The sequence below is a fragment of the Cervus elaphus genome, chromosome 14, assembly GCF_910594005.1.
Source record: "Cervus elaphus chromosome 14, mCerEla1.1, whole genome shotgun sequence".
In the NCBI taxonomy this organism is placed as follows: domain Eukaryota; kingdom Metazoa; phylum Chordata; class Mammalia; order Artiodactyla; family Cervidae; genus Cervus; species Cervus elaphus.
The window spans coordinates 29,839,675-29,911,763 of record NC_057828.1 but is presented as its reverse complement, the minus strand read 5'-3'; the positions used below and the strand labels follow the sequence as shown (position 1 = coordinate 29,911,763).

At 42.3% G+C, this 72,089-nt stretch overlaps 1 protein-coding gene across 2 annotated transcripts; it reads right to left on the bottom strand.

Moving 5' to 3' along the window:
* Positions 1-12,888: 12,888 nt before the first annotated feature.
* On the bottom strand, positions 12,889-70,037 carry LOC122707729 (40S ribosomal protein S25-like). 2 transcript variants are annotated; one of them, XM_043923545.1, is made up of 2 exons: positions 69,930-70,004; positions 12,889-13,353 (listed from the first exon to the last, which is right to left on the bottom strand). In XM_043923545.1, the coding sequence occupies exons 1-2, from the start codon at positions 69,987-69,989 to the stop codon at positions 12,937-12,939; spliced, it is 477 nt and encodes a 158-aa protein (XP_043779480.1). In that variant the 5' UTR covers positions 69,990-70,004; the 3' UTR covers positions 12,889-12,936. The 2 variants fall into 2 exon arrangements, 1 of the variants encoding a protein (XP_043779480.1); XR_006344893.1 differs by lacking the exon at positions 12,889-13,353 and adding an exon at positions 64,060-64,194 and having other exon boundaries at positions 69,930-70,037.
* Between the last annotated feature and the right edge of the window lie 2,052 nt (positions 70,038-72,089).

The following is a 72,089-nucleotide window of genomic DNA, read 5'->3' as shown; positions in this document are numbered from 1 at the left end:
CTTGCATCTACTAAACTATCAGTTATTTTTCACATGAATCCCTATTAAGATAAGTTCTCCCATTTGTACTTTGTAGTATTTTTAACATGAATGAATTTATATTTGACTTTGCTACACTTTCTCTTTAGTGTATATGTTGAAATCTTTAAGAATTTTTGTTCTGCCATCCAGGTATTCTCTATCTCTACCCATCTCTCTCCCAGCTTCATGTCACCCACAGATCTGAGCAACCTGCCTTCTAGATCTTTATGCAGGTCAAACCATTTGGCAGAAAATTGGTACAGTGGTAGATAATAAGAAACCTCCTTTTTAGTTAACACTAACCCATTGTCATGTGAGGCAACTAAGTTTCCTTCAAAGTCATATTCCAGGGCTTGGGTGCATCTCATTGGAAAAGATCAATAGAGTAAATAGAAAAAGGAGGAAACTTACAAAGTGAGGATCAGCAAGAAAAAAGAAAATATAGGTCTTTTTCCCTCCTGTTGTCCTTACAAGAGAAGGGCAAGACCAGAGCATTACAGGTGACCTCACCATGTGGCTCTGTGTTTCAGGACAGCGACCTGGCCCCCAAACGCTCCCCCTTCTTTCAGGGCAAGTCTGCAAATAAACTGACTGGCCATCTGGCAGTGTGGATTTGGGTGCCAGCTGTTCTTGGGAGCTCGCTGAAGAAGCAGGCAGCCAGCACCTGCAGACCGTGGGCCCACGGCATACTGCAGCCCTGTCTCCTCATGGGAGGGTGCCAGAGGCACATCCCACTGACCACTGGAGAAGGGGTGCCCCGAACCCCAGCTGACTTACTGACCAGACAACCTAGAGAGAGTTCCCAAGGTCATTGTTGCCCAATTCTGCCACTTCCATCACACCTGATAATTAAAGATTCCTTGGATTTAGTCTTTTATTCAGGTACAAATTCACCTAAGAATATTGACCTCTAAAAGAAGATGTGGTCTATCTATCTATCATCTATCTTTCTATCTATCTACAATGGAATTATTAGCCATAATAAAATAATTAAATAATGCCATTTGGCAGCAACATTGATGGACCTAGAGATTACCATACTGAGCGAAGTAAGTCAAAGACAAACATCATGTGATATCACTCACATGTGAAATCTAAAAAAATGAAACAAATGAACTTACTACAAAATAGAAATAGGCTCATAGACATAGAATACAAACTTACGGTTACCAAAGGGGAAACGGCAGGGGAGGGAGGGATAAATTGGGAGTTTAGGATTAACTGATACATACTACTATATATAAAACAGATAAATAGCAAGGACCTACTGTTTCATATATCTATATATGGATACATATATATAAAGAAATATATAATATATGGATTATATACATATATATATATATGTAATTCTGGGTTCTTCTGAGAACCCTCTGCCTGGAGACCATAGATCCCTAGTGTGGCTGGTCCTTCGGCTGACTGTTGACAAGCTTCCTGCTCCCCACTCCCAACTCAGGTTCTGTTTTCAACAAAGTATCTCCAGCCCCTTCCTGCTATAGATGCCTCATTCTGGCAGAATGTCTTCTTGGAAAAAGTTCTTTTCAGCTGACTTACAGCTGGGTCTTCAAACTTCAGAGAACCCATGTCAGATTTTCCAGGAGAGTTTTCTCAGGCAGTTTCTTTCTCTTTGGCTTAAGGTGAAGGGAAAGCCTCCCTCCTCGCTGTGGGTGGGGCAGGGGGAGACAACAGCACACTGGCAGCTCTCTACCAGCCTCGGAAACACCCTGTGTATTCTGGGCCTTTCCTCAGGGACCTGCTCAGTTGCTGATAAGCGAAGGACTGCAGCTGGTTTCATAGCCTCTGTGCTTGTAATGTTGCACCTGCAGCTCTTGGCTTCTGGTACTTGCCCTAAAACTTTCAGACCAGAGGAACAGTTGTGTTTGACATCCTCTTATACAAGTATGACACAAAAGAGATCTTTGTTTAAAAAAAAAAAAATAGCGACTCAGAGATACAGAGCAGAGGGAAATAAAGTGATGCAGGGGAGAAAGAAAGGCACTGACACTGATTTTGCTTATTGGGCACCTATTTTGCACCAAGCATTATACCAGGTTCTATGCGCAGGCTACACTATTCAATCTTCATATCCTCCCTATGGAGTACGTACTATTCTTGTCTGCACCCAGCACCCTCCTGCCATTTTACAAATAAGGAAACTAAAGTTAATACCTTTCTCAAGAATACAAAGTGACTTACATGATTTCCAAACCCACACATTTAACCCCCATGCCACACAGCCTTCAGAGAAGTAGGGAGAAAGATGACAGCTCTGTAAGAACCTTTAAGACAAGCGCCAGTCAACTGTCTCTAAGCCCAGAGAGAAAGAATTCAGGTTCACACTGCTTTTGAGAATGTGACTGGGAACCCCACTGACTCAGGCCACTGATTCAGTAACAGGATTTGCCATCTTAGGACACTGTCATGTCAGAACCAAGCTCTCCCGTCCACTGTTCCAGGTCCCATCAGTCATGCCACTACACGGGCCTTCCACTCCACCAAAACAATTGTTTTCTTGGCCCAAGAATGCCAAGCTCACTTCCTTCTCAATTCAGAACTTTAGAGTATGGCATACTTCCAGCCTAAAAAATTCATCCAATTATTCTTTATCAATCTATATTTGTCACTGTATTTCAAGAGCCAACTCAGAACTCAAGTCATGAATTGCCTTGGTGATATTCATCCTCAGCGTTCATTTTTACTTTCCCCGTTTTTTTTCTAGGGACCAAAAATAAAGACGTAAAGATGTGCAATTGGCTGTTACGACCACTAGATGGGGATCTAATGATGGCAAGATGAAATGCTGACTCAGTTTCTTAAGAGAAACCAGAAAACTGATAAATATTAGAGGTTGATTTTAGAGGCTGAAGTTTACAAATTGGTCAACGAAGTCTGAGATATATGTTGGAACGATTACATATTCCATCATTTTCTTCATGAAGAAATCCAAGAAATGTAAAGCAATTTATCAAAGGGTAAAAGCTAAATCATTAATGTCATTTTGAAATTGCCTTATTCCATTTTGTCATACTTTCAGTGTATTTTTCTGAGACTATAGGTAGCAGCAAGGATACTTAAGAATTTAACATCACTACAAAATACTTAGGAATAACAATATCACCAGCCATGGAAATCATTTTTGAGCACCTAATATGTGTTAAACATTTTGCGTGTACATGCTCGGTTTTGTCCTACAGTTTTGTCCAACTCTTTGTCCAAATCATGGACTGTAGTCTGCCAGGCTCCTCTGTCTATGGAATTCTCCAGGCAAAAATACTGAAGTGGGTTGTCAGTTCCTACTCTGGGGGATCTTTCTAACCCAGGGATTGAACCCATGATGTAACAGGAGGGAAAGGAGCAGGGCACAGCTTCTGAAAGAACAGCACAGCCCAAGGACACAATGTAAACTTCGTGATTAGAACCAAATGCGACCAAGATGGCAGACAAGTCTAGACCCTGATCCTCAATCAGCAAGCCAAATGACACGCCCAGAGGGGCCAAGACGGTGCCAAGGCGCTGTCAAAAGACCAAGGAGTGAGTGGTGGCCCAATTCCTGGAACTCTCCACCCCTCCCCCAAAACAGATGGCATAATCCTCCCACTCATTAGCATATGAAATTACCAGCCTATAAAAACTCACCAGCCACCTTTTGCTCCAATGGTCCACACTGTCTGTAGAGTGTACTTCTCTCTGAATCTGCATAAATCCACTTCTTACCTACCACTTTATCTCTCATTGAATTCTTTCTGTGATGAGACGTCAAGAACCTGAGCTTCATTAGGTCCTGAAACCAGGTACCATTGGTTTTGGCTGGGTCTGAGTCCCAGCCATGTGGATTCGTGTCCCAAGCAGGGTTTTGGCTAGGTTCAAGTCCAAACCATATGGGTTCAAGTCCCAGCACGTGGGTTCAAGTCCCAACCTGAGGTTTCAACATCTCTTGGATCTGCTGCATTGGCAGGCAGATTCTTTACCACTGTGCCACGTGGGAAGCCCCTATTAAACATTTTAGGTGATGCTTTATATACCTAAAAATTCATTTGCCTTTGGCACCCTGGGCTGGACCCTTTCTGACCTTAGCCATACAGAGCAGCCAGATCAGAACTAGTGGCCACCAGCCCATGGTGCAGGGGCCCAAGAGCTTCCCTCACAGAAGGTAACATTAGCCTGAGAATGGGCCATTCAGCAAACTCAGTAGTCACTCCTGCAGATGCTGGACTGGACACTGGGGTCCAAAGATGAAATGGGCCTGATCCCCATCCTGGATCTCAACCTGGGGTGGAAAGGAGTAACACACTAACGAAGTACACATTGATTTGTGTGAATATTTGTTCACTGGGCTAAACGCCACAAACACTGAGGCTCTTTCTGTTTTGCTCATACTGAATTGACTGCCTGATATGGTGTCCACACATGGAAACCTCTCTGTAAATGTTCCCTGAATAGATGAATATTAGACTTTGGTAAGGATGTGGCACTCGCTGCTTATATTCATACCTCAGGATTATAGTTAAAAAAAAAAAACAACAACAACTTGCTTTCTCTCTCTCTAAGGTTCTCGTAGGGCCCTTAGAGACAGTATAGAAGGAACACTCGTGCAGGAGAGTGGCTGAGGATGGCGAAGGCTCATGACTCATGCACCTTCATACCAATGGAATGTCCATGGTTACCAGGGGCATCATATCCACTGGGAAAGCCCACTACTCTGCTGGTCTGATTACTTTTCCAGTTTACCTAAGTAATCCAAAGGCAGTGTAGACACTCCATGTACAAGTTCCAGCTTCCAAGATACACTAGAGAATTGCTCCACCGTCTGTCCTTCACCAGGGGTGTGGGGGCCGGGGTGGTGCATAAAAGCAAGCAGGACCCTGTGGGGCTCCTGGGCATGCAAGCCTTTCTGTGTTCCTTGTATCCTGTTTGTCTGGAATAGACTCCAGCATCCATGTCCTTCCTTGAGTTCCAAAGGACAGATTCGAACAGTTGCTAATCAGGCATGGGAAGGGGGTGGGGAGACAAGGGAAGGGCAGCCAGGAAACCATATGCAGCCTGGGGGCAGGGTCCTTGTTCCACCTCAAGGGATACACATAACAATATATTTGAGCTCCGTTACAGAACTAAGATGTTAGCTGCTCAGTTGTGTCTGATTCTTTGCGACCCCATGGACTATCCCATGAGGCTCCTCTGTCCATGGAATTCTCCAGGCAAGAATCCTGGAGTGATTAGCCATTTCCTTCTCCAGGGATCTTCCGGACCCAGGGATCAAACCCAGGTCTCCTGCATTGAGTCAAATTCTATACTGTCTGAGCCACCAGGGAACTAAGACACCCCCAACAAATGGAATATATTAGCGTTCTTCATTACCGTGAAAGTGAAAGTGTTAGTCATTCAGTTGTGTCCAACTCTTGGTGACCCATGGCCTGTAGCCCACCAGGCTCCTCTGTCCATGTGATTCTCCAGGCAAGAATACTGGAGTGGGTAGCCATTCCCTTCTCCAGAGGATTTTCCCAGCCCAGGGATCGAACCCAGATTCCCAGCGTTGCGGGCAGATTCTTTACCATCTGAGTCACCAGGGAAGCCCCTTCATTCCGAAGAAGGTCACAGTATGATAACCAGGAAAAGCTCATCAGGAGACCACCTGAGGCCAGATTAAAGGAATAAAGAGCCTGCAGACACCCTAATCCTTATTAGCAAGCCCATCCTTGAACCACTGCTATAAAACTCCTCACCAAATCCTCCCAGACTGGGACACAGTTTTTCAGGGACACTACTGCATCTCGCTTTGCCTAGCAAAAGCTATTGTTCTACTCCACCCAAAACTCTGTCTTCAAGATTCGATTTGGCACTGGTGCACAAAGACCGAGTTTTTGGCATCACGCAGAATAACAAGGTGACCCTTCTGTCATCACACGTGAACATTGTTAAGACAATGATTGGGCAAGCTCTGGAGATAAATATTTCATAGGTGAACACTTTCAATCCAGCACTAGATTCCAAGTGTGAATATGGCGTCATCACTTTGGAAAATAACCTTGTCAACAGAGGAATGTTTTTGGTTTAAGATTACTGATTCACTCTCTCTTGCTACTTCTTCTTAAGCAGATTCTGACAAAAACCCACCTGTACAACCGTCTCACCAAGGTAAAAGTTTCTGATTGTGATCATTTTTCATAATTAACATGACTAAGGAGCAAAGGACCCCTTCCCCTCTGAAATGCTCTTCAGGACCAGAGCTACAAGTTTAAGCTACCTTCGCATAATAAGGCATCTGTTTGGAGCCTAAAGGGAATTCCATTCAAATGTAGAATTAATTATTCCAGCTAAACAGTAATTGGGCACAATTTAGGGGTCTTGTATAATACTCAATAGAGATATGAAGGAAGAACCAACTTATATTTCAAAAATTTTAGCCACATGAATATGCCTGAGTGAACACTATCTTCAGCTTCTCAGCCTCCAGGCCCTCAGCTGTCCACTCCACACGAAGAGAAGGCACGTTGGCATTAACTCAGGTGAGCATTCAAGGAGAAAGGCTGACTCTGATGTATGGTGAGACACACCAAGGAGTACTATGTATAGATAGATACAATAATGACTCCTAGCTTTAAAAAACTTGGCGTCAATATGGGTAGCCATGTGAAAAATTGCTTTGTAAAAGTATAAATTGAGCTATCTAAATACTAAGAATCACTTCATGATTTATTAGCAACCAAATGTTAAAAAGAGAAGTCCTAACGGAGCCACTGTAAGTCAGACTAGCCAGCCATAGCCTCACAGATGAGGTAGGGCCGCAGACAGCCCTTGAAGAAATACTGAGCGGTATTTCTTTTTTTATCTTATGTATTAAACCACAAAGCCTGATTTTTTTTTTTTTTTTTTTTTTTTTTAGCAACTACAGTCTGATTGTTCCAGGGAAGTCCGGTGTTACTTTTTATTGTGACAATGGCTATTTTCCCAGTATAATAGTCAAGCTCAGACAGTTTTTTAAATTAACTGATTTATTTTTGGCTGCACTGGGTCTTAGCTGCTGCATACGAGCTTTCTCTAGTTGCAGCGGTGGGGGCTACTCTCCATTGCTGTTCACAGGCTTCTCATCATAGTGGCTTTTCTTGTTGTGGAGCACAGGCTCTAGGGCACAGGCTGAGTAATTGTGGCATACAGGCTTAGTCGCTCCGTAGCATGGGGAATCTTCCCAGACCAGGAATCAAACCCATAACCCCTTCATTAGTTGGCAGATTCTTATCCCCCGTACCAACATGGAAGTCCTGATAATTATTTATTTACTGGATTTGTTAGCGCTCCCATCAATTTCAGCAGAGCTGTCTTGACCTGAAGCACCGTCCAGGGCTGAGGTTAGATGAGCATTCACTCCTCCAGGTCCCCTAAGGTCTCATGCTGAGCTCTGACCACTCAGACCCTTTCTGCACTGTCTCACCCAGAGATGTCCTGGCACCCAGAACTACCAGAACAGCACCCAAAACTACCCAGTCTCTTCCCCATCAATCCTGTAAGCAAGCCCTGAGTTGGCACAGGGACTACAGAGAGGATTAGGTTAGGTATTTGTAGACTAGAGAAGCACACTGTCACATAAATTTCAGCTCAGCATCACGGGTTCAGTAACGGTGGCAAACCTAAGGGAGCGTGGAGGGAGTTCAAGAAGGCTTCCTGGCAGAAGTAGTGCAGGAAATGAGAAAGTAAGAAGCTGAGGAAGAGAGCTGATGGGCATTACAAGATGAAAGAACATCATGAACAAAGACAGGGAGGTGAAAAACTTGGTGGCACTGCATTGGTATGCGGTTCTGGCTCTTCTGCAAGAGCTGGTTGGAGACAGTCCAGAATTTCCAATTGCTATATTCAAAGTCCTGTGATAAACCATAATAAAAAATACGAAAAAGAATGTATATATGTACACCCGAATCACTTTGCTGCACAGCAGAAATTAACACAACATTGTAAATCAACTATACTTCAATGAAAGAAATTTTTTAAAAAAGAGTTTCCAGTTGTTAAACCTTTGGTGGCTTGAAGTTGGCAATCGTAGGAATGTTTATACCATGGAAACTGGTAAATGCTACAAATAAGGACATTTTTGTGTGTTAGAAAACCAGTTTATCAGCACACCATTGGATTTTAATGTGAAGAAGTAAAAGCAATTTGTTAATTTTAGAAGAAAAGGGACTCTTGGATAAATGGAACAGAAGTTTCTGTTAAGGATACTGGGCTATCTTATAGATTTCAAGGAAATAGCAGGCCTTTAGAAATAGGTCTAACCAAGAACCTGAACACTGACCAGAGCTTCTGGCTTTCAGTTCTGCTTTCTTCTGGTATCTGTCTCTGTCTCTCTCTCATTTTCCTCTCTCTCCCTCCTACTCTCTCATCCTCCTCATCTGTTCCATTTCCAGATGTCAGGAAACATCACTGACATAGTTCTTAAAATTTAAATATGACAGTTTGAACTACTGGAAGACACTCATTTCTCCTTCTCTGTTCCAGTTCCAAAATGTCTTACAGAAGGATTGCAATTCACTCACTTTGACCAGATATTCCCTTCTGAACCAATCAACTGTAGCAGAGGAGGTGTGATTCAGAGAAAGAACTAATATAGTCCTTATTTTGTCAATCAAAAGCAATCAGCTGTGGTCAAAGTTTGCATGAACAGCAAGGCTTACAAGGTAGCCATGTGGGGAGGAGATGGTGGAGGGGAGTGGGTGGGTAGCAATTGCTAGAAGGAAGGATGTACTGGGCAGAAAAGCAATAGGTTTCAAGATGGAGAAGGAGTGTAGCAGGAGGTAAGCTGTAAGGTAGGTAGACTTTTGCATGGCAGGCTTGGACTTTATCCAGGGGATGGCTCAGGGGACAGGACCAGGGCACCTGGGGAAATATGGCAACCAGATTTCTATTTTGAATAGATTGCCATGGCTGTGCTGTAAAGGTTGAGTATATGACAGGTCAGACTGTGGCAGAGAGGGCAATCAGAAGATAACTGCTGTAGTCCAGGCAAGGATTGACTTAACTTATTTCATCTCACCTTATGCATATAACTGTGTTTTGTTTCATCTTTTTCTCTTTGCTGGCTTCATCATATTACTCCTCATTTTTTTTCCTCCCCTTCATTAATTTGCAGGTGCTTACTATACTAGTGGTTGTCTTCCTTCACCCAAAAGTCATAAGCAAACTTATTTTTTCCCTCTGATTTATATCAAACAAGATGCAAGCAATTTCTACAAGTAAAGCCTTGTAATCCCCCATTGTTGCTTCCCTTGATAAGATGAGACCTTTAAAAAAGTCATGACTGCCCAACTTTTTCCGTTGACCTTCAGAATTCTCTCCTCCAAAGGCTTATTATTATGGCTTAATATAGCTTATTTTATCCCATTTTAATACAGAAGCAGCATCATGTGGGGTTCAGAATAACAAATAGGAGGAAGGAGAAAGAATTGAAATAGACAAGACTGGAAAAGCAGGAGAGAGTCAGGGGAACAACCACAACGACCTGGAGCTCAACATTGAGCTGGAAGGAGAGAGGAGATTACACTTGAACAAACTAGAGGCTCCAGAACAGAGCAGCAGAAGAAAAGAAAGGAGAGGAAAGTTCAACATGCATTTGAATTACTGTTGCTTATTAGCCTCTACTTCTTTGTTGGACTGTGTTTTTACCAAGGCTGATCCATCTGGGGTCCCTGATGTTTACAGGTTATAATTTGCTAAGTCTCTTTGTTAAAGTTGTTATTTTGAGAATCCATCCAGTAAAATTTTGAATTTTTTAAAATTGAAATGGAGATACAGAAAAAACGAAGTGAACAGCTTGATGAATCTTCATGGTCTGAACAGAATATACCTGTGTATCCAACATTCAAGTTCAAAAGTAATTTATTACATACACCTAGGAAGCCCCTTCTGTGCTGCCTTTTGATCACTACTAACTAAAAAGATAAACTTGCTTCTAACAGGACAGATAGGTTTTTCCGTGTTTTTTGTATTCTTTGTCCATAAATTAATTCACGTGATATGTTCTCTATTGGGGCCAGCTCCTTTGGTTCAACATTATTTACAGGATATTCATCCATGTGGTAGTAAGAAGTTATAGATCACTCATTCTTATTGATAAGTAGAATTCCATTGGGTGAATATGCTATAATTGATTTATTCTTCTGTTGATGAGCATGTGGGTAGTTTCCAGTTTGAGGTTACTATGAATAATGTTGCTAAGACTCATCCAGTTAATATAAAAACTAGTACTGATTCTTTATTTTCTAAATTATGCATTTATTTGGCATCAAGGAGTAGGTTTTTTGATTTAAAAATCAAAATTTTTAACCAGTCCTTTAATTTAGCTACTCCAATCTTGATCAGAGGACTGGGAAGAGCTAGGGAGCATGAGCCAGGTTGCAAGGGAGGGTCAGGTTGGGGTGCAGAGAACAATATAATAAAAGAGAAGAAAATTTTGCCTCTGGCCAAATGGGATTCATTTGCAAGGCAAGATCCCAAAACTATAGAGCACCTTAATCTCCTTGGGACATTCTGCCTCCTTAAATTCATGTTCTTCTCTTACACCCAGCTTCACACAATAATAATAGAACAATACAATGTTTCATTTAATTCATCATTAACATGCCATGGCCACACTTCCCTCAGCATCTGCCTATATTTCCATTTTTGTTGGACAGACAACAAATCCAAAATTTAATTATTCATTAGTTGAGAGAGACACTGTCATATATTAAATTGCTTCCCTCCACCCGTTTTTTCCTTTATATCTCCATATGCATTTGCCTTTGAGATTGGAACCGAGCCTATTCATTATGCAGGAAACAAAATAAAAAATGATCTCTAAATAAAGCAATGCACAGTGGGTCCTCAGAGTTCGTTAGAAACGCATGCACACAGAGTTTTCCACTGTAAGAATTTTCTACCTTATTAGAATTGACATTTAGCCCAGCCCTACATCTGAATTATAGAAAATGACTCTTTTAAAATAAATTGGCAGAGTACAGATGACCTTGCCATCTGTCTGAATTATTTTAACTTTGCTGTCTAATGAAAGATATACTAGCAAATGTTGCATTCCCATCTCATGGCTTTACCCATAGCCTTATTTTCCTGTTTCCTACTTGCAATGAAAGAGGGGTGCGGGAAGACAGTGGGGAGTATAGGAGGATGAGCGCAGATAGGAACAGGCTACTTATATCTGTCATTGACTGAATTATGACAATGGCATCATGTAGATTTCACAGGTGCAGTTAAGAGGCAGGTAGAAATATTTATAATTTGCAGTAAACACTGTCAGCCTGGCAATTGACTCTGTATAAATACTGTGGTTAGGATGAGAATTTGGGAGGAAAGTTCTGCCAACAAACCTAAACAATTTTCCTGCATCATTGATCAGTTCTTCACTGGGAAAGGGAAATGTTTGATACGAAAACTTTGCATTTTAAAGTAGCTTTGAGTCCCGGAAAGAATGCTGATCAAGAGCCCAAAGAGCTAAATGCCAGTGCTCTCTCTCCCACGTCTTAGCTGTTTGACCCTTGACAAGTCACAGCCTCTCCAAGTCTCCGCTTCTTTGCTAATGATTCTCAAATAAAGAAGATGATCGATGTGCAAGTCTTCTCTGTAAATGATTCAGCCCTGGCCCTAGTCAACAAAGTAAGATTGTGACAAGATATTTCCTTTTGGAAGACGTGTCTTTCGGCAATAAGTACCAGCTAATAATATCAATGTTTGCATTCTGTCCTTCTGTTAATTTTTCTCTTCTTCCTGTGGACTCTGGGCCGTATGGAAGGTCCACACACACACATGTAGGAGCCATCTGGCACCACAGGAAGTGTGGCTGTGGTTTGTTTTTTTTTTTTTTCATAGCCATTACTCTTTTTTAAAATTTATTTTTAGTTGGAGGATAATTGCTTTACATTACTGTGTTGGTTTCTGACATACATCAGTATGAGTCAGCCATAGGAATACACATGTCCCCTCCCTCTTGAATCTCCCTCCCACCCTTCTAGGTTGTCACAGACCACCAGGCTGAGCTCCCTTATTGCTCCCTAACTAGAATGTGTGAGTATGAATGTGTTAGTTGGGAATTGAGTACAGGAGGAAACAGGGAGGTTCCCTGGATTTCCAGACTATCAACAAGAATTTTTTTGATGGCAAATATAAGTTGGAAGAGGAAAAAAATGAAATTAATCTCTTTTCTCATGGAAAACTGATGACCTTCTGGGGCATACCCTCCAAGCAGTCTCAGTAGGGAAGGACCCTGCAATGGGATCTGAGGACTTTAGAGCAGCCTTCCAGCTCGAAAAGATCCTGTAATCACTAAGTACCAAAGTTCCACCTCCAGACCTTTATGGTCAAATGGACTCCAGATGGAATGAGCACTTTTAACATTTAGATGTGATAGGTGCACAGGTAACGAATTGTTTTTCCAGCACTGTGGATGACCTTGGATAGCATCATGGGCCTAAGGGTGGGGATGGAGGTGGAATAAACAGGACTGGAAGGTATCAGCTTTGCAGAGAGCTAGCCCAGCACTGGGATCATGGGTAAAAGAAATGAACTCTGTCCTCAAGGGAGTCAGTCAAGTGATCACCCAAAACATAAGCAGATAATAATGCAAAGATACAAAAACCCATAGTCTAATATTGCATTTCATAGATGAAGAAGCTGAGGTTCAGAGGGAGCACAGAACACTCATCCAAGGCCACTCAAAATAACTGACTCATCCAGAGTCACCAAGGACCAGGCCTCCCACCACACAGTTTCTCCTCTCACAAACCCCCTTTCCTCATCTACTTCCTCCTCACTCTCCCCATATTAGCACCTTAAACATGCCAAGACTGTGCAAAGTGTTACATGAATACTTTGCTTTTATTTTTTTTTTTTTATTTAATAAAGTTTTATTTTTTAAAATGTACAGCTGGTGGGACCTGTTCATGCATCTTCACCAGCAGCTGGGGCATCTCCACCCTTGGTGTTTCTGGTGTAAATCACTTGAGCTCTGTGCTTTGAAACCAGTTTAATAAGTCCTTTACTAAGGAGTTCCTGAAGGGCTGCTCTGGCCAGGGAACCATGAATCTTCAGTCTCTCAGAGACGACAGCTGGAGTTATAAGCTTATAGTTGGGAACTTCTTTACAGAGTTTGTCATATGTTGCTTTGTCAAACAAGACTAGGTTATTGAGCTTGTCCCGAACTTTGCCTTTGGACCACTTCTTCTTTTTGGCCTTGCCCCCAGATTTGTTCACTGGATCTTTGTCTTTCTTGGCCGACTTTCCAGCATCTTTCTTCTTCTTGTCATCCTTGGGCGGCATAGCGAAGGCCGGAGAGCAACTGCGACCACTGCCGCCTCGCTAAGATGTCGGACAAAAAGGAAAAAAAGCTACATGAATACTTTGCTTTTAATCCAAATAAATTTCATGGATAACATATTATTATGTATAATTTTACAAAGAAGTAAATTGAGTGGGGAAGAGATCAAATCTTGCCCTTCTTCCCTGGTTATAGATTTGTGGCCACAAATAGAAAGCTGGACTGTATTTCCCAGCATCCCTTGCAGCTAGGCACGGCTGTCCAACCAGGTTTTCTCACTTGAAATAAAGGTAGCAGTTGCCACTTCCTGGGTACATCTCTGAGATGATGAGGGTGTATCCTTGACTCTCTGTTTTCTCTTCCATGGACCAGCTGCGGATGATATGAAGATCCTTGGGGAGAGCAGAGTCCCAAGAGAGAAGGAACAAGTTCCCCGAGATACCTCATGGGAGAGTGCCTCCAGCCCACCTGAACACCTGCCCTAGACTGCTAACAGAGTGAGAAATAAATGTCTATAGTGTTTGAGCCACTGTATAACTGGATCCTTTTGTACAGTGATTAGCTATCCAAACTAGCACAATGAGATGTAATCTAGAATAGTTAAGTAACTATGTGGTCATGGTTTTTCCTAAGATCTGATTAAGTCTAAATTCTAAACCATTGATCTCCAAGGTGGGACACAAGATTAATCAACATCCAAAAGGACAGCTTTTAAATATGAGAACTTCTATTATTATTTTATTATTTTTATTATTTTATTATTATTATTTTATTTTGTATATTTTAAAAATGTACAGCATCAGTACAGTTTTACACACCTTGATGGTTGAAATTTTTTACTGATGTGGTGGACTATTGAAATAGCTAGCCCCAGTGGTCCTGATGGTGAAGTGGAGGTGAGTACTTCTGTGATTTGCTGCCTGTTAACATTCAAATGTCAAACTACAGGGACCTGTAGTTGCCAGGTCCTTGTATTCCAGTCCCCTATAATGAAAAGGACATCTTTTTTTGATGTATTATAATGAGTGTGTAATGAGCCTCAAGGCCTACTGGAAGTTGAATCTTCTGCCATCTTGGGCCTAAATCAGTTTTAACCAGTTTTGTCATGTCCTCAATGGCTCTGCCATTCTTTTAAGTCTTGTGCCCTGCCCCCTTCACTTGTGTTTCAAGGAGATTCCAGTTTCCAGCCTTGAATCATCCCAGTCAAGATGGGATGAAAAACAAGATGCCACTTGTTTTTCATTGACTGCTGGTTGGTCTTCACCTTCAATACTTCCTTTTTGCTACTTAGGTACTTGCATGCTCAGTCACAGTTGTGTCTGACTCTTTGTGATCCCATGGACTATAGCCTGCCAGGCTCCTCTGTCCATGGGATTCTCCAGGCAAGAATACTGGAGTGGGTTGCCATTTCCTACTCCAGGGGGTCTTCCTGACCCAGGGATTGAACCTGTGTCTCCTGCATTGGCAGGCAAATTCTTTTCCACTAAGCCACCTGTTTGCAATTTAGGAGGAAAATAGAAGAAGAACTTTTTTGCTTTTCCTAATTTGTTTAGCCTTCCTGGAGCATTGAGGTAGTGTTCTTTTAGGAATCTGTGGCTGAAGCTCCTTTACAAATGAATATTTTTCATCAGGTGCTTCCATCTCCTTGACATTGTGAGGCTTCTTGTCTGACTTTTACTTTCACTCTCGCATGTGATTCTTTGTGAAAGGCTTCACCTGTAGTATGGAAGTCCAACTTTACTACAAGATTGTAGGTTCCTTGCTGTCTGGACTGCTACAGTCCTCTGTAACTTTCTAAGTTTCTTACATGCTATCAAGAATTTCAGCCAAACCCCCAGCACTTTCTGATATCCTACTAGCATGCTCTTCCCTCCTAAGCTTTAGGAGAATTTTTTAGTTATTATCACTGCACAACAAATTATCCCCAAACTCAACATCTTAAAATAACATTTATTTTGCTCATGAATTTGCAGTTTAGGCTTGCCTCTGATCCACTTGGCTTTGACTGGGATGATTCAAGGCTGGAAACTGGAGTCTCCTTCAAACACAAGTGAAGGGGGCAGGGCACAAGACTTAAAAGAATGGCAGAGCCATTGAGGACATGACAAAACTGGTTAAAACTGATTTAGGCCCAAGATGGCAGAAGATTAACTTCTAGTAGGCCTTGAGGCTCATTACACACTCATTATAATACATCAAAAAAAGATGTCCTTTTCGTTATAGGGGACTGGAATGCAAAAGTAGGAAGTCAAGAAATACCTGGAATAACAGGCAAATTTGGCCTTGGAGTACAGAATGAAGCAGGGCAAAGGCTAATAGAGTTTTGCCAAGAGAAGGCACTGGTCATAGCAAACACCCTCTTCCAACAACACAAGAGAAGACTACACATAGACATCACCAGATGGTCAATACCGAAATCAAATTGATTATATTCTTTGCAGCCAAAGATGGAGAAGTTCTATACAGTCAGCAAAACAAGACCGGGAGCTGACTATGGCTCAGATCATGAACTCCTTATTGCCAAATTCAGACTTAACTTGAAGAAAGTAGGGAAAACCACTAGACTATTCAGGTATCACCTAAATCAAATCCCTTATGATTATACAGTAAGAGTGAGAAATAGATTCAAGGTATTAGATCTGATAGACAGAGTGCCTGAAGAACTATGAACAGAGGTTAGTGACATTGTATAGGAGGCAGGGATCAAGACCATCCCCAAGGAAAAGAAATGCAAGACGGCAAAATGGTTGTCTGAGGAGGCCTTACAAACAGCTTTGAATAGAAAAGAAGCAAAAGGCAAAGGAGAAAAGGAAAGATATACCCATTTGAATGCAGAGTTCCAAAGAATAGCAAGGAGAGATAAGAAAGCCTTCCTCAGCGATCAATGCAAAGAAATAGAGGAAAACAATAGAATGGGAAAGACTAGAGATCTCTTCAAGAAAATGAGAGATACCATGGGAACATTTCATGCAAAGATGGGCACAATAAAAGACAGAAATGGTATGGACCTAAGAGAAGCAGAAGATATTAAGAAGAGGTGGCAAGAATACACAGAAGAACTATACAAAAAAGATCTTCATGACCCAGATAACCATGATGGTATGATCACTCAGCTAGAGCCAGACATCCTGGAATGAGAAGTCAGATGGGCTTTAAGAAGCTTCGCTGTAAACAAAGCTAGTGGAGGTGATGGAATTCCAGTTGAGCTGTTTCAAATCCTAGAAGATGATGCTGTAAAAGTGCTGCACTCAATATGCCAGCAAATTTGGAAAACTCAGCAGTGGCCACAAGACTGGAAAAGGTCAGTTTTCATCCCAATCCCAAAGAAAGACAATGCCAAAGAATGCTCAAACTACTGCACAATTTCATTCATCTCACATGCTAGTAAAGTAATGCTCAAAATTCTCCAAACCAGGCTTCAACAGTACATGAACCATGAACTTCCAGATGTTCAAGCTGGATTTAGAAAATGTGGAGGAACCAGAGATCAAATTGCCAACATCCATTGGATCATTGAAAAAACAAGAGAGTTCCAGAAAAACATCTATTTCTGCTTTATTGCCTATGCCAAAGCCTTTGTGTGGACCACAGCAAACTGTGGAAAATTCTGAAAGAGATGGGAATACCAGAGCACCTGACCTGCCTCTTGAGAAATCTGTATGCAGGTCAGGAAGCAACAGTTAGAACTGGACATGGAAAAACAGTCTGGTTCCAAATTGGGAAAGGAATACATCAAGGCTGTATATTGTCACCATATTCCAGGGTGGATTTTTGCTTTCTGAGACAGTCTACACTCTGTCTATGGAGGGTATATCTCTCTCAATAAGTTTACTTCTTACCTATCACTTTGCCTCTTATACAATTCTTCTGTGCTGAGACATAAAGAACCTGAACTTCAGCAAATCCTGAGGCCAGGAGTGTAATCTCAATTAAAAACAGTGGGTTCAAGTCCCAATCTGAGTTGTGAGGTTTCAACTTGGAGCTTAATTTATTGATGTATTTCATAGTTAATGCTGGCTGTCAGCTTGTTTAATACTATTGGCTAGGACAAATGACCTTTCTATGCGGCTTGGGCTTCCTCACAGTATGGTGGCCAGGTTCCAAAGATGAGTGTGTTGACTGAGTCAGATGGAAGTTATGTCACCTTTCATGACCTAGACTTAGAAATGTTACTTCCACCACATTCTACTCATTGAGGCAGTTGCGAAGTGCCCCCTTCCCCAAAACACACTCTCCAGTTTCAAGGGGAGGGAAAATAGACTCCATCTCTTGGTGGGAGCACAAGCCTTCTTAGGAAATGTGTGCCATTTTAGGAAAATATATTTAGCCACAGGGATTCTCCTGATGGTGATGTTGTGGATTCTCCTGGTCAGGAGATTTTATTTCTTTACATTTCTATTCATGATAAGAATACTTAGTGCTACCTCAAATTTCAAATTTTGGGTTTTTTGCTCTCTGACTTAAATGTTTAACAATAGAATGAAAATCCTCAGTAACCTTATGGAGGAAATAGTGCACACGTTCATATGTTTTCATTTGCAAAAACCATTGTTTGTCAAGAATAAAACAAGATTCTTATCTTTTATGCCAGCACAGAGCGTGATCTTACATTGATACTTATTCTGACACTGGTAGGAGACATGATTTTTCAAGAGCTTTCAAAGTAAATTCTTCTCTTGTTGTCTGCATACACATTTCCATCTGTTCATGACTGACATGGGAGACGGTCCAACTTCCTTGAAGGTCAGTTGAAGCAAACTTTTGTTGCAAGGCAGTAAACACTTTCACTTGATAAAATTACTTGTAGAATTATTGAATGAATGCATTTCAGGGCACTTCAACCAACAGCTCTCTTGGATGTGTTTAAAGTTTCCTATTGAGAATGAGGCAGCTTTTCAGCACAGTCCTTAGCCATGTTTGTGAAAGCTCAAGCTTTGGAAAGCAAGGAAACCTAAGCTAATTAACACAAGATATGAAACACGTTCAAGATTGGCCAGCATCACTGAATTTGACTCAAAACTAAAGCCTCCAAAGTACACTGTGAAATTGCAAGTAGGCTATTTACTCCATGTGGACACCCTCTGGCTTGCTAACTTACTTTGTTGAACACTTCTGCTCATTAATCTCCCAGAAATGGATCCTGTTCCCAATTTCGACTCTCTTCATCCTGGTAGAAGCCTCATTATCTATTGCCTTGTTCAATCACCTGGCTGGATCTTCTGTTCCCATGGCCAACCCATTCTCTGACACTGCTGGTTCAAAATTCTTCAGGGGTTATGAATTAAAATTTGCATTTCTTTATACTGGATTTCTTTACATTAAAGTGAAAAGCCCTTTATAGCTGGCTCCATACTCTCTTCCACCTTCATCCCCTCCAAAATGTATATTGTTCTCCAAGATAAACCTCTGAGATCTGGCAACAAAACTCTCACTTTTTCTCATTATGTTTCTGTTCCTGGCATTCCTCAGCCTGAGGTACTCTTCTCTTAACCTGTTAAATCCTACCTATTTTTCAGAATCAAACTAAAATGCTTCTGTACATCCTTCCATAGTCGCTGCAGCTGGAAGAGATTTCTTCCTCTGAATTTACAGAACTTCATCGTTTGCACCCCTCTAGTTACTCACACCTACCTTCTCTACCTTGTGTTATAATTGTTTAAGAATATGTCTTAATTTACTTACTAGACTAGAGTTTCTTGTGGACAGAGTATACATGCCTGATTCACCTTGGAAGTCACCAAAGCATCTAGCCCAGCATCTGACACATGAGGCTCAAATTCAACATTTAATCACTCCAAACCCATCTGTTTCCCCTCCAAATTTGTCCCTTCTCCTGTTCTTAAGTGATTCCATTCTTTCTCCATATTCATAGCATCAAAATCACCCATCATATCAACCACCTTTTTATTGATTTTTCTTTTGCAGTCCTGTACATCCATCTTTCCACTGCATTTCCACTTTACTGATATCTCCCTATTCAACTTTATGACCTGAACTTTGTAATAGTCTCCTAAGACATTTTGGCTTTCAGCATCTCTATCTTCAAACCTATCTGATAAAAAAAAGCACCAGTTTAGGGTCTTCCTTTATGGTTCAGTAGTTAAGATTCCAGCTTCCAATGCTGGGGACTCGGCTTTAATTCCTGGTTGAGGAACTAAGATCCCACATGCCTCAGGGCAATGAAGCCTGTGTGCCATGACTACTGAGACCATGCACCACACGCCACAAGGAAGAGCCCATGCACCAAAGCAAAGATCCTGCTTGCCACGGCTGAGACGCCACACAGCTAAACCAACAAGAGCACCAGCTAAGTACGCCAGCACTACTGCCCCACACAAGCAACCTCCTTTTCTCAGAAACTTTAGACAATTCCTGATGGCCCTCCAGGCAAGTCTGAACACCTTAATCGGACATCTGAGAGTCCTCCCTTGTCTCACCCTGACTTTTCTTTCTGGCTTTACCTCCCTCCTTTCCTACACGGGATGTTTCTCATTAACTAAACTGAAGATTCCTTTTCAGTGCCCCTCTTCCAATGCAGACTTTGTTGCTGCCTGGATTCCACTTTGGCCTCTTAAAATCCTAACTATTTTTAATCCTGAACCAAATTCTGTGTCCTTTGTAAGGGGCCTTTCCACATCCTTCCAGGCAGAAGTTGTCTCTGGATATGCCAGTTTGCCATCTAGTGATTTTTTTTTTGTCTCCTTCTGCCTCTCAGAGCTCACTTTCTCCTTCTCTCAGGCTTTATCATCATCATAAAATTTCTCATAGAGACGACTCTGCCAGCCAGCCAGCCCTTGATGAAATTTTATCACCATCTGTACTGACAAGTTAGACCTTTGGGACTATGATTATGTCACAATACGTCATTCTATTACAGTGCTTCAATAATTACTTATGTTTCATATCTTGTTCACTACACCATAGATCTTTGGAGTTTGCAACCATGGAATGGGAATTTTCCATCAGAGGAAGCACAATGCAGTGGTGAAGATCCGTCATGGTTTTTGGACCCAGATTAGTTGGGTTCAAAACCCAGTTCAGTTCAATCACTCAGTTGTGTCCAGCTCTTTGTGACCCATCGACTGCAGCATGCCAGGCTTCCCTGTCTATCACCAACTCCTGAAGATTGCTCAAATACCTGTCCATCGAGTTGGTGATGCCATCCAACCACCTCATCCTCTGTCGTCCTCTACTCCCCCTGCCTTCAATCTTTCCCAGCATCAGTGTCTTTTCCAGGGAGTCAGTTCTTTGCATCAGGTGGCTGGAGTATTGGAGTTTCAACTTGAGCATCAGTCTTTCCAATGAATATTCAGGACTGATTTCCTTTAGAATTGACTGGTTGGATCTCCTTGCTGTCCAAGGGACACTCAGGAGTCTTCTCCAACACCACAGTTCAAAAGCATCAATTCTTCGGTGCTCAGCTTTCTTTATAGTCCAATTCTCATAACCATACATAACTACTGGAAAAACCATAGCCTTGAGTAGACAGACCTTTGTTGGCAAAGTAATGTCTCTGCTTTTTAATATGCTGTCTAGGTTGGTCATAACTTTCCTTCCAAGGAGTCTTTTAATTTCATGGCTGCAGTCACCATCTGCAGTGAATTTGGAGACCAAGAAAATAAATCTGTCACTGTTTCCATTGTTTCCCCATCTATTTGCCATGAAGTGATGGGACTGGATGGCATGATCTTAGTTTTCTGAATGTTGAGTTTTAAGTCAACTTTTTCACTCTCCTATTTCACTTTCATCAAGAGGCTCTAGTTCTTCACTTTCTGCCCTAAGGGTGGTGTCATCTGCATATCTGAGGTTATTGATATTTCTCCTGGCAATCTTGATTCCAGCTTCTGCTTTCTCCAGCCCAGCATTTCACGTGATGTACTCTGAATATAAGTTAAATAAGCAGGGTGACAGATCCCAACTCCAACACTTTACAACGATGTTACAAGGTATGACAACGTGACTTAGAAAAGTCATTTAAGTTCTCTGTGTCCCAGTTTCCTCTTCTGAAAGATTTGGATAATAACAGAAATTAACTAAAAGGGTTGTGAGGACTAAAGGGGTAGAAAATGCAAGACTAATGGGCAATATATGGAATACAGAAAGCACTTAATATATATCAACTATTATTAGAAATAGTACTATTTTTCATATTTGAAATCATATTAGAAGAGATTTCCTAATGGGGGCCATGCATTTATGAAGCTTTTGAAAAAGAAACTTTCCTGGGACCCACCCTAGCCCTACTAAATAAGAATTTCTTGAAATGCAGATTGGAGGAAACCAAGGACACACGAGAACTAAATACAACGTAGGATCCTGAACAAGAAAAAGACATTCATTGGTCAATTTTCAAAATTTAAATAAGGTTTGTAGGTAGATTAATAATATCATGTCCATGTTAATTTCCTAGTTTCAATAAATGTGCTAAGGAGACTCATTTGGGAAAAACTGAGTGAAGAATATACAGAAACTCTATCTATTATCTTTGCAATCTTTTTGTAAGTCTGAAGTTAATTCAAAATAAAAAATTTTTAAACTTTTCCAAGGATGGGGCATGTGTGTTATCGAAAGGATCCGTTGGTGGGTGATTTGATACACACACTTGCTAACAGCTGCCTAGAGCACAACTCTGCCTGCTCCAAAAGATGAATCAAATGATTCATTCCATGTGCCTTGGATGATTGTTCAGTGGTTTGCAGCCCCTTGGTGATCTCCCCAGTGAAACTCCAAGCACCCAATAAACAGGGCCATTTAACTCTTTTGCTGCCCCCAGAGGACCCAGGTTAATACACTGTAGATTCAACAGTAGATAGCATTTGTTTAATTGAATTTAATCAGCACATCCTTCTATGGATTCCCAAAAGAATTTTTAGTAGCTTTCCTAGGAATACTGACCTCTTTCCCAAGAAGTGATGCTTCTTTAAATTCATTACTGGACCTCAGAACACAGATGAATATTTTCGGACTCATATTGCCTTCTGAATTTATGTATCTTACCTATAGAGAGTTCTGGAAGGAAACTGAAATGTAAAATGTTTATGTAAGTCTTTGCAATCTCAATGGAAACAGGAAATATTCCTTTAGAAAAACTGTGGACTTAATATCCCAGGGGGAATGCAGAGGGCTTGGGTTCAATCCCTTGTCAGGAAACTAGATCCCACATGCCACAACTAAGAGTTCTCATGCTGCAATTAAGACCCAGCATAGCCAAATAAACATATTTTTAAAAATATCTTAGGAGCCCATCAGAGACAACTAGCAGCAGAGTGCCACTTCTGATTTCATACCTGAAGCTGTCAAGTAATCCCAAAGCCCACCAGGCTCATGTTTGGTTGCTCTAGAGTTGTCCATGCCTGAAAGGAGGCATTTAGAATTGATAGGGGAACTGGAAATGGCAACCCACTCCAGTATTCTTGCTGGAGAATTCCATGGCCAGAAGAGTCTGTGGGCTACAGTCTACGGAGTCGCAAAGAGTTGGGCACAACTAAAGTGACTTAGCACAGCACAGTGAAACTAATTGTATTCACACTACTCTATAGCGTTCAAAATTCACTGGTACAGCATCCCTGGTAAAGAATGACCCCATTCCAGCTCCAACACGCTCAGCTCTGGGAACTCTTTATTTTCCAAAGTAAGCCAGTCCCTTTCTAGGTTAGCTTTACTATGCCATCATTCCTGTGCGGCATCAATATCAGCCACTTACAGCCACATGGTTCTGTTCTTTGGAGTTAAAATTTATAGAACATTCACTGTGCTTTAAGATCTTGATGGGAATTGAGAATACAAAGGTATATGGCACCCATCTGAGATCTCTAAGTGTTACCATCACAAGGTCTGTCCATTTGGAGTAGTAAAACTACATAGAAAAGGTTGGTGTGACCCAAAGTACCTTTTTGAAAATGGACATTGTGTGGCACCCTGCCTTCTCTTCCCCAAACTAACACACTCGTGAACTTGACAGGTCTGATTTTTCAATATTTCCCATGCCTCTAGAATAAAATCCTGACTTCTTACAAACTTCAGCTTAATAACCTGAGTCTCCAGCCTCTGCTCGACCCTCTCTCCACTGTTACAAATGCTCCAGCACCCCAGTCTTCCTTGCTGGCCACATTCCCATCCCAGGGCCTCTGTGTTTGCTGTTTTCCCTGGCCAGAATTTTCTTAGCCAGATCTTCACAGGCCAGTCTCTTTCTAATTCTTCAAGTCTCAGTTCAGAAGCCATTACTTCCAAGAGGTTTTTCAAGAAAACTCTAAAATACTCCCCAAAATCTTATGCACCCTTCCTCATTACTCTCACTGCAGCATAACTTCTGAAATCATCTGTTGATAGACTTTTCAACATATAGGCCATTGTTATATTTAGTATTTTATGTTCCCCCAACTTGAATGAAATTTCCACAAGGTCAGGGCCACACCTATGTTACTCCCACTGCACCCCTCTACCCGATTGGGAGGTGTTCAATAGTATAATTAATGAACCAGACACACCTTGATCCAGATAATTCTTTCAGAGCAATCTCAATAAATCAAAGGTTCCCCTGACAACATCCAGTGCACACACTAAGAGTGAACATGATAGAAGAAAGTGGAAACAGTCTCCAACATAATGAAGATGCCAAAAGCTTAAGTCCACTAATGCTGGACTGCAGCCTCCTGACACATTCCCACACTCAGTACACAGCCAGGGCAGCTCAGGGTCTCACTAGATTTGTTGCCTAATCACCAAAAGGATGGGCTTCCCTGATGGCTCAGCAGTAAAGACTCCGCCTGCCAATGAGGGAGACTCAAGAGATGTGGATTTGATCCCGGGGCCAGGAAGATCCCCTGGAGAAGGGCATGGCAATCCACTCCAGTATTCTTGCCTGGGAATCCCATGGACAGAGGAGTCTTGTGGGCTATAGTCCATGGGGTCTCAAAGAGTCAGGCATGACTGAATGACTAAGCAACAACAATATCCAGCAAAAAAAAAAAGTGCCACTATCTCCCAGCAGTGCCTGCTTTCATCCACCGCCTGCCAGCTTTCTGGTAATGGCTTCTCCACCTTGAGCTTTCATCATCTCATTACAACCATACCTTCAGGTTTCAAAGCTCTCTCCAGCCCTGTATTTGCCAGTGCACTTTTTGGGAATACTATTCACTCAAATAAAAAGGCAACAAAATAGAGTCCATTTTTTTATGGTGGAACAACCTCTCCCATACCTGAAAAGTGTGAAAAGAGAAGCTGTGTTTCTTCCTCATATTTCAGAAAATGGTCCCACCAAATCCCAAGTCTTGACAGTGCAAGGGACCAGTCTTCATTCTGAGTCTAATAAAGACTCTGAGTGTTGACTAAAAAGATCTCCTATGAGTAATGAGATAAAGCCAGTCAATCCTAAAAAAATCAACCCTGAATATTTATTGGAAGGACTGATGTTGAAGCTGAAGGTCCAATACTTTGGCCATCTGATGTGAAGAACCTACTCATTGGAAAAGACCCTGATGCTGGGGAAGATTGAGGGCAGGAGAAGAGGGCGACAGAGGATGAGATGGTTAGATAGCATCAGTGACTCAATGGACATGAGTTTGAGCAAACTCTGGGAGATAGTGATGGACAGAGAAGCCTGGCATGCTGCAGTCCATGGGGTCACAAAGAACTGGACAAGACTCAGCAATTGAAAAACAAATAAGGTTGTTAAAATTGTGAGTTCATATTTTGGCATTTAACCTAGAAATGTAATTGGGATGCCCAGAGCCTGTGAGCCCCACCAGCTGGCTATTATGAGTCCTGCCACCACTGTGGAGGTTGTAAGACATGTCTGCAAGTCCTTTGGCCTGCTCGCCATCAAAACATGGGGTCTTGGGCCCCTTCCCTTGAGTCTGGGTGGAACTTTGTGACTGACTTGACAAACAGAATGCAGCAGAGTGACACTGTCATTTCTGACACAAGTTCAGAAAAGGCCCCTCAGCTTCTGCTGATCTTTCCCGGGAGCCTCAGTCCAATAGGACTTCCCGGGTGGCACTGGTGGTAAAGAACCCGCCTATCAATGCAGAAGACATAAGAGACATGGGTTCAATCCCTGGGTTGGGAAGACTCCCTGGAGAAGGGCATGGCAACCTAATCCACTCTTCTTGCCTGGAGAAATTCCATGGACATATAAGAAGGTTCAGCTCTTCTGAGGCCAACATGTGAGGAGGACACAGTGAGAGACTAGAGAGAAAGATATTGATTCCTGAGGAGCTCCCATTATTCGGATCCCAGCTGGTTAAGTCCTAGCCCTAGCACCAGAATGAGGATGCCACCAGATAACTGCAACCAAAAGCAAACCCCTGAGCAAAATCTGCAGAGCTGAGCCCAACCAAACCCCAGTCGCAGGAACAAAATAAATGATGATCAATATTTTAAACCACTGTTTTGTGGTAGTTTGTTGAGCAGATAGCAGACACCAGCTCTTTCTAAAGGTACTTGGTTGATGTAAAGTATTGCAAGGACTATATCTTAATACTATCTCAAATTTGGCTACAGCTCTTTCCCTGCTGATAATTAACATAATAATGGCTGCCATATGTTGTGCTCCTTCTGTGAAGGCAGACACTTACTTAAGTGCTTTCTATACATTACTTACTTGTGTTAAAGACAACAGGCCCAAAATGTAGTTCCTGATGGCTCAGATGGTAAAGAATCTGCCTGCAATGCAGGAGACACAGGGTTTGATCCCTGGGTGGGGAAGATCCCCTGGAGGAGGGAATAGCTACCCACTCCAGTATTCTTGTCTGGGAAATCCCGTGGACAGAAGAGCCTGGCTGGCCACAGTCCATGGGGTCACACAGAGTTGGACATGACCGAGTAATTAACACTTTCACTTCTTTCATACTAAGCCTCATGACACCAAAGCAAGACTTAAGAATTCATTTAATTACACTTTCAGCTCTCCCAGGAATGAAACCTCAAACTAACCAATCAGAAGTTACCTGGTCAGCACTAGTGAGGTCATCTGCCTGATATACCCCTGCTGTCCCCAGGGGAAAGTAACCTTGTCACAGTCAAACCACCTTTTGCTGGTATAACTTTCTTGTCTGGCTCCCCTCTGCCTGGAAGTCTTCGTTAGGTCCAGCTCCTCACAGCTCCTATCTGTGAGATAGGATGCTGCTGTCTGATACATAAAACCTGGAATAAAATCGATCAGATCTTTAAAATTCACTCAGTTGAATTTTGTTTTTTTAACACCTGAATTCTCACAAAACTTCTATGTGGTAGATAATACTACCCCATCCTACAAGTAAGGTAGCTGAGGTTTTAAGACATTAAATGACTTCCGCAGTGGTGTTTATTTAGCAGACATTTATTGAGGGCCTCCGTGTTCTGTATCTAGAACTGAGAAAAATGAGATCAGGCAGACATGTCCCCACTTCATGGAACTTACTGGCTGGTGGGACAGACAGATACTAACTCAGGTTCACACTAATTAATGCTTTGATAAGAACAAGGAGAGGTATATGTTACTATGAGAGCATATAACATGGAGATCATCTGGGGAGTCAAAAAATCTTTCCCAGGAAGAAGTCCTGAGCTATAGGGTAAAAACTGGTGGTAGGAGAGTCAGACTACACTTGAGAAGCTAAGGAAGGCTCAGAGAGGAAGCCAGGGTGAGAAGTCTCAGGAGAGAAGGGCACATTAAGGATTTGGGTCCTAATTATAAGGCCCCCAGGAAGCTATGGAAAAGTTTTAAGCACAGTGTAATTTCTGTTTCAGAATTTACAATCTCATATAAATCTAAATCTTACCAGGGAACTGTTGATTAGAGCTTGTCTGAATAACATTAACAATACTTGTATAAGTAATATTTTTATATTTGTAGGTCATGAGAGGGCTTCCCAGGTGACTCAGAGGTAAAGAATCCACCAGTCAAAGCAGAAGACCCCATAGACAGGGATTTGATCCTGTTATGGAAAGGTTTGGGGTCTGGCTGCTTGCCGCCCAAAAGCCAATAAACAGGCAAGGGTGATGAAACGGAAAGTTTGCTTTATTTCAGATGCCATCAACTGGGGGTGGGGGACTGGACATCTGTCAAAAAGCTGACTCCCACCCCCAACCCCTGCAGCCAATGGGGCAAGAGCTTTAATAGACAGAAGGAGGGGCCGCATGCAGAAACAGCACCGTCAGCTCTGATAGTCATCTTCAAATTGGTCATTGGTGGTCTGACCAGCATCATCTTGATTGTTTTAGGTACAGTTAATCTTCAGTTCCAGGGTAAGTTTGTTTGTTTCTTTGAGGCTAATTCTTGGAACTGTGGCAGCTTATGTCATGGGTATAGTCATGCAGTTAACTCCTTCCATCTGGGGTTTCAATACCTATAAGACAGCTCATAGGATATGGCTCAGAATATTATCTATAACTCTTGAGGATGAGCTATAGTCCTTGACTATGTTTAATGACTACAATATTACTATTTGGTCTCCTTTGACTGTTTTCCTTTGTTTGTGAACATTCTCATTTCTCTGATTAAACTTATTCTATGACTAAGGTTTTCCACACACAGAAGCCAGGTAGAGGACATGGAGGAAAGGACCATAAAGTCCTGCTCTGTTCCAATCCCTGGGTAGGGAAGATTCCCTGAAAGAGGAAATGGCAGCCCACTCCAGTATTCTTGCCTGGAAAATTCCGTGAACAGAGGAGCCGGGTGGGCTGCAGTCCATGAGGTCACGAAGAGTCAGACATGACTAAGCACACACATATACACCCCTCAGGTCATGATAACTATATTCATTCAATGAACACTTCCCAAGAATCTACTCAGGAAAAAAAAAAACAAATTTAAGCCCCAGAAGGACATAATCAGAATTGTTCTTTTGAAAAGATTGCTTTGGTCTCAGTGGGGAGAAGAACTTTGAGGAGCACAAACTTGAATTCAGAGAATGTGCTGAAAAATCAACTTGAGTCACCCTGCCCTCAGAGTGACCTGTGACCCCACCCGCCATGACAGTCTAGGCCACTGTGAGAAGCCATCTGCAATTTTCTCCCTTCTCTCTGTATCCAACCCGTTCTTCCAGGTGCAGCAGGCAAACACACACACACACACACACACACACACACACACACACACACACACAAGCTGGTTAGGCATTCGGGTTTTCAGATGAAAACTCCATATATTCCTAAATGGATCTCAGCAAGAAAGCACCAACGCTGCCGCCTTCTACTGCTCATTTCTCACACTAAAGGCTTTGCCTCTCCCTAGCCACAGGCCGAGCTTCCTACATTAAACAGTGAACTACAATGCTAGCTCTGTGCTTGCTACCCAGGAGACCTAAGAACCTCACTGTGTGTGTCAACTCCTCAGAGGGATATTGCAGACATACATGCAATAACCAGGTAAACAGTGGTCCACACCTAGATTCACACTTGCCTGAGCATGTCTGAGGACCTGTGGCCTGGGTCATTTATGGGCACTTATTTGCCTGAGCGAACTAGCAAGGGAGGTGGAGGTCTGCATGGCCTGTGACTGTGGACAGGGCTCAGGGGAGAGGAAGGGATGCAGAGACAGATGGGGGCTCCCGGACTCCCGGATGGAATCGCTGCAGGAAGAAGCCAAGGAGCAGTTTCCAGGGGCCTTCCATGTGACCCAGGGATACCACCCTCACTTCTGCTTGGGAATTGGAGTGATTTCAGCTCAGGGGAGGCTGCAGATTGGACAGACGCCTTTGCTGGTGAGGCTAGGCAGCTTGGTGGACCTTGGGAGACAGCAGGTTCTCCTGACATGGGCATTCCCTCTGAGTTGAGGAGGCGGTTCCTGCCTGGAGCAGTAACGGTGAAACAGGAGCCTTGTGGACTAACCAGTAGGCATCACGACCTTGGTGGGTTCTCAAGACTCCCTAGAACCTCCAGGAAGAACTTATGGGGTTTTAAATAGAGCTAGTGATCTTCCCTGTGCTTCTGGGGACACAAATCAGGGAAACATTATTTTTGTTTCTCTCCATTGTGGGTAAATGAGGTCTGGAGAAAGTTGGACGACTGAGAGAACAGTCAAGAGCTTCACAATGCCTTATTGGTGAGACATAAAAGAGAAAGAAATCACAGGGACTCTTGTATCCCCCCAGTGTGGAAAAGGACTGCAGCAGTGAGAAGACCCTCATCCCTTTTCTCCAGGAGACCCACTGTCCATCACCCTGTGATGTTCAACTGATAAAAGACTTACCTCATGGCACCTGAACACAATGTCTGATGAGCAGGAGGGAGCAAGGACAGGAAGCTGGCCAGGGGATGGGCTAATGGAATCCAAGGACGAATGTGACACGCTTTGTAGGGACTCACTATTGAGGAAAGTTTAAAGACTTGGATCTGCATATTCATTCTGGTTCAAAGTGATGAAGATCACACGTACTGAGTGGAGGAATGTTTGGATTTGATTTTTGAATAAATTACCGTGACTCAGTCCATCCTCCCAGGGAGTCATATCTAAATAAAAATCATGTGTGCAGAAATGAAAGTGACCCTGCCTGACATCAACTTCAAGGGTTGAAAGGAAATGCATTTTGTACCAGTTTCCAGCAACTCTGGCTGGCTGTTGAGTTGATACCACTGATGAGGCCCTTCTGTAGCACGACCTTGGGAAAATGCAAGGGACCTTGGGAAAATTCTCCTTTTGTCTGGGAAAAAAATGAGCACGTCTGCCAAGGGAGCAGCTGAGCTTGGAAGGAGAGGGTGCTAGGGACTGAATGTTTGTGTCCCTGAAATTCATATGTTGAAATCTTAACCCCCATTGTGATGGTGTTAGGAGGTGAGGCCTTTGGAAGGTGGAGCCCTCATGAATGGTTTAGTGTCTTTTAAGCTTCCTGTGTATGCGTGTGTGCTAAATTGCTTCAGTAGTGTCCGACTCTTTGCAACCCTTTGGATTCTAGCCCTCCAGGCTCCTCTGTCCATGGAATTCTCCAGGCAAGAATACTGGAGTGAGTAGCCGTTCCCTTCTCCAGGAGATCTTCCCAACCCAAGGATTAAACCCTGGTCTCCTGCATTGCTAGCAGATTCTTTACCGCTGAGTCATCAGGGAAGCCCCTTTTAAACTTCTCCTAATATCAAATCCTTACTTGGGATTAGTGTCCTTATAAGAAGAGGAGGAGAGCTAACTAGGCTTCACTCTTTCTCTCACTGCTCTGAGGTATGCAACTGAAAGATGGCCATCTGCAAGCCAGGCAAAGGGCCCTCAGCAGACACTGGACCTGCTGGCACCTTGACCTTGAACTTCTCAGTTTCCAAAACTCTGGGAAATAAATATTTGTTGTTTAACACATTATTGACTTGGGGGATTTTTGCAGAAACTAATGCCTGTGGCCATAATATGTGTCTGGTCAATAATGTGCTAAGCCGCTCAGTTTTTGGTAGTTTGTTACAGCAGCCTGAACGGAATTAGACGGAGGGAAAGAGAAATGTCACAGTGAACAGGCAGCTCAGGAAGCTTGTCCTGACCTCCCTCAAGATATGGAAGATGCAGGGTTCCAGGCACAGAGCCAGCCCCAGGAGCACAGAGGTACCTATAGCCTTGGCTGTTCGATTAACTTTTCACACAGCTCTGGGCCCTTGCTGCACAAGTCTCCTGGTCTCTGGTCCATGACTCTTGAAAATAAATGATCACCAGCTTGAGTGCTCTCTCCACCAGGCGGAGGCAGTGGAGAGCAGCGGTGGGGAAAGCGGCTCTGAGCGCCAGGGTGAGGGTCTGAACACCAGCTCTGCATTCAACCCCTGCACATCTCACACTCTTCATCTGTACTAACAAGTGAATAATAGTACACATCTGGCACAAGGAATTGTTCCTGGCACAAAGGGAGCAGCTTACTTGGTGTTACGTGCATAAATATAAAACTAAACTAACTGGGGAACTTGTGACAAATACAGATTCCTCAGCCCCTTGAGGGGGGGGGATCAAGTGGACAAGTCCTGAAATCTGCATTTTTAACAAGCCCTCCCTAAGGGAATTCTAATGCAAATGATCCAGAGAAGAAAGTTTGAGAAACAATGAAGTGGAATCCATGATTTTCAAACCTTTCTGAGACTGATGTCAGTAAGAAACTAATTTTAAGACAATACACAAGGCTTTCACACAAACACACAATCAAAATGGAAGTTTCATAAAACAACATATAAGGCTCATCTTGGAAGGACTGATGCTGAAGCTGAAGTTCTAGTATTTTGGTTATCTGATGCAAACAGCCGACTCATTGGAAAAGTCCCTGATGCTGGGAAAGATTGAATGTAGACGGAGAAGAGAGTGACAGAGGATGAGATGGTTGGATGGCATCACCGATTCAACGGACATGACCTTGGGAAACTCTCGGAGATTGTGAGAGAGGCCTGGGCGATTGAACAACAAATGCTCATCTTGTTCACGGCACTCTAATCTATTTTGTACTGTTTTTGTTCAATTTTACCTCATTTTTTAAAAAGCTGTCCTTAAAAAAAATAAATAAAATGCTGTCCTTGCCTCATTAATTGTTTTTGCAAGTCACAAATTGACAAACAAAACACTTAGAAAAAGATTTCTAAGTGCCCTCATTGGAAGGGGCACCTGATGGAGAAGGGGGCAGCAGAGGATGAGATGGCTAGATGCATCACCTACTCAGTGGACAAGAATTTGATCAAACTCCAGGCGATGGTGGAGAACAGAGGAGCCTTGTGTGCTGCAGTCCATGGTCACAAAGAGTCAGTCACGACTTAAGTGTTCTCCCAACTCTTTGTGATAAAATCAAGGTTAGCCATCCTGACACAAGTGTTCCCACAGATGGGACAAAGTGAAACAGGAGCTCCAGTGAAGCTCAAAGTATTTGCTATCTGTGGAGAGAAAGAGAGCCCTCCTGTGCTCAGGAGGGAAACTTGGATCAAGACGAGGAGGAGGAGGAATACCCTGCAGGGGTGCCTTAGAGTGGGGAGAAGACAGGGGGCAGGCCTACCAGGTGAGGGGCGGTGTGCTCTCTGACACCACTTCCTGGGCCCTTGAACCTTCATGAAAGTGAATGAGCTGACCCAGTGCTTGATTGGCACTTCTGAAGGAGCTGGTTTGCATTTGTCTTGATAAACGGCTCCTCAGACTTCAAACAGAATTGCGGGAGCAGAGTCCCAGTGGAGGCAGAGATGCTGCTGCCGACCTGTGGGCTATTTTTCACTTCTTGGTGAACCTGACAAAACCTCCCATTTTACAGGTGGAAAAGTTGAGTCATCCTGTAATTTAGAAGCTAAATTTAAACTGAGAACAAAACTGTCCAAACCCTTCTCCAATACTTTCTTGGCCCCCTCCTAGGATGCACCACCCAGAGTGGAAGATGAGCTGACTGGGGCACAAGAGGGCCAAGGTCCCAGCCTGGGCTCCCCAGCCTGTTTTTTGCCCTCCTTTCACTGGAGCGGGGTCTTCCCATGAGGAGAGTTGAGTGAAGCAGCAGAACTGATCCATCTGCCTCATGTAATCTGGGCTTTGTGTGTCCTGACCAGGAAGATGTCACACTTCTTTCAGTGAGCAGGTGTGATGGCATGACCACGCCCCCTTGCCAGGTGCAGACGTACCTGGTCGGGAGGAGGGCGGGTTGACAGGCCCCTTCCAGCTTTGTTTCAGGTTTGCTGTGTCACACAAACAGGCTCCATTTAAAGAGCCAGCATCCAACAGAAGGACACAGAGAGCAATGACCAGGAGCCACATGGAAGTCATATTTGTAATTACCACTCACTCTCCACACCCAATCGGGCTGATGAAAACCTAACAAGAGTCCCTCTTGGTACCTACCTGATGTGCTTATTTTGGTTCTTTGCAGCAAAGAATTGCTTATTCTTCAGGCTACATTTCCTATTGTCATGTCCTATCGTGTTCAGGACTGCTTGCCTCGGTAACAAACTGCTGGGGTAAATGCAAGTGACTTAGAAGGAAAAAAATCAGTAATTCTTCTATTTATAGCCTAAAATGAATCCAGTGGAGTGTTCTCCAATTCCACTTGCCCTGGGTATAACAGAAAGCAGTGAGAACATCAGCACAGATAGCATCGGGCAGTAGCCAAAGAAGGAGAGAGAGAGCCCATGTGCAGGCTGTGGCAGGCACAGAGGTACGAGAAAAAGAGCTAAATTACATCTGCTGGGTCTGCAGAGTGCCTGGGACCTTACCCACTCTGCTTCATCTCATCTTCTGAACAGTTCTGTGAGGGAACTATTGTTACCTCCCTTTTCAAACTTCCAAAAGCTACATAGCAAGGAAGAGTAAATAACTGAATGTGGACTTAAATACATTCCAAAACATATGTTGGGTCCACACTGCCACTCAGGTAACCAGTCCTCCAACCCCACGTGCACTCCTGACCTGGGTCACTTGGACTCCTGCCGACACCAAACGGCCTGTGAATTAAGAAAGAGTTGGTCCACTACTATATGGCACAGGGAACTCTGCTCCATGTTATGTGGCTGCCTGGATGGGAGGGGAGTTTGGGGAAGAATGGCTACTTGGAATGTACGGCTGAGTTCCTTAGCTGTTCACTTGAAACTGTCACAACTGTGTTAATCAGCTCTACCCCAATACAAAATAAATTTAAAAAAAAAAAAAAAGAAAGCAAAGAGTTGGTCCAAGTGAGGGGAGGTCTCCTCCTCTCTTTGGCTCTCCTGGTCCCCTAAAGCAATTTCATGTGTGGCCCCCATGGACATTATCCCTCAGATTCCTGCTTTTCAAAGGTCGAGTAGTCTAGACCCTCACGTAGCCTACACCAAAGGAGAACAGCACGTGGAATAGAAACATCTGTAGTCCTAGTGCTGTCACCATGGGTCACCTTCTGACTTTCATGGGCCTTGAGCATTTTTGCCTTCGTGAGTCTCTTCCTCCATTAAAAAATATTAAAAATCTTATTTTGCAAGTGTGTTGGTCTAGAGACTCATACAATCCAGTTTGGGTTTCTTATTATATATTCATTTATTATTCCTTCATTCTTTTCCTTCTGATTTTTTTATTGAAGCATAGTTAATGTACAATATTATATAAGTTGCTGTTGTTTTAGTCGCTAAATCATATCTGATTCTTCTGCGATGCTGTGGACTATAGCCCACCAAGCCCCCGTCCATGGGATTTCCTAGGCAAGAATACTGGAGTGAGTTTCCATTTCTTCTCCAGAGGATCTTCCCGACACAGGGATCAAACTTTGGTCTCATGCATTGAGGCAGATTCTTTACAACTGAGCCACTAGTGAAGCCCCACCTTCTGATTTTTAAAAGGAATGAAAGGAAAACACTTTCACAGACCTCTGAAAGCGTGCCATAGGCACTATGCTTACTGCACCTAATGAATATGAGCTCCCTTTGTCAAAAAATAGCCAGGTGACCTTGGGTAAGTCATATGACCTTTACACATTTCTACCTCCTCATCTGTCCTGAAATTCAGGAAATCAGTCCTGAATATTCATTGGAAAGACTGATGCTGAAGCTGAAACTCCAATACTTTGGTTACCTGATGTGGAGACCTGACTCCTTAGAAAACACTCTGATGCTGGGAAAGATTGAAGGCAGGAGAAGAAGGGGATGACAGAGGATGAGATGGTTGGATGGCATCACCGACTCGATGGACATGAGTTTGAGCAAGCTTCAGGAGTTGGTGATGGACAGGGAAGCCTGGTGTGCTGCAGTCCATGGGGTCACAACGAGTCAGACATGACTGAGCAACTGAACTGAACTGACTCACCTCCTCATCTGTAGGTCAGGTCTGTCTGCTCCACAGGGAATGATTATGGATCATGGAAGATAATTGTGCTCAGAATTCAGCCTAGCAGAGTCTATCACTTATGCCCTGACAGTGAAGACAGTGAGGGGCTGCAAGATGTATTGAGATAGCTCACTGAGTGGGACAGAAGCCAGAAGCGTACATCTCATCCCAGAAGAGCTTGGGCAGGCCAGCTGGGTGTCCACAAACACAGCAGAGTAAGCTGTGGTCGCCAGAGCCAGCAGACCCCCATGATCCAGCAGCTACACAGAGCAGGGTACAGTTCAGATGCTTTGAGCCTATGTCCCAGCCCCGCAAATCTCACAGTCTAGTTCCTAAGTAGAACTTCAACAGCCAGACTCACTTCTGCCTGCCCATTTCAACCGGGATGTGTTTCTCTGACTTCAGATCTTTCTTGCCTTTCAGTTTCAAGCACCTGTTTTACCACCTCTCCTAACATTCTACTCCAGCTTCACAACTGTGTTTACATTTTGCATCTATACTCTTGGCTGCGGGCTTCCCCAGGCCAGTAAACCCAGAAGCTGCCACTCTTTGACTCACAGAAAGTCAAGCTGTGCTCACAGGTAGCTTTGGCTGGACGTGGCCTGACACCTTGACCTCTGTTGAGAACTTGGAGGGTAACATTCTAATTCCAACTGCAGTTTTTGTATTTTTCTCAGTACTTCCAAGCAATTCTCCAACACCAAATGGGTATCCTACAATTCAACTCAATTCTGACACTACATACTTGGAAATAGTGTCAGATTCCCAAGTTAAGGGCTCAGTCCCACAAAGCTGTCCCCATCCTCCACTCTGATACAAGTTGTCACCTGTGCTCTGACCATAGATCAGAGGTTCCAATAACACCCTCCTCAAGTTTCATTAATTTACTAAAGTGGCTCTCTCAGAAAAACACTGAACTCAGAGAAACATTTTACTTACTAGATTATCAGCTTATTATAAAGGGACATAACTCAAGAAGAGCCAGATGGAAGAGATGCACAGGGCAAGGACATAAAATCCCATGCCCTCTCCAGGCACACCATTCTCCTCACCTCCACGTGTTCACCAGTCCAGAAACCCTCCAAATGCCATCTTTTGGGGTTTTATGGAGGCTTCATTACATAGACATTATTGATGAAATCATTGGTCAGTGGAAGTTGGGGGTGGGAGAGGGGAAATTTTCAACCTTCTAATCCCACACTTTGTTTCCATGGCAACCAGCCTCCAACCTTGGGTGTTTTCCAAAATCACCTCATTAACATAAACCCAGGTGTGGTTTAGAGGTTTGTTATGGATATCAGCACACCTTTATTGCTCTTATCACTTAGGAAATTCCAAGAGTTTCAGGAGCTCTGTGCCAGGAACAGGGATAAAGACCAAATATATATTTATTATAAATCACAATATAACAGAGGGCTAGACCAGACAGTGAGGAATCCAGGGCAGGTGACACTCAAGTGTAGACAGCATGCAGACCTGGAACTCTGGCAGTGAACAACAGGTCCCAACTGCAGACCAGCAACCACCTAACACCCATATATCAGAGGATTGTTGTTGTTTTTTTTTTTCCAGAGGATTGTTGAATAAATAACTCTCAATGAAAAATTAATCAGTCGATCCAAGAAAGAAATGGAAAAACTATTTTGAGCCAAATTGAGGATTATAACCAGGGAATAGCATCTCAGAAAGCTCTGAGAACTGTTCTGCCTTTTTAGACATCAAAACACAGTTATGTAAGTTTTTGAGACAGAGAGCTGTACATTATATGGCATATTATTAAGTTTACACAGTCCAAAAAAAGAAAAAAAAAGTTTACACAGTCCAGAGCTAAGTGTTATCTTGATCCCTTACAAGATCGAGAAGGAATGTTATCTTTTAAAGAGTTGTCTTGTAGAAGCTAGGAGAATGCTGCTGTTGACCACCCACTCCAGTATTCTGGCCTGGAGGGAGAATCCCCTGGATGGAGGAGACTGGTTGGCTACAGTCCATGGGGTCCCAAAGCGTCGGACACGACTGAGGGAATTCACTTTCACTCTAAGTATTTCTGTCAATGGGGAAGTTTTGCCGATGCAAAATGCAGATACACAATGCACAGTAAAGGGGAGAGAGGAGGCCAAAGGGTAGAGAAAATGTTCTATGTCTAAATTTTTCTTCTCTTGCCATAAAATACAGACAGTACTGTGGCAGGAAGGAAGACCCTTTCCAGGGCCCAAGAATGGGCTCTTGTCTAGCACTGGGAAATAAATTGCCTGAGGAGACACACGTGCTGACACAGCAAGAGACTTTGTTGGGAAGGGGAGCCTGGGAGGAGAGCGGCAGGACAAGGGAACCCAGGAGAGCTGCTCTGAAGCGTGGTTTGCAGCCCCAGGTTTTACGGTGATGGCGTTAGCTTCCAGGTTGACCTTGGCCAGCCATCCTGACTCAGGGTCCTTCCTGGTAGTGTGTGTATCACTCAGTCAAGATGGGTTCCAGATTGTAGCACATAGGGACTGGCATCTCCTCTCTCCTTCTGACCTTTTCCAAATTCTTCAGGTTGGTGGTAACTTGTTAGTTCCACATTCCTTACAAGGACCTCCTGTTGTAAGATAACTCAAGAGAGTGGTAACCATCCGGCCTGGCCAGGGAGGGTAATTTTGGTCACTGGTTCCCCTAACACTACAACAAAGAAGCACGCAACTGTACAAAAGAGTAAGAAAGAGCTCTGCAAGCTGAATGAAGCACTTTCCAGGATGTGGTGCTAAGTGAGTAGAGCAAGGCACACAACAGAATCTATAGTTTGTTATCTCTAGTAGAAGAAAGAATTGGTTAGAAACTCTACAGGTATCTTCTCATTTGTGCAAAAGTAAAAAAGAAACACAGGAAGGGATAACGAGAAAATGCAATGAAGTTCATTATCCACAGAGGATGGGAGGATGGGAATGGGGTAAAAAACGTGGTGGCGGTGGTGGTTTGGGGAAGAATTAACAATTTTCTGAGGACACTTTCCGCATTGCTTTGATTTTTAGAATCATGTTAATGCCTTGTATACTAAAAAAATAAAAAATAAACAAAACCTTCCAGGACTCTGGTGGGGAAATTCAAAGGGAAAACAGAAATAAATGACCCTTCAGTTCAGTTCAGTTCATTTCAGCTGCTCAGTCGTGTCCAACTCTTTGAGACCTCAAGGACTGCAGGACGCCAGGCTTCCCTGTCCATCACTAACTCCTGGAGCTTACTCAAACTCATGTCCAAAGAGTTCATGATGCCATCCAATCATCTCATCCTCTTCTCCTCCTGCCTTCAATCTTTCGCAGCATCAGGGTCTTTTCGAATGAGTCAGTTCTTCCAATCAGGTGGCCAAGGTATTGGAGTTTCAGCTTCAGCATTAGTCCTTCCAATGAACATTCAGGACTGATTTCCTTTAGGATGGACAGGTTGGATCTCCTTGCAGTCCAAGGAACTCTCAAGAGTCTTCACCAACACCACAGTTCAAAAGCATCAATTCTTCGGCTTTCAGTTTTCTTTATAGTCCAACTTTCACATCCATACATGACCACTGGAAAAACCATAACTTTAACCTTTGTTGGCAAAGTAGTGTCTCTACTTTTTAATATGCTTTCAAGGTTGGTCATAGCTTTTCTTCCAAGGAGTAAGCGTCTTTTAATTTCATGGCTGCAATCACCATCTGCAGTGATTTTGGAGCCCCCCAAAATGAAGTCTCTCACTGTTTCCACTGTTTCCCCATCTATTTGCCATGAAGTGATGGGACCGGAAGCCATGATCTTAGTTTTCTGAATGTTGAGTTTTAGGTCAACTTTTTCACTCTCCTCTTTCACTTTCATCAAGAGGCTCTTTAGTTCTTCTTTGCTTTCTGCCATTAGGGTGGTGTCATCTGCATATCTGAGGTTATTGATATTTCTCCCAGCAATCTGGATCTCAACTTGTGCTTTATCCAACCTGGCATTTTGCATGATGTGCTCTGCATGTAAGTTAAATAAGCAGGGTGACATATACAGCCTTGACGTACTCCTTTCCCAATTTGGAACCAGTCTGATGTTCTGGAAGGACTGATGTTGAAGCTGAAACTCCAATACTTTGGCCACCTGATACGAAGAGCTGACTCATTTGAAAAGACCCCAATGCTAGGAAAGATTGAAGGTGGGAGGAGAAGGGGACAACAGAGGATGAGATGGTTGGATGGTATCACTGACTCAATGGATATGAGTTTGAGCAAACTCCGGGAGTTGGTGATGGACAGGGAGACCTGGCGTGCTGTAGTCCATGGGGTCGCAAAGAGTTGGACATGACTGAGCAACTGAACTGAACTGAACTGATGTTTCATGTCCAGTTCTAACTGTTGCTTCTTGACCTGCATAGAGATTTCTCAGGAGGCAGTTCTGGTATTCCCATCTCTTTAAGAATTTTCCATGGTCTGTTGTGATCCACACAGTCAAAGGCTTTGGCATAGTCAATAAAGCAGAAATAGATATTTGTCTGGAACTCTCTTGATTTTGTGATGATTCTACAGATGTTGGCAATTTGATCTCTGGCTCCTCTACCTTTTCTAAATCCAGCTTGAACATCTGGAAGTTCATGGTTCACGTACCATTGAAGCCTGGCTTGGAGAATTTTGAGCATTACTTTTTAAGCATTTTTTGGCATTGCCTTTCTTTGGGATTGGAATGAAACAAACTTTTTCCGGTCCTGTGGCCCCTGCTGAGTTTTCCAAATTTGCTGACATATTGAGTACAGCACTTTCACAGCATCATCTTTTAGGATATGAAATAGCTCAACTGGAATTTCATCACCTCCGATAGCATTGTTTGTAGTGATGCTTCCTAAAGCCCATTTGACTTGGCATTCCAGGATGTCTGGCTCTAGGTGAGTGATCACACCATTGTGGTTATCTGGTTCATTAAGCTCCTTTTTGTATAGTTATTTTGTGTATTATTGCCACATCTTCTTAATATCTTTTACTTCTGTTAGCTCTGTACCATTTCTGTCCTTTATTGTGCACATCTTTGCATGAAATGTACCCTTGGTATCTCATTTTTTTTTTAAAGAGATCTCTAATCTTTCCCACTCTATTGTTTTCCTCTATTTCTTTCCATTGATCACTGAGGAAGGCTTTCTTAGATAAATGACCCCTACTGTACTTCATTTTTTTGGGCTCCAAAATCACTGCAGATGGTGACTGCAGCCATGAAATTAAAAGACACTTACTCCTTGGAAGGAAAGTTATGACAAACCCAGATAGCATATCAAAAAGCAGAGACATTACTTTGCCAACAAAGGTCCATCTGGTCAAGGCTATGGTTTTTCCAGTGGTCATGTATGGATGTGAGAGTTGGACTGTGAAGAAAGCTGAGCGCCGAAGAATGGATGCTTTTGAACTGTGTTGTTGGAGAAGACTCTTGAGAGTCCCTTGGACTGCGAGGAGATCCAACCAGTCCATCCTATGACTTTTGTAACTGCATAAATTATAAGAGAAGTTCATTATCCACAGGGGATGGGAGGATGGGAATGGGGTAAAGAAACATGGCAGTGGTGGTGGTTCGGGGAAGAATTAACAATTTTCTGAGGACACTTTCCGCATTGCTTTGATTTTTAGAATCATGTTAATGCCTTATAAAAATTATAAGAGAATGTCCACATATTCAGGAAAGAAACACTGAAACACACAGACGTCAACACTCTAAAACATTTTGGAAAACTAATTGTGTGTGTGTGTGTGTCTGTTAGTTGGTCTGTCCACATGTGTGTGTGAAGATAGAGAACAAATGATTAAGCAAGTGTGGTACAATTTCAACATTTAGAGAATGTGAGTGAAGGGTATATGGAAATTCTTTGTGTTATATTTTTTCTAAACCTGAAATTATTTCACAATGAACAGTTGAAAATATAGCATGAGTGTGAGTTGCTGATATGAACAACAAAAGGCATCTTTTGAAAGCCCAACAATTCAGACTGATCGGAATGTAACTTTTCAACTGACAGCACCCAACTGCCGCTTGAAAGCTGAGGATATAATGTCGTTTCTCTGCAACGCTTGCCATTTTGATTTTTTCAAGTTTGCTAATGATAAGTCACATAATGTTCCTGTCAAGAAGCAAATAATCACAGATTCTTATTCGTGAAAAGGACCCAGAAGAACAATTAGCTCAATTTTTCATTTTAACAATGAGGAAACCAAGGCTCAAAGAAGCAAAGTGCTTTTCCAGAGTTGCAATGGAGCAGGAAGGTCACCATCATTCTAATTCAACAACTAAAGAAGCCGACCCATAGAGGCCGAATGCCACCCATGCAGAAGAGACAGAGGCTGGAACCTAAGACCAGAAACTGACAGCTAGATCCCTCAGGTAAGGATGGAGGACCACTTTGGTTGTGAAAACTCTGCTCGGGAGCTGCGGCATGACTGATGTTTTACCAGGGTGATGGCAAACATAGTCATTTCTAGAAAGTTCTCCCCTGAAAGTCCTGCCTTGGGAGGCTCCCACCATGGAGTCCTTGGGGGAGGCACTGATTATTGGGAGCTGTGACAGACCTAGTGATTCAATATAGTTTCTGCCCAGGAAAGGCACTACCCTCTGGGTATCTGCTTGGACTTAGATATTCAGGGTAGTTGGAATACACCTTGCTTAGCATATTCTGTTGGCAGAGCAATGACCTTGACATCAGAAGACTCTGGGTCTAGTCCAGGCCTCACCACTGACCATGTAATCCATACAATATAACTGATCTGAGACTAAATTTTCTCTACTCAAAATGGAGATGTTTGCCCAGTCTAGCTGACAGTGTTGGTGTTCCACTCAGATTCTCTCAGAATGCTTTCCATCAGCGTTTTTTGCACATCTCCTTGTCAAGTACAAAGCAAGTAAAGACTCAGCCAGGAAAGAAGCTATGAAATCTTTTTATTTTCAGGCAGTTTATTATTCACATGCCACCCGTCAGGAGTGAGTGTCGTTAATAGGGCCAGGTCTCGTGAATGCGCAGGGTGACTGCCACCAAACACAAGGGGCCAGATGACTACAGCACAGATAACAGGATGCTCTGTTGCTGAGAAACTGTGCTATAAATATTTTCAATTTTTGGTATATTGTGATGTTCTGACATCTTAAAAAAAAAAAAAAAAAAAAAAAAAAACCTTTCTGGCAGGGAAAGACTGTCCTTTCCTGGGCTGCTAATTCTTACAGACTGCTCAAAGGGAGTTTTTGATCTGCAGACTAAGCCATTCAACGTCCCTCCTCCTCCAAGTGGCTCTGGGGGTTGGGGGCAGGACAATGTTCCTCGGAATGATCATCCCAGAGCCAGGTGCCAGCAACCAGGTAGTAGAAGTGTTAGTCCCTCAGTTGTGTCCGACTGTTCGCGATCCCATGGACTGTAGCCCACCAGGCTCCTCTGTCCATGGAATTGCCCAGGCAAGAATACTGGAGTGGGTTGCCATTCCCTTCTCCAGGAGATCTTCCCAACCCAGGGACCAAACCCAGATTTCCAGCATTACAGGCAGATTTTTACCATCTGAGCTACCAGGGAAGCCCAGGCAATCAGGGGCACCCCCTATGACCCAAAACCTGCCCATATTATTCAGATTAGCCAGTCCTAAACTTTGTCTTGCCTTCCCGCAGAAAGCCCAATAAAGGCTCTGCCCTAAACCTTCCCTTCACTCTATTCTGTCTTCTGCTGCTGACCATCCTGCTGTCTTTCCCACGTGGTGCTGCAGGGTGAGCCTCACCTCCTGTCTCTAGCACCTGTGAAGATAAAAAACTTTGTTTCTGAATCTCTCCTCTGTCTCCTCTTTTGGCCCCATTTGACTGACCTCAGGAAAGAATATGAAAACAGAAGCCCAGGTCCTACTGCAGCCAAGCTGTTTTAGAGCCAGCAGCTGTGCCCCAGGTGCAGCCAGGCAGCCAGCCTCCGACCTCATCAGAAGCTGGGACACGTGAGCACTGTCTCCAGCCAGGCTCTCGGGGCAGAAAGGGGGTGAATGAGCCACGGCCTTGGACCCGCTCCTCACTGGCCCCTGACCCTCTCATATTCTGGGAGGATCACAGAGTATTCTAGCAAGGCTTAGATTCAGCCCTAGTTTAAGCTCGGCCTTTGTGGCTTCCGCGGGGTTGTGCACAGGTGTAGGGCACTGGACCAGGCTGTTCCCTGCGCCCCCAGTTTTGGCATGCATGTTGCTTCCAATAGCCGGTAACTGCTGCTCTTTTTCAAAGGACCATCCCCCACAGCAAAGAAGCAAGAAATATCTGGGAATCTAGTCTTCTCTCTGCACTCCCTGTCCCACCCAGGGAGTCCTTAGTTAATGACTGACATGCAGAAATTTGAAACTCTGACTGTCTTGTCCCAGAAAAGGAGAAGAAGTGAGGGGCAGAGCAGTGCAGGACAGAGGGACAGAGGGCAGACAAGAGAGGTGTGCAGGGGTCCAAACAGAGTGCTATTCCAGGAAAAAGCACAGGCTGATTATACCTGCTTTGTGTCACCAAAAATAAAGTTGTTCATGGCACTGTCCTCATGTATGTGAGTGTTAGTCACTCAGTTGTGTCCGACTCATTGTGACCTCAGGGACCATAGCATTCCAGGCTCCTTTGCCATGGGATTCTTCAGGCAAGAATACTGGAGAGGGTTGCCATCCAGGAGATCTTCCCGACCCAGGAATCAAATCCAGATCTCTTTCATTGCAGGCAGATTCTTTACCATCTGAGCCACCAGGGACGCCCCCCTTATCTCTGTCATCCCCAGAGAAACCAGAGAGACAGAATTAGATATATGGGCCTTAAAGAGACCTTGGGAACTTGCCAAGGATCACAGAACTCACAAAGTGGAGGACTTGAAGCTTGAGCCCAGGTCCCTTTGCTGGTTTGTTCTTTTCATGTGATTCATCTGCTTTGCCTTCTTAAGGCTTGTGAAGCCTCCACCTCTCCATGCCAGATCTCCTCCACCATGAAGACAGTTCCCTCTGCCTTCTCTCCCGGAATAATGTCTGTGAAGAGCTGTGGGGCTTCTGGAAGGACCCACACCACCATGTGCTTTGGAGGCCAGCAGGAGACCGCCCACCCACTGGCATAACATGTTTTCTTGATTTCCTGCTGCTGAGAGCCTTGGAAAGGGCTTCCCAGGTGGCACCAGCAGTAAAGAACCCATTTGCCAATGCAGGGGATGTAAGAAATGCAGGTTCAATCCTTGGGTTGGGAAGATGCCCTGGAGGAGGGAATGGCAACCACTCCAATATTCTTGCCTGGAGAATCACATGGACAGAGGAGCCTGGCGGGCTACATACAGTCCATGGGGTCGCAAAGAGTCAGGCATAACTGAACTGACTGAGCACGAACCAAGGCCTTGGACCCCAAAGGGCAGCAAAGCCACAAGAGTATCAACCAACTTCCTCAAGAGTTCACTCTTGGCCAGAAACTCTGCTAAGAGTTTTACAGATCTTAATACATTTAACCCTCTAAAAACACCATGAGACAGACAGTTAAGCGAAACCACAAAGTTAAGTCACTAGCTAAACACCACAGGGCTGGTAAGCATCAGAGCTGGACAAAGCCACTACCCTCTGACCCTAAGACCCTTTCTCTTAGCATAAGGCTTCAGTGTCTCCCTGACATGGTTCAGTTCAGGTCAGTTTAGTCGCTCGGTCGTGTCCAACTCTTTGCAACCCTATGGACTGCAGCACGCCAGGCTTCCCCGTCCATCATCTGCTCCCGGAGCTTACTCAAACTCATATCCATTGAGTCAGTGATGCCATCCAACTGTCTCATCCTCTATCGTCCCCTTCTCCTCCCGCCTTCAATCTTTCCCAGCATCAAGGTCTTTCCCATTAAGTCAGTTCTTCACATCAGGTGGCCGAAGTATTGGAGTTTCAGTTTCAGCATCAGTCCTTCCAATGAACATTCAGGACTGATCTCCTTTAGGATGGACTGGTTGGATCTCCTTGCAGTCCAAGGGACTCTCAAGAGTCTTCTCCAACATCACAGTTCAAAAGCATCAATTCTTCGGTGTTCATCTTTCTTTATAGTCCAACTCTCACATCCATACATGACTACTGGAAAAATCATAGCCTTGACCAGACGGACCTTTGTTGGCAAAGTAATGTCTCTGCTTTTTAGTATGCTGTCTAGGTTGGTCATAGCTTTTCTTCCAAGGAGTAAGCATCTTTTAATTTCATGGCTGCAATCACCATCTGCAGTGATTTTGAAGCCCAAGAAAATAAAGCCTGTCACTGTTTCCATTGTTTCCCCATCTATTTGCATGAAGTGATGGGACCAGATGCCATGATCTTAGTTTTTTCAATGTTGAGTTTTAAGCTAACTGACATGGTTAGGAATCCTCAAATCCATTGTCTGTGTACTAAGGAAGAAATACCTACATGTCATAGAGACTGATAACATATAGATTCACTGAAAAATCATTAATAAATGCCTTGGAGCTATTTCATTATGCTTTCAATCATGTACTAAAATCACTTCAACTATGAATTAAAAATTTTTACAGTCTTTATCACACAAAACATAGTATTTAGTGCTGATCTGCCTGTCCTGCACCTCTACTTACCTCTTGGTATTTTTGTATTGTTTCTTCAAGTAAACTCCTAGTTAGTGGAAATACACAAAATATAGTTAGTAGAAAGACTCAGAAGAATTTTGACTCAAATTCTTTTGAGTCTTCCTTGGTGCTCTTCCAGCATCTTACCCTTCATAAACATTCCATAGATTCAGGTTTAGCTGATGGATTGATTAGAATAGCTTCTGTACCCTTATTTCTCCTCATTAAGGCCCATAGGGTGATTAGTCTCAAGTTTCCTGCCCTGGGTCATCACTGGGAGTGTCCTAATGTAGCCTGCATCTTTCTATCTAAAACCAGGCAGGATGGGGTGGGGGAACAGTAAAAATAACTACACATATGGAGTGCCAACTATGCACCACACTCTGCACTCGGTCCTGGGGATACAGCAGTGAAAAAACAAGGCACAGAGCTTGTCAAGTGACCACATGCGGCGTTTCATTGAAAAAACCACCTACAGGGAAAACGTCATCCTCTACTTTTACTGATGGAGAAGTTGTAGAGTAGCAGAGCGTCAACTAAGATTTATCTCATAATGTTTCAAATTGAGAGTTATGAGCTAATGTTGGATTAGTGCATAGCAAAATTTACTCAATGGGTCACAACTAACATTTATTTTAAAGGATTGGATTGGAATGGAATTATCAGAGCACTTAGGGGTACATAGTATGTAATAAAAGTATTATTTGCTGAGACTTCTGTTTCATTTATACACACACATATGAGCCACAATGTATTTCTTACTGTGGGTCATGCCAAGAAAACATATAAAAGCCACTGGTTTGTTCAAATTCCACCATGTCTTCCTAATTTCTAGATTGTCTCTCCAGAGGAAGAAACTATGTAGCATATTCTGGGAGTCTTTGTAAGCTTCTGTGAACATTTTGGCCCTGATTATACTATGGAATGGACTTCCTCAGTGGTTCAGCAGTAAGGAATCCGCCTGCAATGCAGGAGATACAAGAGATGTGGGTTCAGTCTCTGGATTGGGAAGATCCCCTGAAGGGGGGCATGACAACCTACTCCAGTATTCTTGCCTGGAGAATCCCATGGACAGAGGAGCCTGGTGGGTACAGTCCATGGGGTCACGAAGAGTCAGACATGACTGAAGTGACTGAACACATACTTTGGAATATGGGATATGTTGGCATCTTCCCTAGTGGCTCAATCAGTAAAGAAACCACCTGCAATGCAGGAGACCTAGGTTCAGTCCCTGGGTCGGGAAGACTCCCTGGAGAAGGAAATGGCAACCTACTCCAGTATTCTTGCCTGGAGAAACCCATGGACAGAGGAACCTGGAGGGCTACAGTCCATGGGGTTACAGAGTCAGACACGACTGAGCGACTAACATTTTCACTTTCACTTGCAATGCTTAGGCAGTGTAGTTATGTTCCCATCCTCCCTCCCACTGGAAAGCATCGTTCGGTCCTCCTGCAGAAGAACTTTGCCTCATTTTAACATTAATAAGCAGCTCCTCCTCATCCAACTATTATCTCAATTGGTTTTACCAGCCTGAGATGCACAGTTAAGCTCCATGACAACCACAAAGATATGATGGATATCATCCAACTTTTTATCACTTAATAATAAAGCGCTAATAAATGATACAAGAAAAAGGGTAGATAATACCATCTAATACTCTTGAGTGCCAGAACCACTATAACATATTAACCACAGAAGTATCTGAGTAACCTCAAGTATCTGAGCATGTAGCCACCAAGACTTAAAAACACGGGTACAGGATGATAGCTGAAGTTCCCAAGGAATTATGTGGCCTTTACATCAGAAACTAGACTTCTCATTTTGCGCCTTGAGGAACTTGAGGCATCTGGCAGCTTCTCTGTGCATGTAGGAGAGGATGGGATGAAGAGATGCAGTGGGTGGTTCTATGGAAACAGCATAGCACTATGAATGAGAAGACTGGGTCTAGTCCCAGTTCTTTCTCTCCCTAAACAGGGACATGAGCAAGTCATTTAGTCTATAAGCTCCAATTTATTCCTTTCAAAATAGAAATGTAAAAGGATTTGCATTATTTATGGAATTAGGAAGATTAGTTAAGATCACATAATCCAACTATAATTCTAAAATCACTTTAGATTTAAGGACATGCATAGTGTGAAAATGAAGAAATAGAAAAAGATACTTCATGCAAATGATAATCAAAGGAGAGCAAGAATGGTTAAACTTACATCAGACAAAATAGATTTTAAGTCAAAAATGGTGACAAGAGACAAAGAAGGACACTATATAATGATAAGGAATCAATTCACTAGGAAGATTAAACAATTACAAGTATAAATATATATGCACCCATCATTAGAGCACCTAAATATAGAAAGCAAACATTGAGAAATATATAGAAATACAATAACAGTAGGAAACTTCGATACCCCTCTTTTACTAATGGATGGAAGGTCCAGACATCGCTAAGGAAACAGAGGACTTGAATAATATTAATCAGCAGTTAAAAACCTCTCAACAAAGAAAAGCCCAGAATCTGCGGGCTTCACTGGTAAATTCTACCAAAAACTTAAAGAACAATTAATGCCAATCCGCCTCAAACTCTTCCCAAAAAAACTGATGAGGAGAGAACACTTCAAACTCACTTACAAGGCCAGTGTTACCCTGATATCAAAGTCAGACAAAGACATCAAAGGCATGATTCTACTTATATGAGGTATCTAATATAGTCAAATTCATACAATCAGAGAATGGAATTATGGTTGCCAGGGGCTGATGGAGAGGGGATGGGAAATTATAAATAAATGAGCATAAAATTTCTGTTGAGTAAGATGGGTAAGTTCCAGAGATCTGCTCTACAACATTATACACATAGAGAACAACACTAGATGTACACTTAAAAATCTATTGAGAAGGTAGATCTCATATTAAGTGTTCTTACCAAAATTAGATTAAAATAAATTTTAAATAAAGATCATACAAGTGAAAGCATTTTGTAAATATAAGATAACTTTCTACAATTAGATAACAGTATTTAGCATTCATAAAAATAATAGTAGTAACAGTAGAAAAAATAATAGCACAAGTAGTAGCCAAACTTTCTACAAGTGCAAAATTCTAGCAACAACAAAAATTTTGTAAAACACAATTTTAACACAGAATGTCTCAACTACATGAGACGAAACAAATCCAAAATAACTAAAGTATATATAATAAAACATATTCAAAGGAAATATATCTAAATGTTAACAATGATTGGACTGGTAGTCTTTCTTTCAATTTCAATATTCCTGTATTTAAACTTTTGTGTAATGAATATATAAATATATTTTGTAATGAAAAAAATATTTATTAAAGATGGCAAAAAAGAAACCATTAACTTTTTAAATAAAAAGAAAAAATGATTCCTGATTGGAAAGAGAGTTGAAAAGTTCTTTGGAAAATTCAGGGGCTCCAGGAATGGAAGACCCATGAAGTTTTCGCTTGTCAATTTGCACTCATTTTGCCCAGAAAGAAGCCAACATTACTAACCAAGTCACTAGAGAGTTATTGATATTTCCATAAATAAAATTGTGTTCATTAAATTGTACCATAATATAAATAAATTTTTCTTAGCTCTGTGACTTGAGAAGGACCTTTAACCCTTCTGAGACTGCATTTCCTCAGGTGGAAAATGGCAAGAATTCAGTGAAGATTAGGTGAGACAATGCATGCAAGAGTCCCCACTTGTTTTTCCCCTTCCTCGTCCAGCAAGGATCTTCTCATGTCTCTTTACTGTAATTCCTTGTCTTATGTGAGAGCCTTTATTCACAAATAACTGAAACCAACTGGAGCCAGCTTAAAGAAAAAAAAAAGCAAATGTCCTGGAAGGACACAGGAGCATCTCACAGATGGCAAAGCAGAGGTAGAAACAGGCTTCAAGGCATCATGTGATACCTGAACCAAGAACCAGCAAGCTGCTGCGGCTCAGAGAACAGCCCTCATGGTCTGACTCTGGGTCCACCTGTCTTCATGCTTTCATATTCTGTGACATCAGTTCCACCTTTCTCCCTCTGCAGTTTGACAGTGTCTGCTTTCCCTCCTCATGGCAGCCCATAGCCTCTGAGCTTACTCTCCTCACTGCCAGCCTCTCTAAGAGATTGGCAGGAAGTTGCTCACTGTAAGTCTTAATTCAAGGGAGGAAGTGGGTGTTGATTGGCCAACATGGGTCAGGTGTCCACTCCAGGTCCAATCAACTCTTTTGTTCATCTACTTTTTGAAGAATTGGACCCTCTCCTCAGAAAAATGCACACATATGCAATTTTTACACATAATTTCAAGGGATTCACAGAACTGAGGCATAACCATGAGCCATAACCCCAGGGAAAGAATCCCTGGTCAGCACAGTTAACAAAACTCACTATTTACCTCTTTTATATGTGAAAGAAATGAGTCACTAATATAATTTGCATAAGGTAAACATCCATATTCCAGAGGCACATCTTATAACCAGATCATAACAAAATGCTGCTTGGATACAAGCACAGCAACAGCGCTTATATTTTACTATTTTATAACTGACTATGGCAACCACATGTCTTTAAAAACCATTCCCATACATGCCGCTTAGCAGAACACCCACCTGGAGCTTCAGTGAATAACATTTCCATGTGACTGGCTGTATCACTTCTCCTGCCCCTACACTTGTACACACCCATGCTGTCTTTTTAAGGTGCGTATAAATTCTAATCTCCTTTCTTTTCCTGTTTTCCACCTGGGTTCTGTGAGATACTGAATCTTGCCTCATATGAACATATGAGCCAAGCTTTTCCATCTGTTTCATGTTCCTTTCCTACCATACTACTCCAAGTTGCAAGCTTCTATCAGAATTTGAGTTGCAAAAACAAATAAATAAACAAAGAAACTATAACTCCAACTGACTGGAGAGAAGGAAATCATTAGCTTATTACATAAATATTAGGTCATGTAACTGGAAAATCCAAAGTAAGTAGAACTGACATTAGGTTCACCTATACCTAGGGACTGAAGAAGGTCATTCAGATCAAGCCCATACGTCTCTTTTCTCATATCCCGGGTCTGCTTTTCTCTTTGTTGGCTTCACCTCAAACAGGACCTATCCACGATGAACCCCTGCCAGCTCCTGGTTTATACTCTCCTTTTAGCTAGCATTATAGGAGAAGAAGAGCTTCTTCATCCCAATAGTTTCAGTAGCGCCTCAAAACTGAGTCTCCTTGGGGAAATTTGAATCATGTGCACATTCCTGGACCCATCACTGTTGCTAAGGAGATGGCAGGTCTCACTGGCCAGGCCAAGGTTATCCGGTTATCCCTGGTACCAACTACCAGTGGGTTGACCTCACCAAAACCTTATGTAGTGAAGTGGTTCTTCAAGGGAAAATCAGAGCTATTCTCAGAAAAGGAAGGATAAATAGTAGGCAGGCGAAAAGTACAAGTGCCCATTACTTTATTAAATTAAATTGTGTTTACTTTTTCTTCCATTCTCTTCTTAGTTTTATAGCATCTTTTTATACCCAAGAACAAAAACAGCTACATTGAAGTCTAGCATATGCTTTGAGGGTCTCTCCACTCTAACATGGTCCTTCTCTAGTGTCAAGTATGACTCAAGATTTGACAACCCAAACTCGTGGAACCCCAGAGGGATGAATGATGGAAAGTGAGTATAGCCTCAAACTCTCCATACCTCACACCCTGAGCCAGAACATAGATTTCTTTTTCAGTCTTAGGTCATTATTACTAGATTTATAATCTCAAGAGTAATTCTATATATGTGTGCCTAGACTTCACAATTCATGACTTAGGACACAAGGCCATCTGTTCATAACCAAAGATAAGTAGAAGGATGACCCAGAATCCCAAAAAAGGGATTCTGACCAAGCATATAGTGTTCCCCAGTGGTTTTCTCATTGTGCAATAATCAGTGTGACTTGGACTGTGTCATCTCTTCTCTAAAGCTTAAGAAGTGATTGAATTTGCATTCTAAGCCCTATTTAATACTAACATTTGTCCTGCCTACTTCACAGTAGGCTCCAAGAAGCACATGAGGTAATGTGTGTGGATGTACTTTGAAAATTATAGAGTACAATTCAAAAGCAAGCTATTGTTATTTTTATTATTTAACAATTAAACAGTCATTTATTAAATTGTTCAATACTTATTTTCTAAATATTTACTGCTTTTCAAGCATCATGGCATTTTCTAGGGCTATGAAAATGAATAAGATGGCCTCAGGGATAGCACAAAAAACTACAGTACAGTGGGATCTGAGGTGGGTACAGATGTTGCAGATGCACAGGAGGAGACCCAAGTCATCTTGGGGTGGGTGGAATTCGCCTGAAAGGGCATTTGAAAGAAGCATCCAATTGTGAGTACCGTCCTGCCAACTAGAGTAGGGAATGAGAATGTTTTTGTTGTTCAGTTGCTAGGTTGTGTCTGACTCTTTGCAACCCCATGGACTGTAGCCCGTCAGGCCTCCCGATCACTCATTATCTCCCAGAGTTTGCTCAAGTACATGTCCATTGAATCAGTGATGTTATCCAATCATCTCATCCTCTGCTGGGAAGGAAGGTGTGTCTGACCAAAGACCCAGTGTGAGTAAAGACAGAAAGTGGACAAGCTCGTGCCAGGCAGAGATTTGTACAAGACCTACTTGTGGTTTGCTGGTTTATCTTTCTTTACCTGGGTATACCCATCATTCTCAATTTTCTGGCCTTTACTGGGTCTGTCACTGTTTTAAATAACACCATAGCTAAATATGCTTTGTGATTGACGGGGTTCAGGACATATTACACTAAAATATGGCACCCTAGCATACTGACTATCTTAAGCTTCAGGAGTCAGAGGAAACAGCAAAAGCAGAAAGGTTGCTCTGACCTCCCCCACCACCTGCCCTTCTTTCATAAAAGCAGGAGATAAATCTTCCATGTGAAATGTACCTTGCCTGTACCAGGAGAAAGGGAGACAGCCTCATCACAAGAGACAGGTTGATTTAGGACCAAAAAGGCTATAAAAACAAGCCATGTTTCTTCATCATTTACTACCCCTAGCCCAAACCCCTCTGCCTTGTCAGTTCTTCACATATTTATTGTTTGTTTATTTAAAAGGTATAAAAGCTTCTTTATTCAGACCTATATCCTTGCAGGACCCCCATACATAGGAGATTAAATTTGTTTTCTCTCCTGATAATCTGTTTTCAGTCAGTTCAGTTCAGTTCAATCGCTCAGTCATGTCCAACTCTTTGCAACCCCATGGACTGCAGCCAGGCTTCCCTGTCCATCACCAGCTCCATCGAGTCAGTGATGCCATCCAACCATCTCATCCTCTGCCATCCCCTTCTCCTCCGCCTTCAATCTTTCCCAGCATCAGGGTCTTTCCAATAAGTCAGTTCTTCACATCAGGTGGCCAAAATATTGGAGCTTCAGCTTCAGTCCTTCCAATGAATATTCAGGACTGATTTCCTTTGGGATTGACTGGTTTGATCTCCTTGCATTCCAAGGGACTCTCAACAGTGTTCTCCAACACCACAGTTCAAAAGCATCAATTTTTAGGTGCTCAGCTTTCTTTATAGTCCAACTCTCACATCCATACATAACTACTGGAAAAACCATAACTTTGATGAGATGGACCTTTGTTGGAAAAGTAATATCTCTGCTTTTTAATATGCTGTCTATGTTGGTCACAGCTTTTCTTCCAAAAAGCAAGCGTCTTTTAATTTCACGGCTGCAGTCACCAGCTGAAGTGATTTTGGAGCCCAAGAAAATAAAATCTGTCACTACTTCCAATTGTTTCCCCATCTATTTGCCATGAAGTGATGGGACCAGATGCCATGATCTTAGTTTTCTGAATGTTGAGTTTTAAGCCTACTTTTTCACACTCTTCTTTCACTTTCATCAAGAGGCTCTTTAGTTCCTCTTCGCTTTCTGTCATAAGGGTGATATCATCTGCATATCTGAGGTTGTTCATATTTCTCCCAGCAATCTTGATTCCAGCTTGTGCTTTATCCAGCCCAGCATTTCACATGATGCATTCTGCATAGAAATTGAATAAGCAAGGTGACAATATACAGCCTTGACGTACTCCTTTCCCAATTGGAACCAGTCCATTGTTCCATATCTGGTTCAAACTGTTGCTTCTTGACCTGCATACAGATTTCTCAGGAGGCAGGTCAGGTGGTCTGGTATACCCATCTCTTTCAGAATTTTCCACAGTTTGTTGTGATCCACACAGTCAAAGGCTTTAGCATAGTCAATGAAGCAGAAGTAGATGCTTTTTTGGAATTCTCTTGCTTTTTCTATGATCCAGTGGATGTTGGCAATTTGATCTCTGGTTCCTCTGCCTCCTCTAAGCTTGAACATCTGGAAGTTCTTGGTTCACATACTGTTGAAGCCTAGCTTGGAGAATTTTGAGCATTACTTTGCTAGTGTGTGAGATGAGTGCAATTGTGCCTTGCATCAATTTAATTATTAGACCAGTCACAGAACCTAGACAGGAAGAAGGAAAATTTTTTTCCTCTCGACATAATCTGATATTTGCTATAATCCACCTTTCACCCTTTAAAACCTTCCTTGTTCTGTTTTTTTTTTTTTTTTTCTCCTTCCTCTTCTCTCAGAAAGTATCAGTAATCATTTTGTCAGACCTGCTTTGAGGGAAAGATGCAATTTCTCAAACTGGCTGCAGAATTAATATGTACTTTCCCCAACAATTATTACCTTGATATTGGGTCTATTATTGACAGTCAGTGGCAGCTAAGACTATCCTAATTGTGCCTCTATAGTGAAAGAAATTAATTTCATGAAGATGTTTCCCTCCAAGTTGTTGTTCGGTTGCTAAGCCGTGTTCAATTCTTCGCAACCCCATGAACTACAGCACGGCCAGCAGAGCAATATCCCACATAAACAAGTATATTAGTTATTTTCCCCTGAATAGGTGGTAATTGACAGTGTTCATCATAATTGTTCATTGAATATGATTTCTAATTACACAGCCATGAGCAGGGCTCCAGTTTTCATTCCAATTATGTTGGAATGAATTCCAATTAATTCCAATTAGAGGAATTTTTCCATGTTTCTCTCACCTAGATATGACTTCTCTGCCTCAGTCTCTCTACCTACCGTAGAAAATTGGCTGGACCAAACTTTGTTCTCACTATGGAATCCAGAAGAAGTGAACTTGCATATAATCTTATTGTTATTTATAACTCACATTTCATCTCCAAGGAAAGAAGTCCCTCCTGCTCTTAAAAAAAAAAAAAAAAAAAAGAGTTTTTATCTATGTGGACATCTTGAACCATAAAACTTTTTGTTGCAATCATGAAGCCAGGCCATGTTGTTTTATTAGCTGGATAAATGCAGCCATCACATCTGGTCAGACCAGGTGGTGTCACAGTGGAAGTGCTTAAGGTTGCATGCTGCATGATGCTTACTGTATCAGACGAGGAAAAGTAGATGAAAGAGAAAAATGAGAGTGGGGATCAAAAAACAGAAGCATTCCTGTCAGGCTACAATTTGGAAATAGGAAATAAATCTATCCCTTTTACAACCATCCACATCCAATTAGGAGAGAAGCAAAGCATTAAATCGCTAGGCACTTTATTTAATTAATCACTAGTGAAAAAAGAAGAGAAAACAAATAAATAGAGCAAGTGTCTTATTACCTTCATTACTCATCACCCTCACTGCAGTTTCGGCACCTAGTGCCTGCTGCTCCTAATGACATTTTAATGCTTCTTCACTCAGATAGTTTGCTTTGGAACAGTGGGAGAGAGTCAAGATTTCAATAGTGAGGTGAGATTCCACCCATTATGAGGGGTGAGGTGTCCCTCAGCAGTGCCCAACCCAGCAGGACATTCTGGCATCCTACCTGCCACCCAGGGGCCACTCTCCAATTAACTCATGAACACTGTTTGCCCTGACATTTCATATGGGAAATGAAGACATCCTGACTTCTGGGGAGACCAGAAGGCCAACCAGCCAAGGAGGTTGGAGACAGGAGTAGGAAGGTGGGATCCAGAGTTTTGCGATAGCTACCACAGCACGTGCTAAGGAGGGTGAAGGCCCCTGTGGTGACACTCCAGGAGGCCAGAGTCTTCATCCTACACAGTAGTTTTCCTGGATTTATCCACTCTTCTTTCAACAAGTAGTCACTGAGGGCTTATCAGAGGGCATACCACATTAAATGAGGGAGTGACCAGAGAAATAGGAGACACTGCTTCCAGGGAATAGGTTCAAGAGGAAAAAGATGTGCCCCAAATGGTGATAAAGGGGGAATCCCAGGATGAAGTTGTGCAGGTGACCAGGGATCAATCAATTCAAGTCAGAGGTAAGAAACGGGGTGAAATTTTTTTCTGAGAAGATGAAATTGATAGAATACCCACTGTGTTTTGAATAATTGACAGATTTACATAACTGGGAAAGAGCTTGGGGACTAATCAGTGATAAGTACCTTAAAAACTCAGCAAAGACCATTATTAACCCTACCCCTCCACCACCACCAAAAATAGATTCCAGAAGTTATGCCACAAAGGAAATGTAAATGGCTCAGCTGTGAATAGGGTTTACCTGGTCATAATAATGTAAATACTGACTATTGATTGGATCAAAATGACCATATAACTACACTGGGAGATTGTGGAGGACAGTTGACTTGGAGAAGGTGGGGAAAGCTTAAATTCTCTTCTTCCATAGAAGGAAGTCAATAGATAATGTCTGAAACTGAGAATTCAAGATGTAGCAGTACAGCATGGAGGTTAGAGAAATGAAGCTACACCTCACTTGCCAGAAAAAAATCAGGTAGAGGAACTGAAAATAGTTGTTTCTGGATCTGCAGGAAATGAAGAAAGAGAAGAGTAAAAGAACCATGTTTTTATAGCAAGTCACATCGAACTGTTTGACTTCCTGGACTTTGTGGGTGTGTAATGTGGGTGAAGATAAAATGTTAAACAAACAAAACAAAAGCAGCTCTACGAGTCTCCACGGTGTATTTATCAAGTCTGGTTGCTAAATAAAACATTGAAACCCCCAATGACTTTGAATTTCAAATAAACCTAAAAAATGTTTAAATCTAACTTATTCTGGCAAAAAAATTGTATATTTTCATGGTATACAGTGTGATATTTTGATATATGTTTACATTGTGAAATGATTATTGTGATCAAAATAATTAATATATCCAGCACCTCATATAGTTACTTTGTGTGTGTGTATGTGGTGAGTACACTTAAAATCTACTTGTTTAGCAAGTTTTAGGTATATGATATAGTATTATTAACTGCAGCCACCATAATGCACACTTAATCTCCAGAGTTTGTTCATCCTGCATAACTGAAACTTTGTACCCTTAACCAATATCTCCCCATTTTCCCCACTCCTAGCCCCTGGCAACCACCATTCCACTCTGCTTTTATTAGTTCAACTTTTTGAGACTCCACATATAAGTGAGATTATGTAGTATCCAATAATTTGTTTTAATTTATTTTTTGGCCATGCCATATGGCATGCAGGATCTTAGCTCCTTGACCAAAGATCAAACTCATGCCCCCTAAACCAGAACTTTTAACCAGTGAACTGCCAGGGAAGTCCCCAATAATTTTTTAGTAGAAGTTATATTGAAAATATTTCATAGGACATACTTAAACTAAAAAATCATTCATTGCTATTTGAAATTCAAATTTAATTGGTGTTCTATAGTTTTATTTGCTCAACCCAGCAACCTTCATCATGATAATATCCTAATACTAGACATTTTGTTCATTTTTTTTTTTTTTCTCATTTTGTTCATTATATTAGAGGCCACTTTATGAAGAACTACGGTAGAAATTTCTTTAAGATCTCACTTCCGGAAAGAACTCCTGAGCAACATGAATGTATTCTTTTTACTTCTGGACACTATGAACTATATAGAAAAACTGATCTGGACTAGAGATTTGTTATCAAAAAGTTATCATTCTGGTGAAATCTACTCATTGGCCCAAAAAACTGCCAGAACCACCACAGATTTGGTTCTATTGCCTGGCCACTGATAAAGGGCCAGGCAATAGAGGAAGACAGCTACCGAAACAAGAGACAAATTGTACTACAAAAAAAGAAGAACAGAAATTAAATAAACAACAATGAAAACAAGCTCTCTGCTTTTCTAAGCCAGTCTCTTCTGATGGCTTCAAAGAAGTTCCAGGGGTGGGTAGACCAGAGCCTTCTTCAGCACTGGCTGGCTTAACAGTGGGGCCTGTGTTCGTGGTGGTCCCAGGAGCCAGCCTTTGTGCTTCATAAGCCAACATCTTTCAGACAGCACCAAAATGTATCTAGAAATAAAACCTTCCCCTTCCCTTTGCACCACGTGAGCATGAGGCATGAAACCCCAGCTGGCCACTCATTAGATGCCAGAGTTTGCTGCTTTCTCTCTGTAGGAAGAGTGTCTGTCATTGGGGAGGTGCTATCCTCAGCTGCTGGAGATGGGGAATAAATTATCTCTTTCCTGACATCCCCTGCCAGCTTGTTAGCATCACTGACAACTGCTCAAAGGCAGCAGAGCAAAAGAGGTGGCAATGAAGTAGGGAGGAAAAAAAGGTTGCCACTTTCAAGCTTACACTGGGCTGATTCTTATTTAGAGCAGTAAGTCAGCGTCAGTTTTGCTCAAATGTTCACGTCTCCCTCTGGCTTCCTACATAACAACACAAAATGAAGCCTCTGACCCCTATCCCAGTTGTAGCCGTGTATCTGTGCTCTGTCTACATGTCGATATGAAAGCATTGAGAAAGGATGAGTATTTCTGAGCAGCTCCCTTACAAAGGCTAGAGGGCATCATGTAGGGGCTAAAGGGTACTCTCTGAGGTCAGAAGGGCCTCGGGCTTAAAACCTGACTGTATCACCTATCTATTAGCTGAGTTCACTTTGAACAAGTAGCCTCTATAAGACTCTGTTCTCTCCTCTGCAAAATTGGTATAATGAGTCCATCTTCACCCCCAGTTTACTGTGAGGATTAAATATTTTAAAAAAAAAACAAACCTGAATGGTGCTTGGCATAGAGTAAAGGCTCACTGGATGTGCCTGTTAACCTGCATGGCCAGCCCTTTGAGCTGTGCAGCCCTCTTCCTCCAGCCATCCCATCATTCCTGCCTTCTCAGCCCTACTGAGGGCAGCTAAATGATGAGCTCTCACACTCTTGGCGTGAGGGAAAACAAGGTGGGGTCATGCTTGCTGCAGCAGGAGTGCTAGTTCCAGGTCTCAGGCCAGCCGGTATGGCAGGAAGTTTCAGCAGCGGAATCCCCAGTGAGCAGTGCCCAGGACAGCGCCCACCTTCTGGAACACGCCTGGCAGTGCGCAGACGGGACCTTCCTTTCTGAACCAGTGACTTGCTCCCAGGATGTCGGTGAAGCTTAGTAGTCTGCACAGCCTTCCGGAGCTCATGGCAAAAGTTTGTCTGAGGCCAACTGGTTAGAGGCTTTGTTGCGGTGGCCATGCAGAGAAAGATCAGGGAAGAGCATTTTATTTTAGCCTTCAGACTCCTGCTTCAGATGAGGGGGCGGGGCCAGAAAGGGAAGGCTTATTCTCAGATCCTGTTGGTTACCAAGCCCAGAGCTTCCATAAGCTGCTTCCTTATGGGTAGGACATTACATTTTGTGGCAAAAACAATTTGCCCACTCTACTATCCATTCACCCCTTCTGTCTTAGTGATTAAATCCTTAATTTTCAGCTGTGCACGCGTGTGACTGAAGACCAGCTTCCCCTTCTCCCTTGCTGCTAACTATGGCCCTGAGGCTAAATGCTGGTCAGTTAGATGGGGTCAGAAGTTTTATGGAGCAACTTTCAGGAATCTTCCTTGAAAGTTAGCTAACACATGCTCTTTGCTACTTTCTCTTTCTTATTCTTGAGGACAAAATGTGGACGTGATGGCTGGAGTTTAAGCAGCCTTTTGGTGGGAAGAAGCCAAATGCTGATGAAGGAATGGATGAACTGAAAGAGTGTGGGAGCCTGGGTCTCTGAGACCATGAACAGCCACCACGTTAGCTCTGGACTATCTCCATTTGGACTTCTTTCATGATGCAAGAACTAAACTCTCTTTTGAAGCCACTTCTACTTATATATTTATTTTTGTTGTACACATTTGGACCTAATTCTAACAGATACATCTTCTTATTCTGAATTACTATACAATCATGCACCAATAGAGGAGACGATATGAATGGTAGTAGGACCAGTTTTCATTCTAGACAAGCAAAAATATTTTTTTCTGTTTTAAATTACTTTGTTACTGTTTCTTTGATATTGTTTTTGTTGTTTATTTTCTCTCTTTTATTGTCTTCCTTTCTTCTTGTTTTTTCGGTGGGAGGGTCAGGTTTTTAAAAACATAAAATCTGTTTCTGTTTTTAAATTACTTGGTTATTGTTTCCTTGCTATTGTTTTCATTGTTTATTTTCTCTCTTTTCCTATCTTTGTTTCATCTTGTATTTTTTTTTGGGGGGGGTGGGGGAGGTTAGTTTTGTCCATTCAAAACATTAAACAGAATTCCCTTGGCCCCACATCCCTTTATTTTCTATTTTATTTCCAAAAGACCAGTTTTCTGCCTAGAGATAAATGTTTTATGATTTTGTCTTTATCTTCAAATTACTGCCACATGAAAGACTTGTCATAAGTTTGAATTTAAGTTAAAGGCTTTTTAAAATCTTTTCTCCCTGTCCTTTCTGTATCAACACTGGCATACGCCAGCACTTCGCTAGCAGCCTGTAAGGAAGGATACCTGAAGGGAAGAAAGCACCCCCACCCGCACCTGCTCAGGTCCAGCTGTGTCTGCTCAGCATCTGGACTCAGCATCTTCTCTGCAGCTTCCTCATTGCAACCATCTACAACCACTCATGTCCCTGAGCCCACTGTGCTCTTACAACCCAAGAAACCTACTTCCCTCAGTCATTCTGAGGCCCTGCCTAGTTTATATTGGCCATTTTCACAGCTGGCATCTGCTAAAGTCAGTCCACAAAAGCTAATTAAGCTAATTCATCACAATTATCCCAGTCACAGTTACTAGTCCACGTTATACATCTCAGATCCCCAGGAAATCATGTCAGGCTCATAAGAAATGGGAGCTGTTATCAAACTTGGGCTTTTTCATCACCTTATGCTTGGATTTTATCGGGGCAGGTGTCTCAGGAAGCCTCTTGCCTTGTGTCTTATACACATGCCTGACTTCAGCCTCCCCATAAAAGTCACAGTTTGGGACTATGGGGGGGAGGGAGAAATTTGATGACTACCTGTGCTTCCCAAATTCTTAGATGACAAATTCTTAGATTTCTGGATGACAAGAATCACCTATCAGATCCTAAATTCTCCCAACCCAGCTCAGATCCACCAAATCAGAATCTCCAGGGGAGATTAGGGAAACACTGGGCAGTTAGGGAAACACTGATCTAGATCTTTGTGAGCAAAACTAACATAGATGTGCCAAGGGAGCTTGTGGCTTTAGAGTTAAACGGATCTCATCACCTTTGTTTTAAGCAAGAGATTTAACTTTTCAACCCTCAATTTCATCATCTCTAAAATGGGGGTAACAAGTCCAGTCCATCTGACTTGTGCTATAGATTAGAAATAAGATCCAGGATCTTCCCTGGTGGTCCAGTGGTTAAGACTTCGCTTTCCAATGCAAGCAGCTGGGGTTTGATCCCTGGTCCAGAACTCGGATCCCACATGCTCTGTGGCCAGATCACCAAAACATAAAATTGAAGCAATAGTGTAATAAATTCAATAAAGACATCCAAAAAATTGTTTAAAAAGAGAGAGAGAGAGAAGATCCCTGTGAAACAATTGATGCTTAGCAAGAACTCAGTGGTGGCTACCAGCATTCTTCGGTGATGATGAGTTTTATGAGCCTGAAGAGGTCTTAATTTGCTTTCAAAAATGAAGAGGACTTAAAATTTCTCCCTGGAGACTGGAGTTCTTCTAACTTCAGCACTACGGAAAGCTGGCTTGACAGTCAGGTGGGAAAGAGGCATTTTTCTCTTCTAACATGGAAACAAGGTAGAAGGCACAGTAGTTCTGTGATATAGTCAAGTTTAAGAGGTCAGACTTTTCAGGCACATTAGTGAACATGAGTCAGTCACTTAGACATATCCAACTCTTTTCGACCCCGTGAACTGTAGCCCACCAGGCTCCTCTGTCCATGGAATTTTCCAGGCAAGAATACTGGAGTAGGTTGCTGTTCCCTTCTCCAGGAGATCTTCCCAACCCAGGAAATGAACCTGGATCTCCTGCATTGCAGGCAGGAGCCACCAGGGAAACCCAGCACATCAACTTGAAAGGCATTTTCCCAGAAGGCAGGTGGGTAGGTAATTTCTTGGTAGGGGATAATTTTGGGTCTTGCCTTGGTGGTGGTGGTTTAGTCGCTATATCGTGTCCGACTCTTGTGACCCCATGGACTGTTGCCTGCCAGGCTCCTCTGTCCATGGGATTTCCCAGGCAAGAATACTGGAGTGGATTGCCATTTCCTTCTCCAGGAGATCTTCCCGACCCAAGAATCGAACCCGGGTCTCCTACATTTGCAGGCAGATTCTTTACCGACTGAGCTATGAGGGAAGCATTGTTCAAGCAGAAATCCTATAGTCATAGAAACCAATTCCCATGTCATATGTCTGGGGTTTTAAACCTGGGCTTCCCTGGTTGCCTGGTTGATAAAGAAACTGCCTGCAGTGCAGGAGACCTGGGTTCAATCCTTGGGTCAGGAAGATCCCTGGAGAAAGAAATGGCAACCCACTCCAATATTCTTGCCTGGAGAAACCCATGGACAGAGGAGTCTGGTGGGCTACAGACCATAGGGTTGCAAGAGTCATACATGACTTAGTGACTAAACCACCACCACAAATCCAAAGAGAAGGTGTTAGTCCAAATTATCTCAAATATTTGGTCTGGGCTTTTCTGCTGCTGGGCCTCTGACCCCTCTACAGGCCTGACCTAAAACCCTTCTTGACCTTGGTTTCCTCCTCCCCACTTACATACTGAGGTTCAGACCTGGGAATTTGGGCTCAGAAGGCTGGGGAACTCCTAGGGAACCAGCCAGGTCTGACTTCCCTTCTCTCCTTGGAATAATACGAAGACTCCAGGTGGATCTAAACATTATTATTCCCTCAGCCTTTCCTAATCTCCTGGCTGGCATGAAGTCAAACAATGGATAGTTATGACTGGTTAGTAGCAAAAAGACAAACTTGGGGACACTTGGCTAATTATGAAGCCCTCCTTTATATGCCCAAAGTACAGAAAAGAGTTGAGGGCAGGAAGTGAAGGGTGGGTGAATGAAGAATTTTCAAAATTCTAGGCACACTGAGCATTGTATCATTTAGTTTTCATAACAGCCCCATGTAATGGACTTTATTCTACACATTTATCAGTAAGAAAACAGATATATTTCACAAATTGCTCAAGTCAAGCAAATTGCTCAAAATCACACAGCCAGGGTACAGGTCTATGAACATTTAATCCCAAACTGATGCCCTCTACCATTTACCAGACTGCTTCTGATGACAGTCAAGAGAAGAAGAGAATTAAGAAATTTCTAGTTTTTCTAAAGACATTCCTAGGACTTTCCTGGTGGTCCAGTGGCTAAAACTCTGCATTCCCAATACAGGGCACCCTGGTTTGATCCCTGGTCAGGGAACTAGATCCCACATGCCACAACTAAAAGTCCCATGTGCCACAACAAGGACCTGGCACAGCCAAACAAATAAATAGAATAAAAAGGCATTCCTGTACTTGGTTTAGATTTTACCTGGTTTCTCTTGAAATAAACTGTGTCACATCAACTCAGGCTTATGAGCCAAATATGTAGGACATTCTTTAAACCTTCAGCCAAAGTCTGTCTCTTCCTAAAAGCCTTTTTTTTTTTTTTTTTGGTCTCTAGAACAGAAGTAGGCAAACATTTCTTCAAAGGGCCAGGGAGTAACAATTTTAGACCTTGTGGTCCACATGATTTCCATGGCAAATCCCCTTTGCCTGTATAGGTAAGAACAGCCACAGAAATAATACACATGAATGAGCCGTCTGTGTTGCAGTGAAAGTATTTGTACCAACAGCTGTGGTTTGCCAGCCCCTGCTCTAGAGGAACAAGGTTCTTCCCTACTTCTCTTCCAAGCTTTTCTTTGTCCCGTCTAAATCCCAACCAAGTGTGTTGACTATGAATACAGGTGTAGAAACCAGATGTTAGCTGATGCACTCTGCTCTCTGAGATTAAAATGAAACCACTTGCAGAGGTAGGCCTGCATGCCACCGTTTCTCGAGGGTAAATGAACCTACCCTGTGGTGTAAAGTGTTTCGATGTATGGATCATCTTGCCTTCTCGTGTTTTCCATCCTTATTCTACACCACATCATGCCAGGCATAGATCCTAGGCCTGTTCCTTCACACACACACACACACACACACACACATTTAGTCATACAGAAATTTGTGCGTAGCTGACAAATATCCATGGGGAAATGGATACTGAATTCACAGTGAAATAATTCAAACTATTTAACATCAAATGTGTTATTCTCAAGATTCCTCTGGCCACTTTATACCCCTAATTTCTAGCCTCCTACCATCTTTTTGCTTACCATCTTCCAGAAACTTCTCACATTTTGTTAGGCAGAGCTACCCAATCCATCTCTGTGCCCCACTAGGCGTGGCTCTGCCTTCTCTTCCTCACTCTCCCTCCAGCGTCTGTAAGAGGAAAGGGATGACTTAGAAATACCTCCCCATCATCTCAAAACCACCCTCCTCTCTAAAACCAAAAGCTACTTTGCAGTTTTTGTTTTAAGTGACATTTCCCCTCCATTACACAAATTAAAATCACTCTGTAAGGATATTTTTCACTTTGAGCAAAAGAAGTAAACTCTAACATAAATAGGAGATAGGTGTTACTGAAAGTATGCTGAGGAAAAGCTGAAGAAATGGTTTCAGAATGGCAAAAAAGATACAGCACAGGCCTCGGTGGGCAGGAGCCTGTGGTCTGCATTTCTCTAACTTACTGCCACTAAACGCGATACCAGAGGCTTTGACCCCAAGTGTCTCTGTTCCAGACTGGATTCCAGAAACAGTGATGCACTCTAATTGTCTGGACCACATAGAGTTCTTGTGGTCAGAAGTCTGAGTATTGAAATGAGTAGCCCCATCAGAACCCATCAGGGCTGGGAAGGCAAATTCTAAAAGAAGGGATGCTGTGCCCTACTCAAAAACAACCAAGCAGATATTCACTCTACGGTGTTTCCAATCAACGACTTCTTAGCCAAAGGACAGAATTGTTAGTTAGAATGCTCCAAATATGTGTTACAGGCAAATGTAGGAGATCAAAACATTTGCTTTTTTTTTGCAGGGGTGGGGGGGGGGGGTGGGCGGTGTATGAAATTCCCTGGAGATCCAGTGTTTAAGAATCCACCTGCCAAGGCAGGGGACGTAGGCTCAATCCCTGGTCTGGGAAGATTCCACATGCCTCAGAGCAATTAAGCCCATGTGCCACAATTACTGAAGCCTGTGTGTCCTACAGCCTTACTCCAAACAAGAGAAACCACCTCAGTGGCCCGTCCACCACAACCAGAGAGGAGCCCCTCCCTCATCACAACTAGAGGGAAGCCCATGTGCAACAACAAAAACCCACTGAAACAAAAAATAAACAAATACATATATAAATTTTTTAAAGTTACCCTTTTTCCATTAGCTACCTCTCACTTTCCTACCACTGGTTAACATAGTAAATGTTTTCTAAGGTACATGTATAGCTTGTACCTAAGTCCTGGCTCCCCCGCTAAAAGTGTTGCTCTTAGACTTATAGACTCTCATTTATTCATGATTGCCCTACAAATTGTAGGTGAAGGTGTATTATTATGCCCATTTCACAGATGTGGACATTGTGACTCCATTTCTGTGACAGGTCGCTGACACACCTTATTTGTGCCAGAGGTGGGATGTGAAATTGGTCTTTACTACTTCAAGCCCACACTCTTTGGCAGGATTGTTGTGAAGAGGTCTCTCGAACGTCTAAGTCACCTGACTATCCCAGACCTCATGAGTCTAAAGTATATGACCCTTTGCCACCTGCTTGTGCAGAGACCACCCCTTTGAATCTCCCCAGTCTCCATCTCCCTCCCTCCCTGGGAGAGTATCTCATGAGTGCTCAGAAAACACTTGCTCATATTCTCTGCCCAGCTCCTCATTGAGGCTCCTGGCCCCTCTACTGAGGCAGCCCAGGAGGATACAAAGACACCTCTATAGAACTCAGGCTTCTTTCCCTGATGAACCTGGAGTTCTCAGGGTACCAGACATGCCCATTGCTGTGGCAATCAGAAGCAGAGTGGAAGGACAGCCCCTTATCTGACTATGAGTTTTACTGTTCCTTGGCCCCCAAAAGATGCTGATGCTTCCCAGACATGGACAAAGTCTTTCAGTGACACTAATCTTTCAGCTTCTGGCCCCAACCTCATCCTGCTCACTAGTTTCCAGTTCAGAGTCCTTAAAGGCTTTGTCTGACTGCCCAGGCCTCGGTCATGCATCACACACAGGCAGCAAAAAGGTCTGGGTAACAATTGTCTAGACTTCTCCCCTCACACTGTGGAAGTCCTAAATATACAAGAAGATGCAGAAGTTAGAAGGTCAAAATTAAATAAATTAAAAAGGCAAATGTCCACGTAGCCCCTTCACTATCACTCTCACCCCCAGCTCTATCACCAGATCCTCTTTACTCCTTTAGCAAAAACAGACAAGCAAATAAAAAAATTTTTAAATCCTCTTGCATATGAAATTATGCAATTCAATATTTGGGAGGAGGTGGGATCCTACACACCAGAGGAATCAAAGTACTGCCATTCTGAGGACAATGGGGAACTCAGTCATAATTCATTAAGGAGGACACAGTTGGGAGACCAAGGAAAGATAAGGAAGGGGGCAGGGAATGAGGAGCCGAGGTCTTAAGGCTTAGAAAGGATACTTTTTACAGCTCAGCTCCTAAAACTTGTAAAAGAAAGACTTCATGCTCTAAAGTCAAACAGACCCATTTCAAACTTTGCTTTCATCACTCTGTAAACTTGTACAAGTTGCAATATCTCTGAGCCGAAGCTTCTTCATTTGCAAAATAATGAAACAGAAAATTGCTGACCACTTTAAATAAGATAATGCAAATAAAGTGGCTTGGCGATTGTCACTTAATAAATACTCCTCCTCCCCCTCCCCTCTGGGAAATTAAGATAAATAAGATTTCCATTTGTGCAGTAAGCTAGTTTGTATATTTCTTGCATGATTTTCCATATTTACAACTTTTTTATGAAAGTATTTTTAATATGGCTGTGAAAAAGCACCTATAATTGCATTTAACAAGAATTTTAAATGACTATTTTAAAAAAGGTTTTTCTTCTAAGTGGAAATTGTAGATTAAAAGTTATGAAAGAGTAGTCTATATAGTGGCTATTTAAGTAAACTGTAATATATGATTTCTGGGCTTATAGGGAAGAGAGTAAATTAACTTTTGCAGGGGTAGTAGTATTGGGTGCCTGCCACTAGACTGGGTGCTTTATGTTTAATCTTTATAGCAACCCTATAAGAAAGTCATTTTACAGATAGAGGAACTTGAGGCATTAAGCAATTTAGCCAAAGTCACAAAAGAGAGGTTTGTCTGACAATGAGGCACATCATGGAGAGTTCAGCTAAGTAACTTGATGGTATTGCTGCCTCTGCCTCATTTTATTCAGTCAAATAGCCTGCAGGGCCCTAAACTAACACGAGGCCTCTCACGCAAGCACAAGCCCTGGATAGCAGCCACAGAGTCACAAGTGAATGTAAGTTCCTGATATGACTTCTTAACAGCCCTTGTGACCAAGTCTCCCCTGACCCCCAGCTCTTTCCTTTTAGGTGCCCCTTAGGTAAGCTATGCTCTCCCAATGGAGTTTACCAAAACCTTACTCTTTTGGTTTCAACTGACCAATCAGGCCCTAGCCCAGGATCTCCAAAGCCCTACACCCACAGACCCTAACAAAGGCACGTGCCCCAGGTCCTGCCTTCCTCTCTAGCTCTGCCTTGACCTCCCCATGTGGCCCCTTGCAATATGTCTCGTACTTCCTTCCACCCAGAACTAAACCTCTATTTCAATTTCTCCTGTGGTCTATTTTGAATTGAACTCAGCTCACTATCCAGCACCATGGATCTCAGTTACTATACGCTAATTTGACCAAGTAAGGACACACATACTCAGGCTACTTCCCCTAATCCACTCTTGCTCACTGAGACCCTGGCCACCAAACAAAAGCAATAAAAAGTGTGTCCAACCGTCAAGCATTCACTAACCAGCAGAGCAATAGCAGACAGGTTGTCTTCTCACAGCCCCATAGCTTTGGCCAGCAAGAAGACAGTAAGTCCAGGTAGATTTAGACGCTTTATTATGCACAGCGCAGCACAGTGTGAGCTCCCTGTTTGCATCAGGTCCTTACTCCCCAAGTCACTTGAATACCATGCAAGGAGCGGGTGTCTGATCCCTGAGGAACCCTGAGCTGCCTTATCCTCCCCTCACCTCACACCCCCAAGAAACAGGATATTTATTACCCTGCAATATAAACAAATTTTCCCTGAGAAGGGGAGAGAGAGGTCTTTATCTTTACTGTCCTGGACTCTCTCCATGAAGGGAAACATTCTCTCTACTCTCCGGAATGTAAACAAATTTGAGTAAACTGGTTGTTAAAACCTAGCTGAGAAGAATGTGAGAGATTCATAAAGAATTGTCTCCCATCCCCCTAAAAATGTAATGGGGTGTTAACATACCACTCTTTTTTGTTTGATTTTTCCTTCATTTATGAAGCAAATATTAATTCATTGATTCACTCATTCAAAATCTATTCACATATTACTAGGTGATTCCTATGTCTACTGGTAGGTATACTGACTGCTGAGCATAAAGCCATAATAAGCAAAGACAGCCCTTACTTTCATGGGGCTAACACTTTGATTGGGGGTCAAAATCGGTTTCCACAGCAATCTTTAGCAGGTGGTATTCACCAGGGCCAACCCAGAAAAGTCCAGTTTTCTCTGAAAGAAGGCATGTACTTAGTCACTCAGTCATGTCTGACTCTCTGTGACCCGTGGACTGTAGCCCGCCAGGCTTCTCTATCCATGGGGATTCTCCAGGCAGGAATACTGGAGTGGGTTGCCGTGGTCTCCTCCAGGAGATCCTCCCAACCCAGGTATATAACCCAGATCTCCTGCCTTGCAGGTGGATTCTTTACCATCTGAGCCACCAGGGAAGCCCAAGAAAGTAGGCATAGGCAATCCAACAACTCACAAAATCTTTTCATAAGCACTAAATGAACCTATATATATATAGACTCATTATTGAAGCAAGGAACTGAATGTCAGGGCATATTGAGGTTCCTAACACATTCACTAAGGATTCTGAGTAGATGGTGTCATTGATGCTGGTGAGGAGATCCAGGTAAAAAAGGACTGAAGAGACAAGAAAAGCAATCATTTTCTCCTTAGAATTTAATCTTACCAACAAAGATTCTCCTATTTCCGTAATAATTACTAATTTGTTTGTTAGATAATATTTTAGTTTTCATTATATCTGAAAATAATATATGCTTATTGTTAAAAAAGAAACCCTAAAAACGTGTAGACAGTGTAAAGGAATGGGTTATCATGCAACATGATGCCACATTCAGATAAAACTATTTTAACTTACCGGAGTAGTATCTCTCTGGTTAACTCAAATTCACATATTCAGATATCTGTGGATTTTGTTTGTCTTTCTTTTCCTGAATTGGCGTTCTATTGTATATAGAGTTTAGTTTATATGTTTTTATCACTTAACTCTTATAATAATATTCTTCCAAAACAATTTAATAGCTACACATGAGTTTATCATATAGAGAAGCATTAATTTATTCAACCAGCCCCCTGCTATTGTACTGTACCTTCTGTTTGTTTTTCCTTAGGATAAATAGTTTTTTTTAAAAAAGAATTTATTTGGCTACACTGGCTGCAACACTCAGGATCTTTAGTTGCAGTGCTCAGGCTCAGTAGTTGTGGCATGTGGGCTTAGCTGCCCTGGGGCATGAGGGATCTAGGTCCCCGACCAGGGATAGAACCCATGTCCCCTGCATTGGAAGGCAGACTCTTAATCACTGGATGACCAGGAAAGTCTCAATCAACAGCTTCTTAAATACATCTTTCCCCACATCTCTCTGTTTATGTCGTTGGGATTGATTACCAATAGTAAGATGATCACATTAAAGGGTGTGCCCATTATTGCTGAAACACTGTTTCAGCAGAAAACAGAAACACTGTTCTATTTTATATTCTACACTAGCTTGTTTTGTTAAACTCTCAGCTTTTGAGAGGAGGTGGAGGATGGAAGGGTGAGGAGGAAGAAAGGGAAAAGGATGCAGGAAAAGACAGATTCAGAGGCAGACAGCACTCACATGTTTGTAATCCAGGAGCTTGTTCCTCCCAGAGTGCAGTGGGTGAGGGCGCTTATCCATTTTCCTGAATTTGGTTCCAGGAGTAAGCTCTGCTTGACCAATGCTTCTGGACTCTTCCCCTGTGGTCTCCATCAGAGTCTTCAGTGATTTTCATAATAGATGAGGTCACTGACAGATAAAAGTCTTCAGTTTTAGAACTTTAGAGAGTTCCTCCCCCTTTGCAGGGGCTGAGAAGTATCATAGCCTCAGTCATGTTGCCCAAGACTAACTCTTTAAATAACATCCAGATTACAAATGTAATTTTTCAGAGTGTCTTTGCTTTTGTAGATTTTTTCAAAAGTATTTCATATTAGCTTTAAGAATATTGAAAATTAAGAAGATAATATGAGAAAATAGATTATTCATAGTCTTCACAATCACAGTCACTGTTAACATTTCAGCATTTTTTCTTCCAGGCTGTTATTCATATTTTTTTTTCCTTTTTTAAAATTGTAGTCTTACTCATCTTTTTTCCACTAAACATTGCCATGAGCGTTTTTCCATGATATTACATAACCTACAAAAACATTCATTTTAATGGCTGCAAGATATCCCAGTGAGAAGAAGAACCATAATTTCTGTTGCCATTCCCTGTGGGAAGGCACTTAGAATATTTCTAACTATAAATAATCTATGTCAACACTTCTGTGTATAAAGCTAATTAAAGCAATGTTAGCTTTGCTCTGAGACAGATAATTTTTGGATACAAAATAGTAATAATGGCTAATAAAAATAGTGATGACTTATGGAGCACTCATTAATCTCCAGACATTTTACTTATATTACTCCTATTCACAATGACTTTTTTCAGGTAAATAATAATAGCCCCATCCTGTAAATGAAGACACCAAGACTCAGGCATTAATTTATTCTAAGATGTAATGCTAAAGCTCAACCAAGATCCTTTCATTTCAAAATCCTTTTTTTTCCATCCAAACTTACTGTTCTTTTATTATATAAAACAGTGTAAGTATTTTTAAGGATCTTGACACACATCGTGTCCTACTATTTCTGCCATCTTTTCTTCAACATGGAAAGTTTCAATTTTCATGGATCTGTTTATTTGTTTGCATGACTAACATGGATAATAAACATGGATTTGTTTATTTGTTGGACCTAGAATGGTTTTTAGAAATTTGTTTTGTGAATGTCAGTCTTCCCCTCTACTCTAAAGTTGAAAAGTTGGTAAGAATAATTTTTTTCTGTAGTTTGAATTTTTTATATTTAATGACAGTCCATCAAAAAATTTAATTTAGTATGTATTCCACATACTAAAGAGAAGAATTTTTCTCTTGAATTCCTAATCACTTACCCTATGCCCATTTATTGCAAATATTCTCTTTCCTGTTAAAAGAGATAAGATGCCTGTATTTAATAGAATGTGTTTCTTTGCTTTCTCCTTTCATTTATCCATTCATTCATTTAGCAAATATTAATTCAATGGCTGCTCTGTGCCAGACACTGTACCAGGTCTTGGAGATACATTCACAAAGACAGCAAATTTACTAAACAAATAAACCAATTATTAACTATACAATGGTGCAACCCACTCCAGTATTCTTCCCTGGAGAATCCCATGGAGGGAGGAACCTGGCATGCTATAATCCATGGAGTCACAAAGAGTCAGACACAACTGAGTGACTAACACTGTCACTAAAACATTAATAGGTGTAACAGCTATAAAGAAAATAGAGAGGCCCAGGATGGTTCACAGCAAGAGTACCTTAACTTGTATTCTTGCACAAATATCACACTTTTGATTACTGAAGTTTTCTTAATTTTAGTATCTAATAATTTAATATTGCCTCCCTAACTCATTGCTCTTCTTGACTGCTTATTCTTCCAGATGAAAGTAGGAATGATTTTTTTTCAACTTATGAAATTATCACATTGTACTATTGAATTAAATAACATTAAACAGAATAATGAAATTGGAAGACTTGACATCATTATGATATTCCATAATTGTATCCAGGTTTTCTTTTCTAATTCTCAATAACATTTTGTAGTTTTCTCCAATACATTGTTCAGTTTTCTTGTTAAGGTTGGTTGCAGGCATTTTATATTTTTCTGCTATTATAATCAGGATCCCAGTTTTTATTATATTTTAACTTGTTTTTA

Coding starts and splice junctions, on each gene's coding strand:
- LOC122707729 (XM_043923545.1), bottom strand. CDS start 69,989: ATGGATAAGCGCCCTCACCCACTGCACTCTGGGAGGAACAAGCTCCTG. Junction 13,354..69,929: donor AGCTCCTGGATTACAAACAT/GTGAGTGCTGTC, acceptor CCGACATCTTAG/CGAGGCGGCAGTGGTCGCAG.